Source organism: Tachypleus tridentatus, chromosome 13, assembly GCF_004210375.1.
Source record: "Tachypleus tridentatus isolate NWPU-2018 chromosome 13, ASM421037v1, whole genome shotgun sequence".
NCBI classification, from domain to species: Eukaryota; Metazoa; Arthropoda; class Merostomata; order Xiphosura; family Limulidae; genus Tachypleus; species Tachypleus tridentatus.
In genome coordinates, this window is record NC_134837.1 from 171,094,451 (window position 1) to 171,166,539 (window position 72,089).

Consider the following 72,089-nt stretch of genomic DNA (forward strand, 5'->3'; position numbering starts at 1 on the left):
ACTCATAAGGGAATCCCACCATCACAAGTATCATACTAGTGGTTCTTCTCTGAACCTTCTCCAACAATTCACTGTCCTGCTGGTAGAAGGGAGCCCCAAAGTGTTCACGATGTTGTGATCGAAATATTTTTCTTCAGTCACAGTATTTAATATTTTCTTTTGATCATAATAATTTTAATTGTAAAAACCTACATGCATCACCTTACAGTTTGAATAATTAAACATTAGCTGCTATGTTCTGGCCCAATGCATGAAATTATCTAAATCTCTCTGTAAGTCTGCATCATCTTTGATACAGTTAGACACCTTAAAAATCTTATATGATATACAAACTTCAATATTTGGTTGTCATTCCAGAGTCAATATTATTAACAAAAGTCACAAACAGCAGAAAACCCAGCACCTGAGCCCTGATCCACACTGCTTGTAACTGTGATCCAGTCTAACTCCATTTGTTACTACTGTGTGCTTTCTACTCTCCAACCAATTTGCTATACAATTTAATAACATTTCCCCCACAACCACATATTTAATTTTTGCAACAAGTCTTTTGTGAGACACCTTATCAAATGATTTCTGAAAATCAAGATAAACTAAATCCACAGTATTTCCTTCAAAAGCTCTTGCAGTAACATTCTCAAAGAATGTCAGAATATTTGTTAAACAAGACTTTCCCATAGTGAAACCATGCTGGCTCTTTGACATTATGTCACATTGCTTTAAGTTATTCTGTAACGTATCTTTTCTCACAGTTTCCAAATCTTTCCAATTACTGATGTAAGACTAACTGTCCTATAATTGCTTGGACAATATTCATCATCGCCTTTAAATATTGGACAAATATTAGCCAACTTCCAATCTATTAATACTCTTCCACTAGTTAATGACATATAAAAAATATTAGCTAGCAGTTCACAATAAAATGTAAAGTTACTTTAAAAGTATAGAACAAAAGTTATCTGGTCCAGGGTATTTATCAATTTTTAGATTATCCAATTTTTCTCTTACAGTTTCAGAAATTAAAGTGATATCTTTTACATTAATATTTTCCCTGTACATTTGAATTAACTTGTTCATGTAGCAGTTTTACCGTTTCTGTTAATGTGGTATTCTCATTATTTAGACTTTAACTTTTACAGCTATGTCTTTCAAACTGTAAAACTGGTCAACTAGAAATTCTTGTCTTTGTTTCATTTCGTTAAGTTAGATTTAATAAATACACTGCACAATAATTATTTTTTTAAAGTTTTTGCTGATTGTGACAGGTACCTGGTGGGTATGCACAAATATAGTTTTGGTTTTGCTTCATCACGTAGGAACTCTGAAAAATAGACAGTTAACTGTTTACTGGCAATAACGTATTTAATTGCGTTTATGTTTCTAATACGCTATTAAGTTCAACATAATTAAAAGTGTTTTGCTCCTGATTTTCGTTTGATTCAATGTCCGGTGCATCACGTTGCAGTGTCCAACAGTAGTCAGCAAGCATTGACGGATTCCAGTTGCCCTGATATCGTTTTTCCATTATAGCAATGTCCTGATGAAACTGAAGATTTCGATGAAACGGCACGTGATGGGCAAATTTTGATGTGATTTTCGTGATCAGCAGCCAAAAATTTATAAGGAACATCCAACAGTGTTCAAGAAGCAAAATCTTTGTTGTGCAGTGATATTAGTTCTTTATGATAATGAAAAACCCACTTGAAGTAAAAATGTATTGCCCAGACGGCTTGTGTGGATATTAAAAACTTTATTTAAAGTACAAGAACAATGTTTTGACCTTCTTAGGTCATCTTCAGGTTAACCTGTGGAGTATTATAAGAGAGAAATGCCCACTTAACGCCATAACACTTGTCCAGCTCATTACTATAGACGATATAAGAAAGAAATAACCTCTCAACACCAAAGTACGTGTTCAACTAAATGTTATAGATGGCGTTAGAAATAATAGTATGTCATCATTCTGAAACAGTGTAAGAAAAAAAAGAGCTTCTTAGTTCCATAAAACCCGACTAACTGAAATATAGTTTTGAAACTAAAACATTCGAACATAATTAAAGTTCACTAACACCAGAACTTGTGGTAGTGACGAGGTGCTATCTACACATATCTTCTGAACAACAACGAATCTTATGCAGTAAATAAAATTGGTTTGCTAAAATAAGATAATATTCTCATAAGATCGTTGATGTTACTCTGCGAATTAAGTTGTTCTGATTACGTAAAATAAAATGTTGTGCTTTAATGCTAAAACACCTGAAAAGGTGATAGGATAAATAAGAAATTTAACACTATAAGAGGTTGTAAGAAAAATATAGACCTTAACATCTTAACTTCTGGGTATTTATATATAATGAAGATTTAAGATATGGAAACAGTCTCTAACTGTTCAAATGCATAACTTTCGAGTAGTATTATAATTCTTAGATAATCTTCTTAACATTGGATTAACTTCGTTCCAGCGATCAATAAACAGTCTTGCAGCGCTGTAGAAGTATCTGCAACGTATCGAGAAAAGGTGTTTAATTATCTACTTAAAGCATTAACTCAGTGAAAGGCTACAGTAGCTTATTTTAAACCTGTTTTTAATTCATTTGAGTCAGTACCTTATTTTAGAATATGCTGAAACAGGAATATACTCAGTATCAAAATATTACGAAAATACAGTAAGTATTAAGAAAATATTGTAGTTGACACTTGTAGGCCAAGAGTCTGAAACTAGGAGAAACTGATTCAGAATTATTCGCATTCGACGAAGTATAAAAGGAGCGAACAGTAGTTTAGAAGTTTAATTAATAACCCATCTTCGTCTTCAGAAAGAGAACTACCTAAAATTAAAGCAACACAAATTATTATTGTAAAGCCCCCTCTTACCGACGCGTGAAAGTTACAAACAATTATAGCTTATTACAATATTAATTACCTAGTGCTACCGGAGGTAATACTTAATAGCAGCAAATACTTAAGTGGTAACCAACCGAAATGCATTTATTCAAGTTGCTTTAAAGGCATAGAAGGTCTTAATATTTTGATGAGCATCTGTTTAAATCGCAACTTGTTTTTATTTATATTTCCCTATTTGCACTTCGAACATTTGCAGACTTATAACGCTAGAAACTGGGTTTCGATACCCACGGTAGGCACAGTGCAGATAGCCCATAGTGTAGTTTTGCGCTTATAAAAAAAAAACAAATAAAACGAAAATAAAGACAATACCAAATTTACTTCTATATTACCTTCAGTAAACAAAATACAAATGTATTGTTGTTTACTAGCACCAGGTCGTATAAGTCTAGTAAGTTGCATAAACAACTACATAATACTATGTACAGTGTCCGATAACTATGGTAAAAAAAACTTGTGTATTTGTGATTCAGAGATCAGAGTTTGAAGCTCTGCTACTGAAGTGTTTTGCTGTTTCACAGCTGTACAACATACACAAAGGTTGACACGTGGAGCGCAAAAAATATATCTAATAGTGCAATCACTCAATTACAGTATATCTCAACAAATGTGTTAACACGAGTTTCGGACAGCCTGTATTTTCATCTCGGTGTCGTTTAATTATATAGATTTTATACGTTTCTCTCAAAAGCAAACATTGATGTAGGTACACCACGGAACCGGTATGTCAGTGATGTGTTATGATATTGTTGTTGTTATTGTTTGAATATTTATATACCTTAAAGAATAGTTATATAAAATATAAATACAAAAGGAAACTAAACATAGAACAATATTATTCCCCCGATTCTCCATACAAAATAACTTTAAATTAAGGAAACATTAACAAATAAAGGTATAATATGTAAGTAAATGTAAAATGTTAAAAGTTGAGATTATTCTACCATTCATGTTAATTAGCATGAATTACTAATGTAATTGATGTTCCGTAAGAGAAAAACTGAATAATTACAGTTCAGAATAACAAACACAGTTATTAAAGCAAGTGAGATTAACATCTATGGTATAGATTTTGAATTGCAATAGAAAATAAACCAAATATTACGATTTTATATTGTAATTATACATAGTTGCTCATAACAATGTAAATCACTTATGTTCACTTGAGAAATCTCATTTAAATCAACAAAGTTAGACGTTGGCCACGTTTTAATTGTAAACAAATTATTTAGTTATTTCATACTCCAACCTACTTACATACACTACATACATATATACTCAATAATAGTCTAAAAAATTATCTTAAAAATTCAGTTAAAGTAAATTGTGTATAATAGTACACTAAAACATAGAAACGGTATTTCAAAAGCTACCCTAGTGGTACAACGGTATGTTTACGGAATTACAACACTAGAAACCAGGTTTCGATGCGCCTGGTGGGTACAGCACAGAAAATCCATTGTGTAGCTTTGTGTTTAATTTCAAACAAACATTAAAAAAACCACAATGAGGTGTTATTTGGAAGTAAAAAAGTGACTCCACGTGTTTAAGTACCTATTCACTACTATCACCAGACAGTAGGAGTTTCATACGGAAAGAGGTTAATTCCATGTAATCCTTAAAGAAAGGTATGAATACTATTTTATATGAAATATTAATACCTTGCCCATTTTCCTCAAAACTTGTAGCTTCTTGCAATACAACTGCGTAACAATATTAATAATGGTAGAGATTTTAAAGTTCGTGTCAGTGAACAAATTTCATATTGCGGTAAACGTAGTAAGGCAGAATCCATGATAAGAAAATTAAAGGTATTGTGACATTATTGTATACAGAGCGTGAACTGGTCAAAAACCCAATTTGTTTAGTAAAAAGTGCTCCTATGTATTTTCAGACCAGTTTATAAAGCTCAAACAGTGCCTCCAAAACCTATAGATAAAATGGACGTTTTAGATAAAAGTTGCATATACATGGAATTAAATGTGAATATAATAAAAAATATATTGGTCAAATTAAACATAACTTTATATACTGTCTTGAAGAGTACAAACGTTAACTAGGTAATAAAAATAATGATTATTTCTTCTCTTGTTAAATGCAGTATTTAAACAAGTTCATTTGATGAGTTAGTAGGAAACTGATTTGATATCAACCAACATTTAAGCCGAATTTAACACAAAAAGTCCATTGAAATTTTGAGATGTAAGTTACATATAACATATCATGGATTACCAGTTACTATTACACAATTATAGAATAAAATATTAATTAATTCACTATTAAAAAATAGTATTCTTACATCGCTTAAACCTTAAAATGAGTTAAACCCTTTGTTATAAAACTCATATTGTCTGGAATGTGTCACCCTTGTTGATGTAATAACTTACACCGTTTGCTTATAAAATGAATATTGTTTGGTATGTGTAACCCCTGGTGATTGTAGCAATTAGGTATGGAAATATGAAGAGTCACTTACAATACTGTGGCCTTTAGATAACTAGTGTTTTATGGTGCATGCTTAAAAGTTTTTAATTTTTATTTAATTTTTTAACTTTATATCATTAAAAACTACTCACTTGTGCAGTAAATGAATAGCATTCACAAATAATTTTGCAACTATTTTCTCAGGCTCTGTAAGGTTTTTGTAACTAGATTAAGCTGATATCTGAATGCAACTCTGACCTATTGTTAGAACATTAACACAATATCTAAGGTTGAATTTCAGTTATAAATGACCTGTTCGCAAAAACTGATATAACTTATTGTTTTGTTTTCAATACAAAGCTTCACAATGCATTATCTGTAGTCTGCCCACAGCGATGTTTACAGATGTAAGTACTTCTTCAGGCTTACCACTAAGCTGTAGGGGGTGGGAAACTTAATGTTTTAAGTTTGTCCTTTATTAATTCTAAGTAGGGTCGCTCCTGATGAGTAGGCGGAAATTTTACAGAATTACTTCGCTAAATATTCAGGACTCGACTCCGCACGGTAGACACAGAACACAGACCAATGTAGCTTTGCTCTAAAACAAAACAAACTAGGAGTACATACTTGAAGCTTAAAAGAAGGTGTAATACACTACCTAACATACTGCAGACTTAACTTAAACTGACAAGATATCTTCTTATCGTCAACTGTATCTTATAACAATATATAACTTGTTCGGCGCTGAACATTTGTATCTGGCTTCCTTGTCTCTTCTCTAATACTATTTTACTGAACTACGAGTCCCTAGGCAAAATGAGGCAATGTTTTTCTTTGTGGATTAGCTGTTTATCAATTTTGCAATCACACTATATCATAAATATAAAGGAAAGGTATCTTTCTCGAACCTAAATAATTTTTTTTTTTATTGTTTTGCTATCTCATAGACCAATCATTTTTATTGACGAGCGTAAGCCTCGTGCAGTTGGAACAGCACACGAAACAAGCACATTTTAAACCCCATAAAGAGATCAGTTGATTGATAAGACCTCTCTGTCCTTTGCGAATATCGTACTATAACAATGGAGTGCATGCGTGTAACCGTAAAGAAACAATATACACGGTACGAACAGCGAATTTTGTCGTTTAAGTTGAGTGTCTTAACCATCTGGCCATGCCGAGCTTGTGGTTTAGGACCTGATTATATGGACGTACTAGAGTCAATGATAAAATATATAAACAAAGTGCACAGGTGAGCGTGTGTGTGCAGGTACGCTCACATAGTTTGTTTGTTTCTACCGCGAAGGATTTCGTACAGTTATATAATTTAATATTCACGGCTATTTCGCAATAGTCTTCAATATTTTCTGAGTAACGCTAGTGTTCATCATGTAAAATATCATTTAATGTGTTTAGAACTATGACGATAAGAATTTAAAAGTCGAGAATCGATGTCAAAAAGTCTACCAATTTTCTGAGTAACGCTAGTGTTCATCATGTAAAATATCATTTAATGTGTTTAGAACTATGACGATAAGAATTTAAAAGTCGAGAATCGATGTCAAAAAGTCTACCAATCACGACTAACCAGTGTGAACAGATATCAATGAATTTGAATTATTAATAATTCAGTGCCTCAGCGGTAAGTTTGCAGACTTACAACGCTCTAAATAGGATTTCGATACAAGTGGTGGGCAGGGAATATAGCCCCTTGCGTAGCTTTGTATTTAACTACAAAGTCAAGTATCACTATAAACAATCCTTATAATAATGTTTACCCATTAAGGCTTGCTACAGTATATAGGTGGGGGTGTTTTCTTATAGCAAAGCCACATCGGGCTATCTGCTGAGCCCACTGAGGGGAATCGAATCCCTGACTTTAGCGTTGTAAATCAGTAGACTTACCGCTGAACTAACAACGGGCAGTACATAGGTGTCAGGTTATTTCATATATTACTGTGAGAAATCATACTATATAATGGAACTCTTGCCTATATGATACTGGAAAAACTATTTTATTACGCGCTGTGTAACCCCAACTTCGCGAAATTTTTATCCTATGTGCATGTAGATTTTCAATGGGAGTACGATTTCCTGTTTTGCCTCCGTTTTCCATCACAAAAAACTTTATTTTTCTCAATTCTTAGGGTGCACATTCACATTATGAATACATCACACACGAATCTAATGCAACGGCTAATCCTTGTTTGTTTGTTTGTTTTTTGAATTTCGCACAAAGCTGCTCGAGGGCTATCTGTGCTAGCCGTCCCTAATTTAGCAATGTAAAACTAGAGGGAAGGTAACTAGTCATCACCACCCACCGCCAACTCTTGAGCTACTCTTTTACCAGCGAATAGTGGGATTGACCTCACATTATAACGCTCCCACGGCTGAAAGGGCAAGCATGTTTGGTGTAATAGTTCGAAAATGAAGGCTAGTGTGCTGTAGGATAAACAGTGTGATAAATTGGATATTTATCTGAAAGAATGTTTAGAGGTGATTCAGTACTTTAATTAAGCGTAGCATTTAGATTACGAGTCGCACGCCTTAACACACTTGACCATGCCCGGCCTAGGCTCGTCCTTACAATAACGTTCACCTATTACGGCTCGTTACAGTGTATAAGTGACAGTTTATTTCAAATGTTAGCGTGAGCAATCCTTATAATAAAGTTCACCCACGTCAGTCTTATACCGCACCAAGGGCCTATTAATTTGAAGCGTATTTTTGTGGTTACAGGACGTAAACCGTGAATTTTTATATTTACAATCTGGACAAAACAGAAAAAAAAAACAACTTAAAAGCATCTTTGCTGATAACAAGATACTAATATCTTATACATAGCTAACTCGAATTTAAGCAATAGCGTTGAAGTAAAATGTTAATTAATTATAAGATAAAGAGAAAAATATTCTTTCCTCAGTGGATAAGTTTATTAATTCCCAGCGTTAAATTCCGAGGTTCCATCCCCCGTGATGGACAGATCGCAGATGGCCTGCTGTGTAACTTTTCATTAAGTTAACAATAATAACTAATACTTTAGCACAGCGTTTTTCAAAGTGTGCTCCAAGGACTCCTGGGGTCCCCGAGCCCCCTTCAACGGGTCCGCAAGGTCAAAAATATTTTCATAGTATAATTTCTTCAATAAAATGCGTTTGTACGTTTTAAACCGAGTGGGAGAATGAGAGTGAAAAAGGCAAATAACGTTTTAGTACGTTTTGAGTATTTAAAAAGGAAGGTTGTGTCTTTAAGTTGTAAGATTTCCTTTTCAAGCTTTTGCATATATTAGCGATATTATTTTGAGTTAAACTTTAATTGAATTTATTTGGGATTCAAATGAATTTTAATCTGTATGGTCGATAAATTTGGACTTTTCTCTGTTCTAGAACTAAATACATATAAAAATTATACTTAAGCTTAAATAAATTGAAGTCTACATTCTGATAAAAATTTTGGAAGGAAAGATATAAGTGCGGAAAAGAATCAGGCGGTAAACAGTTGTTCAATCTTTTGACAAATGAGAACACTTTGTTGTCTTATTTTGTAATAATATTTTTAAAAAAAATGAAAACTTTTACTATTTTTAGCTTAATTATATTTTATTTTAAAATATTTTTCATATATGTAAGGATGGATCGTTGGCTTAAAAAAAAACGGAGATTAGAAAACTCGCTTTCTGAGCTCACAGCTGCATCGTCTACATCCCAAGAAACTGAAAAAGATAAAACTGACATATCAGAGAGTTCTCTGAGTCATGGAAGGGAGGAATATGCTCCATCGAAAATGGTCAAAACTGTAAATAAAAAAACGAAAATATGAAAAAAGTTATCTTTCTCTCGGCTTTATAGATGTTAATAATTTACTTCATTGTGTCTTGTGGAACAGAACATTTTCAAATAATATTTGGTGTCAGTTAAGTTTCGGCGTCATTTTGAGATCAATCACTCAAATTTTAAAGAAAAAGGAACTGAATATTTTAAACATAGACGTGATCAGCTCTTTAAAAGCCAAAAATTATCTGTTACAGCTTTTGAAACTAGAAATGAAAAAGCTACTGAAGGGTAAGTTATCGTAATTGCATTAACTGAAAGACTAATAAAACCTTGTAAGTTGACATTACTGAATGCATGCTGGATGAAATGTCAGTAAAAGAAATCACAGCAGTGCCACTTTCCAACAATACAATAGCTCTTCTGCAGAATTGTACTTTTGCCTCACAAATGGACAAACTAACAGACGTGGCTGGACTTGCTGTGTTACTTGTATTCTTCCGGTATCAGCACCAACTTACCATCGAAGATCTTTTGTGTGAATTCTTACCATCAAACACAACTGGTGCTGAAGTATTCAATGTGTTGAATAACACGTTGAATCTCATGGTTTATCCTAAAACAACTGTGCTGACATTTTCACTGATGGTGCAAAAGCAATGGGAGGTAAAACTGCTGGCGCCTCAGCACGAACAAGGTAGTGGCACCAAACTGTACTAGTGTTCATTGTATTCTTCACCACACGTCATCCTCGTCGCGCCAAACATGCTCGCCCTTTCAGCAGTGGGGGCGTTATAATGTTACATTCAATCACACTATTCGTTGGTAAAAGAGTAGCCCAAGAGTTGGCGGTTGGTGGTGATGACTAGCTGCCTTCCCTCTGGTTTTACACTACTAAATTAGGGACGGCTAGCACAGATAGCCCTCGAGTAGTTTTGTGCGAAATTCAAAAACAAACAAACAAACAATCACCACACGCACTCGCGGTAAAAAAAATGCAAGTTTCACTTAAGAATGTCCTTGATGAAGCAGCAAAAATTATTAACTTTATTAAATCTCGACCTTTTGAGTACACGTCTTTTTAACATTCTGTGTGACGAAATGGGAAGTTCGCATAAGTTATCACGATGGTTGTCTTTAGGAAAAGCACTTGTGCGATTGAGTTGTGAGCTGAACTAGCCACCTTTTTCATAGAACACCATTTTTACTTGAAAGAACGATTGACAGACATGGACTTGGTATTTTGCAGACATTTTCTGAAAAATGAACAAAGTGAGCTTGTCACTTCAAGGAAAACAACCAAGAGTATTTGTTGCCAACGATAAAATTCGAGCCTTTAAGCGAAAATTAGAATTTTGGACAACTTGTATCCGACATGGTGAGCTTGACAGCTTCACAATACTTAAACACTAGTTCGGTGGTGATATTAACGAATGTGAGTTATTGATAATGTATAATGAAATTTGTCAACATTTGGAATATCTGCAAAACTCGCTCAGTGAACCAATATTTTCCAAATGACTAAATCATACATGGGTATAAGATCCATTCAAAGTGCATAATAAACCAATGGATTTTAATGTAACAGAGTACGAAATGTTCATTAATATGGTTTCAGATTCCACATTGCAACTAACCTTTGAGAAACTACCACTTATGGGGTTTTAGTATAGTATCAAAGAAGAATATCCACAATTATCTGAAAAAGCTGTTAAAATACTTCTCCCTTTTCCAACTACATATTTGTAGGGGACGGATTTTCTTCATATACTTTAATCAAAACAACATATCGCAACAGGTTGAAAACACATGAGAATCCAACTGTCTTCTATTAAATCAAATATTAAAGAGATTTCCAAAAATGTAAAACAGTGCCACTCTTCGCACTATTTTTTGTTTTGTTTTGGAAAATACAGTTATTTTTCATAAAAATATATTATGTTTAATATGTAATGGGTTTATTGTTGTTATTTTTAATTGAATTAATAAATAATTGTTTTTTTTTAATTCTCAGTTTTAATTTCTAATACGTTAAATATCCATAGACATAACCCACATATACAAAAGTTCTTTGGGGATCCTCAATACGTTTTAGGGGTGTAAAGGGGTCCTGAGATCAAAAAGTTTGAGAACCGCTGCTTTTGCGTATATTTGTCATTTCGCACAGCAATAAATCGATTTTTGGATAAAAACAATTACTCGATTTAATTAGAATCATGCCGAAATCTACAGCATACACTCTATAATCCTGTTATAGATACACGTTTTAATGTAGGGAACAAATAATACACACAACACAACAATACTTTGAATAAATATCCACGAAACTCGAAAGCAAACGTGAACTTCTATAGGAATTATACTGCGTTTATTTATTACACATGAGCACAGTTAACTGTACGTTGGCCTATTTTGTTTATGTTCAGAATATTTAATCTTCTCAAAGAGCACATTAGACATCATTATAAGGTATGTGACATGTAGGTCTATATAATGTAAAAACACGCGGAATTCAAATTAGCATAAGATACTAATCATAAACGCTTGTTTGTCCACTGTAACGACAGCTTACGCACACAATAGTCCAGGTCATAGACCTCTATCTCACAGTGGCTCAATAGCAAGTTTGAAGGCTTATAGCGTTAAATATTTGATTTCACGGATAGCTTTTTTGTAGCTTTATGCTTAACAACGTACAAACATAGACCTGTACGATCTATAATTACAAACTAAGGACGAGTTAGGAAAAGTAATAAGTTGGCTGTACCTGCTGTCTAAAGCAGTCCCTCTAAAAAATAAAGGATTAAATGTTACTATTATAACCCACTCACGAATGGACACAGCAGGTAGCCCGATGTGGCTTTGCTAAAAGAAACACACAGACACACGTTAAGTGTATTTGATGTTACCATGTCTGGAACATGAGAAATTCATATGTAGGAAATCTGATGCGCTAACCCTTACGCCAAACTCGGAACTTAAATATTTAAACTTTTAATACAATTTTCTGTAAACAATGAGGGTACATGTGGGCTTCATTGTGCTGCATAAATTTATTCCAAGCGATGATGAAAACTCGAGTATTTTGAATACTATTGTATCAACGTTTGTGTCTTTAAAGTATCAGAACTGCCAACAATAGATTGTTTTCGATTTATACAAATAGTAACACTTACATATGCGCCATTTTAATTTAATCTTACTTTCGTATTCTTTGTCACAGCAAAATAAAGTCGCTTTTCCTTTGCTTAACTTTGATCAAGACTTTTAATGCGCTTGCACCATAATGGAACTCCTGAATATATGATAATATATTTCTAAAATTATATCGCACGAATGAACATCACTGATATGAATGACGATTTGGAACTTCGCTTTCCTGCGCACCAAGTGGTGAAAAAGTACATTAAGAAAGCATAATTTACATGGATTACACTCGCTGTTGTTTAAGTTATGCCATGTCCCAATGCTATATATATAAGAAGTGTTATTTCCACGAGTTCTGCTTTAAAGTAAGTACAGAAATTTATCAAAAGAAAACATTAATCCAGCCTTTTAACATCTTTTCATTCTATAAATAGTAATATCCTATAGAGCACTTACTGAATTAGCGACACTGAATACGATTTATCTGTGGGATAAAACCTAAAATGAAGTTTCTAATTATCGACTGCGTCCACAGCAAGTTTCACTCTAACTCACTAACTCACCCCAGAAAATCTTCAGTTCAGAAAATAAAAGAGACAAAGCAGAACTATACTTAATCAATTTTTAAAAAATACTGTTGCAGGCTGTTTTCAATTATATCTTTGTTTTATTTCTACTTGCTGAAGATACATTTTAGGTCCGTAATTTGAGTGTAGCTCGATAAATAGAACTTGCTTGATATGATTTCAGCAAAATAAACTAGCGAGCTGATTGTTGATTGATTATTTATTTATAAAGCCAATAACTGTTTCAGAGAGTAAATGTTGTATTTATATACTTTTCCGACAAAGAAATACTGGAAGCACTATACATAAAAGAAAATTAGCAAATAGCTCTTCAACATTATTTGTGAGGTTAAATCTAACGATAGTTTCTGAAACAATGTGAAATTGACGAACTTGTAGTCGAGGAAATAAAACACTTTCGTTATTATTAAGTGGATCAGATTTTGCATTCCTTTCACATCGAATGGTAAAATAGAACCTGCCTAACAATATAAACTGTTAAAACACTGGTTAAGGAGTGGAATTCTTTTGTTAAAAAATCAAGACTGCATTTTTAACATGTTAAATGCTCGAAACAAAACAAAAAAATGTTGAAATTCGGCAACAATGGAAAGAGAACCAACACGAAAGTGGCAAAAATTTGAAAGACGACTAAAACTGATTAAAGGTCCCTCATCCCCCATCCATTAGCTCTGTGGTATGCCTGTGGACTTATATCACTAGAAACGGGATTAAAGGTCCCTCACCCCCCCCCATCCATTAGCTCTGTGGTATGCCTGTGGACTTATATCACTAGAAACGGGATTAAAGGTCCCTCACCCCCCATCCATTAGCTCTGTGGTATGCCTGTGGACTTATATCACTAGAAACGGGATTAAAGGTCCCTCACCCCCCATCCATTAGCTCTGTGGTATGCCTGTGGACTTATATCACTAGAAACGGGATTAAAGGTCCCTCACCCCCCCCCATCCATTAGCTCTGTGGTATGCCTGTGGACTTATATCACTAGAAACGGGATTAAAGGTCCCTCACCCCCCATCCATTAGCTCTGTGGTATGCCTGTGGACTTATATCACTAGAAACGGGATTAAAGGTCCCTCACCCCCCATCCATTAGCTCTGTGGTATGCCTATGGACTTATATCACTAGAAACGGGAATGAGCTTTGACTAGCTTTATGCTTATTGAAAACCAGCTTTTTTTTTGCTCCTAGTAGCACAGAGGTATCTTTGTAGATTTACAATGCCAGAAGCTGAGTTTCGATATCTGTGTTAAGCAGAACACAGACAGCCCATCGTGTAGCTTTGTGCTTAACTTCAAACAAGCAAGCATCCTTGACTGAAGACAAGTCACTACTAAATTCAATTACAGAATTTAGTATTTTTAACAACAGAGAAGCTAGGAGGCTATGATGATACACAATGGTGCCTGCAGAGTAGTCTTATTGGGGGGGGGGGATAAAATGAAGATGGACCGAAGTATAACAGGCACAACTTCAAATAATTTTCAAGGTAAATTTATACAGTAGCGAGCAGAAAGCTATTCATTTGGCTGCACGTTTAAAAGGCCTACCTTTAACAACATTAAGCAACACAACATGCCGACCAAAAGGATCCATCTGGTTTTTCCAGACTCTTTTTGCACACCTGCTTTTAAAAACAAAAACAACAAAGATTTAAATCTGCCCTCTATTTTTAAAGAAATAGTTGCTTCCCCTCTTAAATCCTTGTAAAGTTATGGTCTTTATCAACGCAACAACATCTTATTCCATAAACCAGATCACCTTGCTATAAAAATGAACTATTTCGTTCGGTTCTTAGCCTTTCTTTTCCAAATTCTTAACTTGTGTCCTCTCGTTCTTTTATCTTCCAACTAAAACTATATCGACTACCAAACACCAGTGGCCATCTTCTCAAATAGATGTAGGGTGTCACATGAGAAGAAACTTTCTACATAAAAGTTTAGCAGCAGAAAAAAGAAGAGTAACAAGACATTGGTGAAACTTTCAGAAAATGTAACAGGCTTGTGTAGTTATGTTAAACAGTTACTGGAACTGGTAGGTAGTTGATTAATACATGCCATAGTGGATAAAGATATGTGAATTCGGTTAAAATAAAGTAGGTGTATATCTGATAACTGAAGCTGTCCAACTGGTAATGCAACTAAAATTTATTAAAGATGCAAAAACAAACTGAACACGCCATCCAGTGAAAAGAAAATTGGAAGTCATCCTCACTGTAAAAAAAAACTTATTGAATGATGTAATGTTTGGACAGTTAACATCCAGAAAGAGAACACACTGAGAACATAAATCATGTGAAAACATGAATATAGGGTTACACTTGTTTCTAATAAACTTGCAGTGTAAAACCAAGAAATCCCTGTGTAATTCACGCTGTTTACGACACCAGAGGTTGAACTTCTAGTGAAGCAAGGCGGAGTTATTATACCACCAAGAAGTGAAATACTCATATCAGAATTTATTAAGGACAAATTCAGGTTTAGGGATTTGAGTGTGTGGTTGGATAAAATCTCGTTGATTTGAAAGTAAGGTTTTCATCATTAACCCAACAAACCATGAAAGCTCAAATAATTATGGACAGAAAGCTACATAAGTAGCTCACGGCTATCACCGTGTTACTTTGGCAAAACACCTTGTCAACTTACCGTTAGGTCACTAGTGACATGTTATCTTTTCAGGTGAGACCTGTTTCCGACATGTTATGGCTGGTGGTAAGATTTGTGTTCGTTGTTTCACAGAGAAAATGTGAGGGAAGATTGTTTTCCCTGCAAAGAGCACACAGGAGGTAGTGCAGTACATATCTGGGTAGTTATTCATCATGGTAGAAAAACTGCTCTTCATATCTTCTAAATGAAACATTAATGGTGTCTCCTACATACAAAAGGGAGATACGATATTTCTTTTAGAAAAAAGGTTGTACAATATTTTGTGTTCTACAATAATTGTGCCATTACCCACAGTGCACATATTGTACAGGATTATCTTGACCAAGGGGAGATTACAGTCTCCATATTGTAATTCCATTGAGAACTGAACTGTAAAATTGCTACCCACGACTACGCTGAGTTGCACTGCTTTCTTTCTTATAAGAAGTTGGAATGAAATGCTGAATTTTTAATAAAGCCTTAGTATTTCTTTTGTTGTGCACAGAAGTTTTATCTAAAATTAAAAAAAAACAACAATTAATCCAAACATTCTAAAAACAGAATTTATAATGTATTGGTTTAGTATGTTTCTTTCACAGGTAATTAGTATGACATATTTCTTTTATAGTGGATTGGTTTAGTATGGTCTTTTAAAGCAAAGCTACACAACAAACCATTTGCGTTCTGTCCTCAGTGGGGAAGAATTTTAGTGAAGAATGGACCAATAACCACATAAGTAAAAGCCATATGAATGATTTAAAAGCAAAATAGCTTATTATTATGACTTTTATTGTGGAATCAGTTATATTTTACTGCATGGCTGTATTGGATGTTTGAACTAGCTATCGGCACTAGTTTTTTTAAATTTATAAAGGGCATCTCCTGAGTGACATACGTAACCAATAGAAACAAGTCACATGTTACTGAAAGCTCAACAAGTAAGAACAGTGTGAAAACATGTCCTGGGAGTTTGATTGGTATTACCAACTATTATAAACGTTTATATAGTCTAGTTATATGTATGTAGTGCACGAAGTGAGCGGACATTTATTGTGATTGTGTATCATCCCGTAGAGCATATTTGACTTTCTGACCTCACGCTATCAGATAAGACTATAGATAGTTAAGTGTTTGCGTTCAACACACACTCTAGTTGATAAGGATCTGAGAGTTCTTACTCTTAATAGCTTGCTGAAAAGAATCAGCAATTTCAACTGTGTTGATTATTGGTGTTATACGACATTTGTAGCCACGAATTTAACCCTAGATATCACTGTACATAAGAATGCATGTCAAAGCCTTGGGATCACGTGCACCGTGAACGTCTGCAAAATTTTTTTGAGTGAGCGTGCAGTGCGTGAGCGACAATGAAAATGAAAAATTGTTTGTTTGTTTCCTAATAGTCTCGTAAACTGCATAAAAGCTAACCCTCTCCAATTTTTGAGTGAAATACTAGAGGGAAGGCAGCTAGTCACAGCATCAACCGCCAACTCTCGGGCTACTCGTGTCTACCTGAATAGTGGCATTTGACTATTACTTTTATAGCACAACCCCAGTACTTGTAGTGTTGAAACTGCTTTTGTGAAAACGGAATGCGAGCTATAAATTTACAAATCCACATACTGAGAACGCTGACCACAGGCAACATCCTACCCTAACAAATGAGACCTGAGCAACACGGTCATGCAGACTACACATTATCAGTCATAATTACAGTATAAACTGAAGAGAGACGTTCAGATAAATAAATCTTCAGATCTAGAGAAATATCGCGAAGTGCTGCTAAATATAAATATAAATGGGTCCTGTATTCCTAGAGCTGAATTTCTCACGACCATAAATCCACAATCCTACACACTAATTATTAGGTCACGCTCAGTCCAGAGGAAATCTGAATATACATATAAATACACACACACACACACATATGTATTATGTAAAGATAATGCCCGTTAAATAAAATACCTGAGGAATGTCTGCGGCTTACAACGCTAGAAACAGGGTTTCGATACCTGTGGTGGTCAGAGCACAGATAACGTTATTGCGTAGCTTTGTACGTAACTCCAAACAAACACATTTAACGCAGGATTACATAAAACAGGATTATAATTAATATTTGCTGTTATTTCCTGTTTTACAGTAAAATTTCTTTCTTTTGATTTTAGGTTTAGGTAAGCTTATTCGCAGAAAAGATTGTTGAGGAATTTGGAAGAAACAGAACAATGAACCCTATTCCATTGTTTATTGGTTTGCAATAAAAGAGAAAGACATTTTCTCAGATTTTTCATTGTATATATTGCATGATCTTTCTAAATGCCTGATTTACGATGCCTTACTTAATATGACAGGTATATATGAAACAGAATCTATTAACGGATCTTTTATCAAAACCACAAGTATTTTGCAATATTTTCAAGACACCATGTTATAAAGAACCAAGTACCAATAAGGCTAATTGCTCCAACCTGCCAACCACACCACGTGCAGGATCGTTCTTAGGGTCGGGCAGGTGTGTTATCAAGTGCCCCCTGTAGTGAACTTAACAAGAGAAGAATCTTCAACTCTTAAAGTAATTACAGTTCTGTTTGGTAATTTACGTCAAAAAAAATAAACCAACAAAGCCAACTTATTTGTAGTTGACAGATGGTAATGATGCTGAAAATCATATAATGCAAAACCGTGCGTTTAAAACACATGGAAAAACTTCTCCAGATTTCAAATACAAAGAAGATCAGGGTATGGCTATATAAATAAAATGCGCGACTCATTTTATTATCATTTACAATTGACAATAACATGTATGTAAAGTGAACGAAAATGGAATATGCAGAAAGCAAGATATTTAACTAGGAATAAATTGTATGAAGTTCACACAAAGTGTAGAAAATGAGTTATAAACACTTGACTAGCATCTCAGAAATAATGTAGTATGTGTTCGAAATTGTATTGAAAATTACAAAAAATGTTCCACCTACTAGTCGAAATATTAAAATATTACATATACGTTATGTACAAGCGTCTGCACTAGGAACTGGGATAGCCCCTTGAATAGCTTTGTGCTTAACTACAAACAAAATGTACAGGCACTCGATTAGAATCAGCTATAGCAATCTTTTAAACTATTTAATAACTCTAAGCGTTTCCAATCCAAAGAGATTTGACTTTTATTTGTTTGTTTGTAATTTTAGCTGATTTCAAAAGAAATAAAACAAAGTTATATCGATTGTAAATGACAAAGGTGGAGGAAAGGTTTGCACAATGCCATTGATTATTTTGATGGTGTCCATGCTATCTTTAACCAACATGAAGGGTATTATGATACTAAGACTTGAAATGAGTCTTAAACTAGCTACATACCGAAACAGTTTGTCTTCTAAAACTGTAAGATTTAGTGTCTTAGAAAAACTAAAAAAAAACAACAAAGGCGTCCCATGGTTCCCGGTTAAGTATCATTCCTCCCATTGGCCTTTTATTTATTAATTTATGTTTTCACAATAGTTTGGAATTATTTTAATTGTTACAAATTCATTCTCGTTCATCACTGCAGTACCTCTCATTTTCTCTTTAGTCAAGTGAAAAGTACTAAAAGAAAAAGGTTAAGTATTTTCTTATATTATTCACCGTCCAATTAAAACATACAGAGCTATCAGACAAAGGGAAAGAGATTTTTATTCATTTGTCTTGTCAAATAAAAAGTTCTTCGCTCTTCAAACTCTATTTGAAAATGGAATTAATGAAATTATGCTTTAAAAATGATCGATGGTCTTAGTGATAATACAACTCAGGTGATAATTTTCCACTTTTCTCTACTGACTTTAGTAATAACGAAAATTAATAGTAATTCTCTAACGTTCTCTACTGATCTTATTGACGATGATAACTCTGACAATAATCGTCTAGTCTCCTCTACTGACGTTGGTGATGATGAAAACTCTGAAGATAATTCTCTCGTCTTCTCTACTGATTTTAAAAGTAAAAGTAATGATGAATATTCTGATACAATTCTCTCGTCTTTTCTGCTGTATCATAATAGAGAAAAACTCCAATGTTGTTATCCCACTCATCAACCTACTAAATCTAAAATAAATATTAATTTTTATTTCCCAGAGAAGTAAGTAGTTCTCCAGAGCCTACTTGAAACAACAGCTCTTTATTGTTGTATGGGAACTTCTGTCACACAGTTGACTAATTGGTAATTTCTCTGTTCAAGTATCTAGTTGCTTTGACTCCTCATTCTTCAATCACGTTCCACCAGTGCTACTCGATGTGGTTCTACGAAATTTTACTTCTACCCGCGATTCAGTTTTCTTAAATATTGTTTGTTTGTAACTAAGCACAAAACTATCCAATGGGCTGTCTGTGCTTTACCCACCACGGGTATCGAAAACCAGTTTCTAGCATTGTAAGTCCGCAAACACACCACTGTGCCATTAGGGGGCCCCTAAGTATCATTATTGCTATTTTACATTCATTGATTTTATATTGACGCCATACACAAAAATATCTCATGCACCCTTGCTTATCAGATTGAATACTCGGCCTATATTATGTATTAATGCGAAAACAAAACTTACAAATTCAGACAATTTTAATTTAAAAGAATGTTTTACAAATTCCGATATTTGTATACTTATTTGATTAATATTCCTCTGTACATGATTGTTTTCTATGGCTTATTTATACATTACACAATTTTTTAAATATCATCTTCGTTAAAAGATGCTGATGTTATGGTGTTCAACAACACTAGTAAAAAAAATATTAATTCTTGGTTGATTTCAGCCTAAACAAAAATAATTATATTGCCATCTGTTTCTTACCAGTGCACGTGATGTTGTATGTTTCTTTCTGTCAAAAAAAGTTAGAAAATGCTTGTGACAGACATTTTGAACAGAATATCTGGAACAGAAAGTATTAATTGGGAATGTTATACATAATATTAAATACACAAATACCTAACAATGATTATTTTGTACGACATCAAAGATTAGACTGAAAATTATGATTTAGTGATCTGTATTCTGATTGTTGATTAAATATTTTGAGAAGTCGAATTTAATAATGGATTTGTGTTTGATGTGTTTTCTGAGATAATACAAATTTGCATAAAATTTTAGTTTGAAATTAACCTGAAACAGTAAAAACGTAGTACAAATTGTAAATAGGTGTAATTCTGTCTGTACAATGTTTATGTTAGTTGTGGAATTAAATGTGAGTCACTCGTACGTTAAAAGCAGAACATTCTTTCTGTATTCAAACTATTCAGATAAAAATAAATCAACCGTGTTTGATTTTATCTCTACCCTCATTATTTAATGAACAAACTTTCTTGGGTTTGTCGGCTGCAGATAAGATGTCAAGCCAGTTTCAAAAGAGGAATTAAACTGTTTACTCAATAAATATTGAACGCTTTGATCAAACTCCATTGAGTTCGTTCTTTTTAAACCAAGTTGTGAACTACAAGATAAACTTGTTGCTGCGATAACAGAAACAAACGTTATCGATGTTGAATTCGTTTTTAATTTCAAGGATTTGAGTTTTGTTTGGGCTGAGTTTCTAATTGACAAGCTGTGCACACGGCGTCCTTCATCTGAATAACTATAGGCACTTTGATAATGTTATTATGTGTATGTACATTTCACGTCGTCTCAATAGTTGTATTGAATATCATATATGTCAGTGGACGTAAGCCGGCATATGCATGTGGTTTTTGTAAATACCATTATTCGCTGACAATGCACGATTTCTGAACATGCAGGTGTTTAAACCTCCGCTAGGATCAGGAAAGTACAGGTTTGATTTGGACTATCAATAGATCGGTCTTCGTCAAAGGCTTCCACTGAATGAGACTGTGTGGTGTGTACATTTCTATACTAATCATATCCGGCCTTGACTGGAAGGTGGAGTGCGCCGTCAAACGATGGCCGGTAACAATCAGTTGTAAGGGTGCCCATATCCTTTTAATGTCTGCCCATGCCGGAATTTATCATTTCTTTTTAAGCACGCATAAAACGCAACTCAAAAGGTCGCACATGACAAGAGGGGCAGGCAGAGGGGCGTAAACCACCTTGAAAGGGTGAGCTTCAACTAAAAAAATAACTTTAAGTAAGTTTTAATATTAACATGTTTATATACAATTTTTACCTAATATAGCCAGTGACTCGTGCACATGGGGAATACGTGGGTAGTTGCAACCAACGTTACCTTTGTATGCTCTAAGTGAGTCTAAGTAAAATATCTCTTATTCGATTTCGAGACTATGATCGTGCCTTCTTTACCTATACGTGACAAGCTACCATACGGATGCAATTACAAATCTGCACGCTATCGGCTAATACGTCACTGAAAATTGTTCTAAATGAACAGAAACATTTCATTATTACAAGTAACGAGATGGTTCTACAGTTTATCACTCCAAAATCTTTCCAGTTGCAATTCCTAGATTAAAAAGAAGGGAGCCATTAAACTCAAATAAGTATAGACTCGTCTTAAACTCAACTAGTACACGTAAACAGTCAGATTTTAACTTTATGCAGCATGTTAAAGGTCTCTAAACACAGGAATAACAGTTTCCTCTTACATAAATTGAACAGCTTTGTGTACGCTCGATGTTATAACCTTCATCTCACATGTTTGAAGATAAATCAGTGTGTAAGACTATCCAATACGCATATCAAAATTTAGAAATACGACATTAATATTATAAGTGTTTCGGGACAATTTTAAATTTAAAAAAGCGAAACGAGCGTCTTCATCGTATGTGAATTTTTAAGCGCCAAACCATGACTCTTGGCCGTTTTTCAATAAAGCTACACAAAAGGGTAAATAAACAAATTTACCGTTATACAGTGGCATCACAAATTATCATTTTGAGAAATGATATGTTGTTCTCTAGTATAAATGCTTATCAATGATTCTTTTTATTACAGTATTATTGGGAAAATTTTGACGCTAAATATTTGTTGCAATGTTAGCCAAAATCTGTTTTAGAATACAGGAATAACACTTTAGGCTCAGGTTGTTGTATTATGAAGAATCCGTGCCATGACCAGTTTGATATTTTCATTGATCACCTTAACCGCAATTTAATGACTAAAAGAGATAAACTTTCTTCGAGTTATTAAAACATATGAAACATAATCTAGCTATAGGACTAAAAAAAGGACGATTTGTTTGTAGTTTCAAAGACTTGTAAAATAATCTTGTCCTCTGAATGAGAAGTTAATGTTTGGGTCTAAGATTTAGCCACCCTTTGAAGTCAGTGGCACAGCAATATGTCTACGGATTCACACCGCTATAAACTGGGTTTCGATACCCGTGGTGGACAGAGCACAGATAGCTTATTGTGTAGCTTTGTGCTTAATTCCAAACACACACACACACATAAACACATAATCTGATCTCAGTTGCAAGCGCAAATTAGGTTGATCATGTTGCGTTAGGTGATCCCTAACAACCAAACAAACATTTTCAGTCAGCCTAGCTGAAAAGAGTAGATTTGTGCTTAATAACAAGCAAAAACTAAACTCTTTGAAGTACCTCTTACAACGTACAATGTTGATAAAGATATAAGTGACCTTGACCTTTTTACCTGATTACCTTTAGAAATATATTGCTTACTCTTGCCTAAATATACACATGTATATGACTGCTAGACGACCTGCATCCAAAGCGGGAGCTAATTATGCAGAATAACCACACGAAGGTATAATAAATATTGTCCTAATTCACTGAGTTGTAACAATATATTCGTTTTTTCCAGGTCAAAATATTATATTAGGTTGTTTTACATGCGTATGTCCAGTAAGTATATTATACATTTGTATAAACCTTGTGAGATTCTAACCTAATTATTTGAGCTTTCTGAGATTTAATAAATGTCACTTTATTAAAGGAACTTTTTTTGGATTTAAATGTTTCCTAAAATTACAATAAGAGCTAGGTAAGGTCACAAGGTCAGGTCAAAGATGTTCAGACACAAAAGATTTGGCGAAGTTCGGTAAGAAACAGCAGAATGATAAAATCATAAAGTTGTTTTGTTGTTTTTAATATCTGTCAACAGGAACAAAAACAACACAATTTAATTTATTTTCATTATATTTGTTGCAGAAGCATATCGAGAAGGCAGATTGCAAATATTTATTGGATAGCTTATGTGACACTTTTACTTATTACAGGTTAATTTGATGTGATCGCATAAACTGTACATCTATAGAGAACGACTTGTGACATCGTTTGTTTGTTTTGGAATTTCGCACAAAGCTACTCGAGGGCTATCTGTGCTAGCCGTCCCTAATTTAGTACTATAAGACTAGAGGGAAGGCAGCTAGTCATCACCACCCACCGCCAACTCTTGGGCTACTCTTTTACCAACGAATAGTGGGATTGACCGTCACATTATACACCCCCACGGCTGGGAGGGCGAGCATGTTTAGCGCGACGCGGGCGCGAACCCGCGACCCTCGGATTACGAGTCGCACGCCTTACGCGCTTGGCCATGCCAGGCCTCTACTAGTGACATCATCAGATAAAATTAAACCATACAGATAACCTGCTAAATCACAATAAGAGGATGTTCGAAGATTGGGAAAATCGAGTTCAAATGAAAAAGACTGACATAAAGTTGTTGCACAATGTAACAAAACTTTATGTAGCAATAACCTTACACGGAATATTTGTGTATATGACTCATGATTAGCTTGTCCTTTATTCGTAGCACTGCTTAGTGGACAAGAGAATAGCCTCATTGGACTAGTACCAAGGTGAGTTCTTAAAATAGCTTCAGACAAGAGAATAGCCTGATTTTCAAACAAGGAGAACAGGAGAGAAGGATAGACAAACCCAGAGCTTAACTATCCAGGTTGTCTAACACTAGTGCTTATGTGCAAGATCAGCGAATTATAAGCTCGGTTAATCTATAAACTATAACTAAGTAGAGAAAACTGTAAGAAAATGTTTAAAAACTGAAAGAGAAATATCAAGTTTATGAAATACACGGTCACTGATACAATTGAAATTTAGACAGCAGTTTCCTTAGAATACTGCCAAAAGTTTCTCAGACTCCTTAGACTGGAGTACTTATTGTTTTCAGATAAACCACATTTTAAAGAAAGGAAGAACTAATTTCAATCCTTTTGAGGTATATTTTACTTAGAAAGAAGTAAATATTAGTATTGTTGTTATTTTACAATTAGTCACTCCTTGTTTGTAAAATTGTTGATAAAGCTCAAGATTATTAGGTATTCACATTGTTTATTTAGATTATTAATTCAAAGATACACAAACAGCGTCTTCACAAGCAGTCACTTATTTTGAGCTGATAGACTAAAGAGAGTATAGCTAATAAGCAAGGTTCACTGCGATCTCTTGCTTAGAAGGTTTAACAGTCACGACCCCATTATGTGAAACGTATTTTTGATTTTTATGAATACTCAGTCTATTCAGAGAGGTATGGCCAGGTGATTAGGGCGTTTTACTCGTAATCTGAAGATCGCGGATTCAAATTCTTGTCACACCAAATATGCTTGCTCTTTCAGCCGTAGGAGAGTTGTAAAGTGACGATTAATCTTCCCGTTCGTTGGTAAAAGAATAATCCAAAAGTTGGAGGTAGATATTGAGGACTAGATGTCTTTCCTCTAGTTTTACATTGCAAAAGTAGGGACGGATAGCGCAGATATCCCTCGTGTGGCTTTGAGCGAAATTTAAAATGCAAACTAAACACACTAACGACTTCCCGTTAAATTACTGGTAACGAATCTTAGTTTTCTTGAACTGGAAGAGTAAACTAAAAAAATGAACAAATGGTTGTAGATTCTTAGTGTTTTCTTCATAATTTTCTTTTAAAGGTAAGTTTAATATTTAAATCAACCACACCAAATGCATCATAATAATTGTGCCATTTGCCTTTAGTTCAGTCCAATATATGCGAAAAGAAAAAAATTAATCAGTAGAGTTTTTACCAAATATTACTAAATAAAAATCTAAAAATCCCCTCAGACAGCGATTCTTTTTATAGAAATTATAAGAAATAATTTGCAGTAGTACTAATACTTATAATCTTATAACAATGGCACTAAAAACGCCGTTAATATTTATAGTAATTGATACATTACATAATTATAAAGTTATATCAGTATAGATAATACTTTTTATACGTACTGACAGCTACCTGTCAAGAATCTTACTTACTTATTTAGGTGGTCCTAAATAAACAGCATAAACAGTTTTCCGAACTTTGCAAATTACGAACCAAAAATATTTTGAATACTCGTTCAAATTTTCTCTTTAGATTTCGAAAAACATATTTATAATAATCTATTTAAAAGAACATTGCACTGTCTGTTACAACGTCTATATATCATGAACCACATCAAACACTGACTGCATTGTGTTACTGTAAAATTCCGTATATTTTCTTAACATATGCTATATGTTCTCCATATAATCATAGCGAATTACAACATTTTTGCTTCATTCCCACGCTACCCTGTTCCGACCCGGAATCACGAAATTTTCAAGGGCTCAGTTTGTTAGAACATTCAAAAAGTCCTTCGCTAAGAATAAAATGGGCGGAGTAAGACACCTCTCTCTCTCAGTAGCCCTCTCACTCACTCAGTTGGTGACTTTGCCCCACTACGCACAAAGTCAAAGCAAAGCCATACCAGGGATATAATCAAATTATACAAAATTTGGTTTCATAAAATCTTTTAAACTCCAGTTCAAGTAAAGTCTGAAAGTGCAAAAATCACTAAAACAATTTTTGTTGATTTTAAAAAAAATACAGTACAGTTTCACGAAATAAAAACATCATACACAAGGTAAAAGCAGCTTACAACCACTATGCTTGGTATAAAAATATGACCAAGAAAAGCATTGGGCCTCTCATTTGTATTGTACTGCGTGATATAGTGTGAACTAAAATATTATCAAAATGACTATTATTTTGCGTGACTAATATTTATGGATATTCAGGCTAAACTAAACACTACATTAAATATATAGATATTGCATCTGCAACGCAATACCTCACTGAATGGTCTTGCAGTGCCGCAATGTCCACCAGAAAACTAAAAAACAGAAAAGGTATCCTGCGAAAAAGATAATGAATCATCTTCAACTTCTTCATCTAATAATTCTATTCCTTTGATACTTCAACATAAACTTCCTCATCTGATCACACAAGAAGATCTATATGATCTGATTCATGACTTGTCTCTATCAAAGCAGCATGGAGAACTAACTCCTTGGTGCTCATTTACAGCAATGGAACGTGTTAGATACAAGAGTTTCAGTTTACCAAAGTCGCCACCAGTCTTGTTTCTCATACTGCATGTAAGATACTTTTTATGTCTGTACAACTGTTGATGGGCCTAGCATGGCCAAGTGGTTAAGGCGCTCGACTTATAAACTGAGGGCTGCACCAAACATGTAAGTGAGGGCGTTATAATGTCACGATCAATCCTACTATTCGTTGGTAAAAGAGTAGTCCAAGAGTTGGCGGTGAGTGGTGGTGACTAGCTGCTTTCCCTATAGTCTTACACTACTAAATTAGGGACGGCTAGTGCAGATAGCCCTCGTATAGCTTTGCCTGCAGTTCAAAAACAAACAAAACAACTGTTGATGAAAATAATGGAAAAAGTAAGTACTGAACATCATCCTTAATATTGAGAACTTTTGTCAGCTCATCTAAAGTTAGTTTGAAATCTATACTTTTTGCACAATGGAAATATTACGCCATCGATTCCTGTTCGTCATGCTGTCAACATTATAAAAACGTATGAAAGCATGTAGATTATACATTCTTAAATACACTTCTCAATGAATAAGTAAAGTTACTAACGAAAAAGTTATTCTCAAAATGTGTAAGAATATTTTGAATAAATCTGTCATAACTAGAGGTGATTCAGTAAGTTTACAACATGATTTTTTAGAGCCATTCTCATCAAATTACTCAGAAATAACAACAGAGAAAACTTTTTTGGTGTCCAATCTTATCTGAATTCCACATAATTTCTTAAGCCTTCTTAATGGAAATTTCCCATTTGTGTTCGTTCGTACTGTTATTTTTCATAAGAAATATCTATGTGGGAAGTTCGAGGCTGGAAAATCGTTTTACTAGCTTAAGTTGTAATAATTTGTAAGACATTTGACATTGTGAATGTTGTATTAAATCTTAAGAAACACACTAAAGAAATGTAGGGTTAATACACAATACACATGTTTATAAAAATATATTTTCTTAATACTTTGCAAATAATAAAACTCTTCTTCCTGTAAAATGCAATGTACCATTAATCAGTTTTAAACTTAAATTAAAAAACTTTGTATCAGAATTTGATGTCGACAACTTAATGAGTTCAGTAATCAAAACCAATTATTTTTCAACACGTTTCGATATTAAAAAAACAAAAACAAATGGGAGACAAATGCTAATATCAACATAACTTAGATTTTAAAAACAATTATTAGTAGCAGAAATGTTTATCATTATAAATGCTATAGCTAAATAGTTATACTTATAAATCGTCGGGACGCTTGGAGCTAATTGCATTTCTAAACTTTTAATGGTGGTTCTCTTCTAGCACACACACACACACAGACTTGGCGAGTCTTGAAATTAACCATTAATCATATCCGGCATATAATTCTGAACGTAACGGTTTGGGAGTCAACTGTTTCCCAGTGTTCTCTTATTACAACTTCTATAATTACAGCACACAAATTTCCCGCTTGAAAAGAGTTTTCGGTGATCATTACTGAAATGGCATTTAATCTTTAAATGTGCTAGCAGCGCTTATTGATATACCGAAATAACACAAATATTATTTTTTGCAGCATTCTATACACCCAGTATAAAATTTAGGTCTTATGGTGTTAGTAACTGATAGATTTTTCGCTTATGATGCATATAAATATGTCATTAAATAAATACTTGTATATATATATGTGTAAGTACGAAATGTGTTTAAGTAAACGATTATAACTCAATAACACTTTAATATCCTTTTAGCAATACTGCCGTACGAAAACAAACATGAAACATACAACTGGATAATTAAACTACATGAAATATACGTTTCTTAAAATGTTTACAACTCTAATATTTTATATGATGAAAACATTTATATTACCAGTCTTAGAAAAGAAGTTGGTTCTACTGTCCACTGCAGATGTTCACATCCGACTTGTTAACCAATTAAAGTTCTCATCATTATACCTATAAAATTAAGTGTTGCATGAAAGATATTACTTTTAGTAAGAGGTAGGATAGGGGTAACATACGTATTTATATAAATAAAATGTTTATCTAATATACTGTAAACATAAAACAATTTATACCGGAGAAGATCGTATTGTTCATCAAATTGATTGATATATTTTGAATTGTAGATATCTGAGCTTATCTCTATTCCTCATCTAATATCACATATCTAATTACGAAAATTAAATGGTCCAACCACTTCCAACAATTCTAGTGGTGGTGTCCTCGGTTGTATACCGAATACTTATTCATTCGTCCCATCTGTTATACAATACATCTCTTCCCTCAGTCATCACACTGGAGTACAGGCGTAAAACCTACCCGACATTATGACATCATATTAATAACTGATCTCATTAATCGTACAAACTTGGCCAACATTTTGTGACGGGTAATATAAAATCACGTCTGCTAGCCTGCCAGACTGACATTACGATAGGACTACCTGGAAGATATGTATGAAAGTAAACTTAGTCCAGATGCATAGAAACTTTGATTGTCCATTTTTTGTATGTCGTATTTTTGAAATTATCACTTCAGATGTAGATTGCTTGTGCTAGGAGATTTTTGACGCAAAGAATAACCTCGTAGTACGTATTTGGCTGCTTAGCTTAGATTACCCACCACTGTACTAATGCTGGACACAATTCTGCAAACAAAGTACAATATTTGTCTCTTGACGTGAATGGTTCATGAACTGAATCAAGTTATAATATTTCTATCTAGTGTACTAACTTTAATTATCAACGAAAGAAAGAGCCAATGGTTACTACATAAAAATGATCTCAGTAGCTAATAACATATATCGATTATTGATATTTGTTCCATGCGGTGGACCAGTTAAGTCCTTAAAGACACCTTGTCGAAGCAAGCCAGCAGTTTACAGCAGATAACACTTTTGTTTTTATGCTCAGCAAAACGTCTAACCAAGATCTTGGTTATAACTTAGTCTTCCAGTCATGACGAATGTGAAATATTATTAGTATTTCTACGATGGAATTTTAATCACTTTTTATCATTCTTATCGCACAGCATTAGAAGCCTTTAACGTCTTAACCATCTAACATTTTCTTGGTTCATCAAGAATAGCTTTTGATCGTACAGGTGGTGTTAAACACATTCAAAACACAAAATCAAAGCAAAAAACGTGTCCTTTATTATTTATTCTACAAAACCCTAGTGGCATTCTGTCGCATTATATGACCACTCTTTCTGTGCCAACAGCGTGGTGCCTCTACTTTCCCTACCTACTATGAACTGAAAATTAGATTTAATAAAGGAATTTTTCAATGACTAAAACGTAGGGTTGAATTTATAATTCTAGTTAACTGTGGCAGTGAAGCAGTCACTATCAAGAAGTTCGGCACAAAACTCTACAAGTATACGAAAACAGAAGACTGTGATCCTCTTCATTAACCTAAACCAAATCTTACGATTGTTTCTAGCTTAGGCTAACCTGTACGACTCTATTCGTGTTTCAACTAACAACTTAATACAAGCTGATTTTAACCTCCAAGAACGGTCTCCAGGTTTACAATACCACTTCATATCATTTTTCGAACATTAGGATGTCACTGATGATACACGGCCTAAACAGAGTGATAGCAAGTCAGGCCTACTTTTCTTACCTTCAACAAATCACTGCCAAGGAGATGGATTTTTGTTTAATACTTCATCTCGTCAAATGTGTTGGATCTTTGACAGTGAAAAATATTATTTCGCCAGATTAAGCGTTTTGTAACACAGCAGTCATACTCAATTAACAACACAATTCATATTAACAAGCACACAGAGACAAGCTCAAAATGACATGGAGTTATGTGCACCGGAGGTACTTTTTGTGACTCAACCACTTTGCATTTAAATACTTGTGGTTGGGTAATTCCTGATTAAATTACTTACTTTGTTCTAACACTGACGTGAGTAGTAGCTGCCCCTAAATTTGTAAATTAGCAAAAGAAAAAAAGGCTTTCTACTAAATGGATTCAGTTTTCCAAGTTCTCCAGTGACACAATTGTATGTCTGCGGACTTACAACGCTAGAAACCGGGTTTCGATACCTGTGGTGGGCAGAGTATAAACAACCCATTGTGTTGCTTGGTACAAACAGTTTCTTAGAATTTATAATTCGGTTCATATCTTCATTGGATATAAACTTCATTATTGTTCTGTTTATCCATAAAATATGCTTGAATATATCATATGAGTAGTGTTCATATCTAAAATTCCTATAGCTAATCCTAAGATACCTATCTCAGATTGACTAAAATCACACTTCAATTACCACTTTGTTTCCTACAGTCACGATTGTCCATTACTGGGATACTATCCTTTTACATTCAATAAAAATGGCTAGGAATTTAGTTCTTGATATGTGGCCAAATTAAATAGCGTGTTTGCTGCACAGATATTCAAATGGAATCGTGCCTGTCACTTGCAAAAGTTTAATATACATACACGTGCTGGCTTTATTTCTTTCACCGTTTCAGTCTTGCTGGTAGTAATGGATCAAAAGTACCTCAGGCCAGGTAGTCAACCTTAATTAGACGGTCACTAGTTTCAATAAGTCTAAGAAACTGAAGTTATTACACTTCATTTCTGAAATAGACTACTCTCTTCTATTGTCCACTATTTTGCACTTCTTTGTATCTGCTTAATACTTAGTATAGACAGTAAAGATTCTAGTATTGTATTTCTCCATAGATGTACAAAACGTTGCGCTTTTTTATTTATTTCTGTTAAACAAGGTCCCTGATCAAATTGCAGCGGTGTTGCGGTGATAGTAACGGTGTTATAAGTTCAAATTCGACCGTCGTTTCCACTTCTGTACTTTACGTGGCTATCATCATATCTTATTCTATCTTCAAACTACAATTCGTTGCACTGAGTAATCTTGTTAGACCGTTAAGCTAAGGTTGAATGTGGGTGATTTTATGCATTAGTCACTATTTTCTTAGGTAATCAATTAATTAAATTTTAAAATAAAATAACTTTTCTGCAGTTACTCTATCCCCAAATATACATCAGATTGTATGCATCACAAGACATTCGTAGCGCAGTTAAATGTTTTTGGTGCTATCAGACTTCTGTCCTGTTCTCTGTTGGGTTAAACCACTATTTAAGGCATAGTAACATTTCGAGTGTCCCTTTTCCAACAAGGACATAGCTCAAATGGTGCTTTGTGTAAGTTTCGAAACACGTTCCTTATTAAACTTTCTGATTATTCTTAGAACAAGTAATGGTATTTCAATTTTCGATCAAAGGTACCATTCTTGATCACTCATGATTTTTACAGCTTATCTGATCAAATCTATAAAAGACATGAACGCAAATCATATTATTCGTTTTATTGGTGCTTTAGAAAAACAACAATCTACATATATTAAAAATGTTTATTAAAAAGATAAAGAAGCTGCCTGTCTATTTCTATTTCTTTGTATTCTGATACAATGCTATTTCTAAACATTTCAAGGATGTAAAATCCTATAGCAACTGTACACTTTTCTTGCATTTCACACATAAAGATACTGCAATAATAAAAACAGTGAAGTTTCAAATAACATAAATATTCGCCCCCCGCTAGTACAGCAGTATGTCTTCGGATTTACAACGCTAAAATCAGGGGTTCGATTCCCCTCGGTGGGCTGAGCAGATAGCCCTATGTGGCTTTGCTGTAAGAAACACAAACAAACACACACAAACAAACATAAATATTTTAGTTACCATAATCTTCAGAACTTATAACTCTAAAAGTCGAGGTTCGATCCTATAGGGAACACAGGACAAGTGGTCCATTTTGCAGTTTTATGTTAAGAAAATTAAGAAATGCCTTTTTTTTAAATAACAAGATAATAAGGAATATTTGGAAAGCGTGAATTTTTCGTCGTTTAATTTAAGTTTCTAATAATAAAATATTTCAAGTTGTATATCACTACCATGAAACTGATATATGTCTGTAAGTATATTGACCATTACTGAATTTTCAGTTTATTTTTAACTCAATCAGTACGCGCTTATCAAATAAAGTCACAATTGTTTAACATCGTTATCACATTATAACGTATGACATTTAATCTAAGAGCTCATGAGAGAGAAATCTTAAACTTTGTTTCTAACTTCTCGAGAGAAAAAAAAAAAAAGATATTTAATATCCGCAAAACGTAAGCCAGGCATATAATACTTCCAAATACTTTATTTATTATAAGCACGGTTTATAATATTTAATGATGATTTATGTTTACAGTCTGAAGAGATAGAGTGCGCTTCAAAACCATGAATTAATTTCTTGGGCAGATCTCGTCCCTATTAATTTGACAGGATGTTTTATAACTAAACGGACGAACAAATAGAGGTATACAAAACGGACAATTCTTGCCTCGTCTTTGTCACTCGCTTTAATTACAACATATAACTCGCACGCAGAGAACAGAGATAATGTGATTGACAGTTTATCTTAATTAACTAATTAGCGACCAGCAGATTCATTAATTGGCAGCGCGAAGCCTCAGTATTGTCACTTTAACCACAATGAAAGATCTAGTGAACATAAGATTATTGAAACAGGTGCTTTTCTTTTATCCCTTAACACCTAATGAATGTCTTGGTGTTACGTCACACGAACTAAATCCATAATGGTAGTTTTTCTGTAGTTACTGTTTTGTTCGTTTTTTTCAAATAGCGATCACAATAAAATTGAATAGTAAAAGAAATGTGTAAAACCTGTTCACACTCAGTGAAGACCTATAGTTTCCAACAGAAAGACAATCAACAGCTACTTTAGACCTTAGATTAGCTCTTTGGATAAACTTCAGCCTTTAATAAGTTAACTAATACTGACATCAAGTTATTCGCTAATAAGTAAACTCTAGATTGACAATTCATTTACAACCAATGGATTATAATGTTTTTGTTTTCATGTTTATGTTAAGCATATAATCACAGTCTGTAGTTTGAATACTGAACTAAAAGTTTAGTTTATGATGTAGTTTACTGAGTCACTATGTGGCATAACACGAATAAAAAGGTAGTTTATGATGGTTTAGTGAGTCACCTATGTGGTATAACACAAACTAAAAAGTTAGCTACTTCTAACTGACTGTGTCATTTGATTTTCTACGGTTCCTGGAAAAAGAGCTACCACAATAAAGATATGCATTTAGAAACTGCTAGTACATAATAAAATATGTGATATAAAAACTTATATTGTTGAAAAATAAACACTTTAGACCGTAGCAAGAAAGAAGTTTAAAGACGTGTAACAAGGAAACATGAGCTTGTCAGAGTGACTGAAGACCAATGACTATATAAAAGGCTCTAAGAATCTTAAATTTGTCATGACTTCTTTTTAGAGAAAGCTTTAACAGCTTTGTATTGGCGCAATCACTCTGGCCACGAATCCAGAGCAACACTCAGTATGCAATTTATGAAAGCCTGGTAAGAGTGTCGAAGGATCAACCGTGCCGAAAGTGATTCATATGTCTTCGTGTTTCAAGAAGACAGACACTCATAATTTTTTAATTTGTTTCATATAAGGAAAATCTAGGTATTTTTTCACCAATCAAACATAATTACTTGTCACCCACACATATGTACGGCAAAAATGAAAATTGGGGGGTCTTCGACAATCGCAATGTATTCTAAAATGACGAGTACTGTAACGGATCTACAGTTATATATTTATTTTAATATCTATGTTTATTTCTGTAGAAGATTTTCGAGAGTAAGAATCAATAATGTACTATGCGTGTATGTGAAATACTTGCGACTGCCAGTATTATTGACAGTTGAATTTTCGAGAATCTAGCGTAACAAGTATAAAAGATAGACATCGCTATTAAGGAGACAGTTTTAATATTGTTGGTCTGCTACATACAGTCAGTATACGAAAACACCGGAAGCCATAATTTTATAAACGCTTATTAATCGGAAAACTACAGATATTTAACAAGGAACATTTATAGATTTCAAATATAACAAACCGTTCAACTTCAGAAAATTAAGTTCGGATGTTAGTATTTCTACGAAGATATTGTATAAGCTGTGAGAAACTTACGTGAGACTAGACAAGAATAGAGCTAGCTAGTATTCTCCGTCAAGTGAAGTGCAGCTGTGTGTCAACACAGAATTAATTCGCTTTCCGTAAACCGTGTATAAAAGGTTCCGTTCTAAACCAGCTAGAAGACTCAGTATTGTTTGTAAGTTTATAAAACTGTTGTATATAAATCATTATTTGTAAGAACAATTTATGATAATTGTTAATATAAATTGTTTTTTGTGCATTAAAATATATGTTAAGAAAGAAAAATGTGTGTATCAATCCGGTTGGCAAGTATAATAAATTTGATACATCTCGACATTCAATTAACTTCTAGATTAAAAATAAAATTTCCGTCTATTTGAAATCGCAATACGTAGCATAATAAATAGGAGATAAATTATAATACGTAAGAGTGCTTTGATGAAATTATATACGTTAATATAACGGTTACCATTACTCTTATCTTAAAACAAACTTATTAATCTATGTAATTTGTTATAAAGAATTATAATTAATATCAGGCTAACGACACTGATCTTAAATATCAATGGCTTACTTTGTTAATTACTGCTGGTTTGTTTTTTGTTTTTGTTTTGTCTTCGTAAAGTAAATGAGTGAATCCTGGAGACAGGTAGTAAATGTCTGGTACACAAAGCTTGAATTCCAAAAACAGATATGTATAAAACATTAAAATATTGGCTCTATGGTTAGAGAATAGTTTACTACATAAAGCTAAGGGAACTTCACGGTGGCGTATCTAAAACGTTAAGGATTTCGGTGATGCCCTTCAAAATGTATGGTTTTATTTCAGCCACATACTTTAAGTTTATAACATTTATTCACGCCATTATAAAGGGTAGCTTGATGTGGCTTTGCTGTAACAAAACACACACACCAAAACTTATAAAGGAAACACTAATTTGAAAACATGGAGGTCCGAAAACAAGAAAAAATTGATATCCAATTAAAAACAACATAGTTGTAAAAGAACTGTGACCAAGAAAAATGTGAAATCAAAGTTTGCGGTCAAAATGAGAAAACATTGATAACTAGATTTTTGTAAACTTTTGTGACCAAGCAATCAAACGTTTATCCAATGAATAAAAAATAACATGGGCTATTGTTTTATGTTTAGCAATGCAACCTATAGTTTACGTAAAATATTATTCCAGAACCGTTTTCTCATTTTGGCCCAAAATTGGACTTTACATCTTTCGGTCGCATTTCTTTGTTGTTGTTTTTTTACGTATCGTTTTTTTAACAGCCATACTGCTTTTGATTAGATGTCTCTCTTTCTTGTTGTACATTAGGTAAAAATAGGTATAAAAGACATAAAGTTGATACTCAGATATAATTTGGAATAATTAACATTAAGCACCCATTAAATGAAGTCTGATGAAAATTAGTACAAAAATTGTATGAAGATGTTTATATAGTCATGGTTTGGGTCTCTTAATTTCCAGATTTCGCGTCCAATTTTTACAAAATTAAAAACAAAAAACTTTAAAGACTACACTAATACATTGTAGAATGTTCAACTCAATCAACTTAGTCATTTTTTTTTCTAGGCGAGCGCAAAAATGTACAAAAGTTTAGCGTAATTTTTAATATGTTTGTCCGTATCTCCAAGAATACTTCATATAATAAAACCACGTTTTCTATCAAGCTAGGAGACTATATTTGCTAGCTATGTACCACGTTTGAAGGTAGTCTATTTCGGGATGTTTTTCACAAGTACGAAAAATAAGAAGAAAGCGAATAATTTGAGGCTGAGTTTGGCCTCCTATAAAGCGATAAGTGTTAAAACGATTTATATGAAGTTTGTTATGTGAGGAAAAAAGACCAGGAAGACTTACCAAATAAATAATGGGAAAGTATTAGTTATCGGGAGTGGTTTTACTAATGGTTGAAAAAACAAAAGTTTTCATTCCTGTTTCTAACACATTGTGTCTTGTGCGGTTTTGTTTTTGTTATCTGCCGCACTATACACAACCAAGTGTATTGATTTAGCCGATCAAATTACCTCAGTGGCATGCTAAGAAACATATGTAACCCTAACAGTTTCTGTAACATGGACACAGCATCTCACTGTCTTTGCGCTTGGCATCACTGATTAATGCCATTTAAAACTTGAGAACAGAGTCTCATTCAACTTATCTCCTGGACAGCATTGACAAACTTGAACAGCATATTGGTGACGGAACGAAGAAAACCTTTCAATTTTACAGCGTTTATGTCTTCTATGTTACACGTAGCTGACTCTTTCCTCCACAAAAACATAGCTCCCAATGGCTTAGCGTTTAATTTAAGGGTCTACGACGCTAAAAGTTGGATTTTTATATCCCTGATGTGCAGAGCACAGATGGTGTAGTAATGTGATTAACAATAACCATAACCAAACATTTAAGCAAGATATTCCATATTTTACGAAAAACCACACCAAATCAGGTTAAGATGATTTCCCTGCACACACTGTATTAAAGTGAAACTTTGGAGAGAGTTATAATCAACGTGACGTATTTAACATGACATTTTACAACTGTTTGCGATAGTTGATATGTTCAAGGTTATCTCAAGTTGTTGAAACCACATTTCCACCATTGTTAATGTTTATAACGTAACGAGTTATTTCAGCCAATTTATGGAATGTAAATACTAGTTCATGACTTACATGTATGCGTTGTGTTTTATAATAAAAGTCATAAAGACGAGGCACCACAGTTGACACGGTTTAGGTTAAAAGGTATGAATTACTGGCAGAACGAATCTGTTTGGGGTGCTTAGAACGTAGACAAGAAACGTATATGATTCGGTACACTGTTCGAACTACTTCCTTTTTTAAGGTTCTATATGTTTGAAGCGTTGACAAAAATGCAGAATAACCATGGTCGTCAACTTTTAGAAGAAGAAACAAGAGATGAATTTACTTCATTTTCTTCAAGTAAAAGGATCCATCTCTACATAAAAGCTAGGAGAGAGAGAGAGAAAATGTTTTACCTTAATGTGCGCAATTTATATACTTTAAAATGTCATTTTGCGTCAAGGCCTAGGGCACAACGCGAAGGTGTAGTACTCAAACTGACGTAACATGTTCCATATTAATCAGTGCCACCAAGAACCACGCACCTTATTTACTAATCAAGTATTAATACGAAGTAAAACGGATCTAATATTTAGGGTAATGCGTTAAAAATACGTAAATAACTTATTGATAATATTTGCATAAGAGGATACACCACTTTACGCGAATATAAAACAACGTGAAAGCGTGTATTCTTTTTGCTGTTGGAAGGTTCCATAAATTACATCCACCTTCGAGATAAATCAATTTCAAACTTTGCCTAATCTTTATTTTTAAGTAATTCGATTCAGGTATAAAATATAGATAACAAAATTTAGGTCATAATAAAAAGCGAGAACGTATAATTATAACAAGGTGATTATTTTTTCAGTATACTAGCTTTATTTATGAACAAATAAACAATTTCAGAAATGGAGATACATCCCTTACTTTATATCTAGACGAAAGGATGAAATATCAAATAAAGAAACATACAATAGTTACACACAACCAATAAAATTACAGAACTTTGTTTTAGCGCAAAGCTACACAGTGAATTGTCTGCGCTGTGTCTGCCCAAGAAATGAGCACCAAAGTTTATTGCTCTAAATCTTACTGTTAAGTCACTGGGAAAGGGTGACAAATCTAATGTCGAGAAAGAAGGAAAGAAATGAATGAAAGAACGCTTTCAGAACAAACAAATGTGCGAATAGCAGCTGCATGTTATTTCGATCATTTCAAAACCAAAGCGTGATTAATTGTAATACAAGAATACATTTGTGAGATACATATACTACACATTGTTATATTTTACTGTAGTAAACTGTGTACGTAATTCAAGACGCTATTATATGATACGAAAGAATCTTATTATGCACTTACTGTGAATATTTTGGTTGTTGTTGAGCACGAAGTAACCCAACGGACTCTCTGTTTTCTGCCCACAGTTGGCAATGAATTTGACTTTTAGTATTATAAATCCTAGAGGAGCCACTGGAGGACTGCTTTAAGGATATGAGAACAGAATATCATTCACTGTAATTGTTAATATAGCATTGAACAATCGCTTAAGTCTAACCATAAAATACGAACAAGAATATGCCTTATTACTAATTAGTTTTTATTCTGCGTCTCGGTTACTAACCTGTCCAGAAAAGGATTATTTTTGTAATGATAACAGCCAGGTTTTGATCTGGGTCTTTTATTATCAGCCTATTCCGCTTTCCACTCGGCTACCAGTTTTGTTGACTTTTCTTCTAGGCTGACCGAGTGGGTTACCACTTATGTTGATATCAAAGGCTTTTTTTCACCTTTCTTTTTCTTGAATATAACTCACACTATTTTGGTGTTACTCCAATTTATTGTATGGTCTTCTGTGGAGTGACAGGTTATTGGATAAATCTATATAACCACATTTTGCATGCCTATTATCCTCTCCAATTCTAACTTTTGTTGATCGTTTCCTTTATTCATTGTAATAAGATCCACATTCAGAAGAAATGCATAAATGATGTATCTCCTCTCTATTTCTCAGCCACACTAAATATCCTCGCCCTTTCAGCCGTGGGGGCGTTATAAAGTGATGGCCAATCCTACTATTTGTTAGTAAAAGGGTAGCAAAAGACTTAGCAGAGGATGGCAATGACTAGCTGCTTACCCTTTAGTTTTACGCTGCTAAATTAGGAACGATTAACGCAGATAGCCATCGTGTAGCTTTGCGAGAAATTCAAAAAAACAAGAAAACCTCTCTATTGGCTCTTTAGGTGATTTAGCGTGTACTAATTACGATCTTATTGTGCTGTCGTTTCCGAATACCTTTTTGAATGTGTATTACTTACATATCCTCCGCATGTCTTCAAGGAGATCTTTGAATATCCTTAAAATTAGAACATTAAATTTCTTTAAGTTAGGTATATTTGGTGGTTGAGAAATGTTAACTGTAATATATACAAAGGGTTAAGTACTTTGAATGTCAAAATCAGCTAGTCACGTGAGAAACACAACAGATATAAAGTCGCGATGGTTTGTTTGTTTTTGAATTTCGCACAAAGCCACTCGAGGGCTATCTGTGCTAGCCGTCCCTAATTTAGTAGTGTAGGACTAGAGGGAAGGCAGCTAGTCATCACCACCCACCGCCAACTCTTGGGCTACTCTTTTACCAATGAATAGTGGGATTGGCCGTAACAATATAACGCCCCCATGGCTGAAAGGACGAGCATGTTTGGCGTCGCGATGGAATAGCATGTATCAAAAATGTATCTTGACATACTTCAGCATTTTTAAGCAATGTGTTATCATTGAAGATTGATCGATTTGAGAACGTAATAACCATTTCAATAAAATATACATACATTCAGATTGGAAATTTAGAATTTCCAATACAATGATGCCAGTTATACCGAATGGCATTGGAAACAAAAGAATATGGAACAAATAGGGACAACTAGGGCTATACAGAAAGAGGCATGCAATAATTCGTACTCTACCCATGGTAATCAAGTGCTGTGTTTTGTAACAAGAAAGAATCCACTAACACAAAGCCAATGACAAAAGCCACCCACATGTCACAGCAACGTGTGCGACATAATAAAAAAGAATCGCCGCCTGATAAAGTGACATAAGTCACATGTACACAAGCTGGTTCTACGGCGTACACCTCAAACAGATGGATAACGAAAAGAATGAAACGGATATTCTTGCTGTTCCACACACAGATATAGCGGTCAAATCACCTACGGATGTCTGTGCGATTGCACTGTTGAAACTCGATTTCATAATGTTGTAAAACAATAGTTTAAATGTTTACCAATTTTTGTAACCGTAATGATTTATAATCTTACAGATGAGAATTCAAATTACATCGCATTCAAGAAATAAAACATCACCGTTCACTCGTGAGTTCAGTATACTGTAATGGAACTTGTTATTTAAGTAAGTACAATATTACCCGCATTTAAACATACACATCAGAACCAGTTCCTCACGATACCCGTCTTCTGATGGAACGACTTTTTCACTTCACTGTTGCTCATCAAGAAAGATTGTTCTCTGCACGCCACGAAACGATAGATATTTAAAATTTCATTGCATAACCATACATTCGACTTTATTCAACGTCTTGGGAAAGGTATTGGTGTAATACACTTTATTTTTAAAGCAGTACGACCCAATCACTTTTCTTCTTAATACACTGTGTGAATCCAATCTCCGTTCGTGGTGAAGATATATGGTTCATCGTGGATGTATTCGGGCTATGATATAATACATAGCTCTACAAATCAGTTCTCTACAAAGTTATGCACGTGTTTTAGTCTTTTTATCCTATGTGTACGTATATATATATTTACGTACATAGATTGTGCTATGCTGCTTATAATACAGTGGTAAAGACAAGGCCCGCGATAAATCTGATGTGTCACAAAATTAAAGTTCATTATATTTACAGTAGTGTTAAATACACAGTTATAGTCACACTTGCGTTCGTGTTCTTAAGAATGTGGAACTTCTAATTGTGAAGGAATTCAGTTTACCACAAGGGTAACAATATAAATTCAGGAAATATAAATTCGAATTTTTGCATGCATTCTATTTTATGGTAGTGTATATCAGATAGCACTAAGAGAACATTTGAATTAATGTATTATCAAACCGAGGTCAAACAGAGTTGAATAGTATTGTGATAATATTCCTATATCTTTCTTAAAAAAATAATTTTTATTTTGCCTATGTGCACTACCTGAGAAATAAAACGAAACCCGACATGGTAAATGACTCAGAAGTGGTTCCTTGAAAAGTATATTGTTTTTATGAGAATTAAAAAAGTAACCAATAAGTTACCTGACTCTCATAATACAATGTGATTTCATTTAATAGAACGTAAGCGTAATTAATGTAATTTAAGTTTAGTACCTGTATGTCTTATCCACACGAAATAAAACTACGCTACCTGAGAGATCGACAATTATCTTGTAGAACGCTAAACAAAAGCTGCTTTGGCTACTTATCTTCTCTTACATAAGCTGTCAATGTCCATTTGGAAACTAGTTAGTTAGTTAGTTTGTTTGTTTGTTTTTGGAATTCCGCACAAAGCTACTCGAGGGCTATCTGTGCTAGCCGTCCCTAATTTAGCAGTGTAAGACTAGAGGGAAGGCAGCTAGTCATCACCACCCACCGCCAACTCTTGGGCTACTCTTTTACCAACGAATAGTGGGATTGACTGTCACATTATACGCCCCCACGGCTGGGAGGGCGAGCATGTTTAGCGCGACACGGGCGCGAACCCGCGACCCTCGGATTACGAGTCGCACGCCTTACGCGCTTGCCCATGCCAGGCCAACTAGTTAGTACAGACGCCACCGCACTGTGAACATCCTAATTAAAATAGTAATACATACAATATGTTCGTAGCAATTTGTAACATTATGTTACTGAGCACAATAACAGCTCAGTAAAAAAGAACAAACAAACTACCTTCCTGTAAAAGATAAGAAGGTGATCCACATGTACTCTAAATAAGTCTCTACAGATGTACTCAAAGTATAATTTTTATAATCATACTGTATGTTAACAATGATCCAATCAACTAGTTTTTCATTATATCTATTTTGCCTAACCATACAGAAATTATATATTTCACTGACTCAAAAAGACCAGATTAGTTAACAATATTAGACTTTAGAAACAGTCTCTCTTAACGCAAAATATTCATATACACACATTAGAAATATGTGTTTGAATCGGGGATTTAGAATTCCTTATATAGAAGTGTCCAATTTATTTAATGCTATTGAAAAACAGTGGAATATAGATCAACTGAGAATCCAGGACTATCCAAAAAGAAACTTGCAACAAGTCATACCCCAGTACTGCATTTTGTAATGGGTGAAAATTCACAAACACAAAGAACAGTTGCAACGCTTTCGAGGTGTATCTGGTAAAAATCTGCAACATAATCAATAAGATAGCTATCTAGTAAATAGGCATACAGAAGTTGCTTCCACAACATAATCATTCAACTGTTGTATATCTCAAAGAGGTGGAAAACAAAGCTAGCATTCCGTGAACACGAAAAAACCCCACTTGTAGAGAAAAATATATGTGTAAAAACGGCTGATATGGATAGAGAAAGCACTATGTAGAAGAGCGAACAACGTTTCTACCTTCATCGGTCGAAACCTGACGATGACCGAAGAAGGTTGAAACGTTGTTCGCTCTTCTACATAGTGCTTTCTCTACACATACCAGCCGTTTTTACACATATAAAGCTAACATTAATGCTATTCTATACGAAGAACATTCTGGTCAATTCGTCAGACGCAGCACCTGTAACTTTCTGTGCGTCCAGAATGTTCAAATATGCAATGGAAAATTGTCGTTCTCTTACTCTTAGGCTTATGAGATGCAGGCAAGGAAAAGTGATTTGCTTTGGACATATCAGCTTTAAGACGAATCTTTTAGAAATAGAGTGTGTGTTTTTCTTATAGTAAAGCCATACCTGGTTATCTGCTGTGTCCATCGAGAGGAATCAAACCTATGATTTTAGTTTTGCAAATTCAAAGACTTTTCGCTGTCCCAACGGGGGACTTTACAATAGAAAATGTGAGCAGGACTACTATTAAGATTCACGGTCATCATATAAAGCATTACGTTAATACAACAGCAACTGTAACGACGTGGTGAGGCTCTAAAACCGTTTTATTATAATTTCTTCAATCTTCATGGCCTTAGAAAAATATTTCTACTGTAACAGTATGTAAAATTCACTGTATGATGACTTTTCGGACATCATTACTTGAAGCAGCGAAAGCACTCAAACATTTTGGTATTGTTCCCCACGTGGTGAAGATAAAACTACAAGTCATATGTAAATAGACTGGCATGGCCAGGTGGTTAGGGCGCTCTACTCGTAATCTAAGGGTTGAGGATTCGAATCCCCGTCACACTAAATATGCTCGCCCTTTCAGCTGTAAGGGTTTTATAATGTGACGATCAACCCCACTATTCGTTGATAAAAGAGTAACCAAAGAGTTGGCGGTGGGTGATAATGAGTGGCTGCCTTCCCTCTAGTCTTATATTGTTAAATTAGGGACGGCTAGCGCAGATAGCGCTCGCGTAGTTTAACGCTTCGCGAAATTCAAAACAAAGAAACATACGTAACTATTTACAAAGATACACAGAGGCCATAATTGCTGTAATGAGAACACATCAAGAGCTAAAAAATCAGGCATAAAAAGAACCTGAAACACTCATCTATTTTTTATATTCTCTTGTATATTAAACCCATAAAGCGTAGCTTAAAGTTTGTAATATTATTTTTTCCTCAGCAGCTGTTAACTGGATATATACATAATTAGCACACATATATACTGACCTGCATCGAGTGCAACGTATCATAACATACCAAAAACTGCTTTCATTAAAGTGTAAAAAACATGCTGCAAAAAATTGTCTAAAATGTGTGTAAGAAGGTACAGGGTGGCTTTCAACTAATATTTCTCTAAACCAAGCAAAGCCGAACTAAATTAAAACATTCATTGAGAACCAGCGATGTTATTGTTAAGCGGTAAACTATGCAATGAGCTATCTGCGTTATATCCACCAAGGAAAATGGAGTCCTGAATTTTAGCTTTGTAAGTCTTTAAACATATCGTTGATCTTTCTGGAACCAGTAACACCTGTAATACCTTTACCGTTTTCAATATATATGTTTATTACCCCAAATATAAATTATTTATACTAACATCAATCTATTGTTCCGCTGTTTATAACTGTCAGTCTATAAAATAGTAATTATAAGAAAATTCATAATAGAACTAAATATAATGTAGCAGTGAATTAGATTTAATTAAAAGAAAATTACTGTAAAATAATACGTACGTAAACAAAAGCAGTTCGGTAATGATAAATCACTAGATAATTATGTGAAACTTGGGTATTATGGTAAACTTAGAAAAATACATTCATTAAAGGTGGAAAATATTGTAATAATAACTACAGTATAAATCAATTAGAGGACTGGGATAATTATTACGATGCAGTACTTTCCCCAGACCAGTCAGTATACACTGTTAGAATGACAAATATAGAAGACCGAGATTTCACGTGCTAGTTGTAGCTTGAAGGGACGAACTTATAAAGTATTTGTTTACAGGTAATTCTATCCTAGCGGGGGGTTTGCGTGCTTATGGTGCTAAAAATCGGGTTCCGATAGCTGGAGTGACTAGAGCACACATAGCCAGTAACAACAATACAAAACACTTGTTTTATGTGTACTAACCATACAATTATAACTTCTGTAAACACCTAACTGTATTAAAAATTTTGCTGAATTATTAAACGCATACATCTAACCTATATAAAAACTATTATGTGTAAGACTACGTCGCTCTTGATTTCTCGAAATAGGAGGGGTCACAAAAGACTAAGTGCATTTATTCAAATATAAGAGTTGGATTACTCTCTGCTCATTACGATTTTACTGACAAGGGAGGTACGATGAAACCTTATAAGTGTAGTGAATGTTGGTATAATGACGCTAAAGTAAAGACATAGTGTGGGATCACCTAGAATAGATCCAAGTAAATAACATTTATCATGAATGTAAAAGTATTAATTCAATTTTAAACTTAAATCGTTTCTGAATTAAGATATTTTCTGTTATATCACCAACGTTTTTAATAAAAAGAAAACAAGTCTATTTAATATAACGGAGACTAACGTAAGAAATTGACAAATATGTTTTCTAGTTTTGTTGTCTATACATTTCCTTTTATACTTTCAGAACACAAACTAACAACAACATTAGGTCTTATTTTTCTGCTAAGCAACATGACGTAAAAGTCAATATTGGAGCGTAATGTTACCAAAACGCATTGGCTTTTCTACATATCAGAAGTTGTTAATCTGACTGATTTTTACCTAGTGTAATTTTATGAATACGCTATGAATTCATTTCATGATTTACCTTCATTTTGATTGGCCCACAAACTAATTTACCGACGTTTGACTGCCTCGACTGCACTTTTCTGCCTCTTTGTTTGTTAAGTTTGATTTCCTAAAATGTATTTATTTTTAGTGAGGAGGGTTAAGTACTTTCTAGTCATTTCTGACTGGCTATACATTTGTATGTATATATGTATATATATATCGTTCTATGTTTTGTCTCCCGCTAGTACAGCGGTATGTCTCCGGATTTACAACGCTAAAATCAGGGGTTCGATTCCCCTCGGTGGGCTGAGCAAATAGCCCGATGTGGCTTTGCTATAAGAAAAACACACACATACAAACACACGTTCAATGTTTTATTACTTGTTTAAACCAACAAGCCCCTCGATTCACTGAACGGATGCTTCATGTGTTTTCATAAGTGTATTTTAAAACACACTTGAGCTTGTACCTCGAAAGAAGCGAATAAATCTGTAGACAGAATTACAAATACTGTGTCATGAATTTTTGCTTTTTAACAAATGTCTTATTCATCATTTCCTTTCTATTTTAACATTTTTAATGAAAAGGGATACTGTGTGTATGTTTCTTATTGCAAAGCCACATCGGACTATTTGCTGTGTCCACCGAGGGGAATCGATCCCCTAGCTTTAGCGTTGCGAATTCGAAGACATACCTCTGTCAACAGCGGGGGACGAAAACAGAGACTACTCGTGACATTTGGAGACCATTTACAACAATATTATTATACTGTCTCCTCTCGTTGCGTTGATTACCTTTTATAAGTTTGATAGTAGATTTTCTAGAAATTTGAGTCAACAATACTGGTATTTTACACATACACATAGCACATTGTTGATTATTACACTCGAGAATCTTCAACAAATCTAGAGAACAGGCGAGACTTTCGCAATTTTCATTTAACAATATAAATTACATGCACTTCTAAACGTATATTAAACTGAAACAAACAGATATTAAAATAAACATACATTAGTGAATCTGTTACAATTCTATGTTAGCTTGACTGTATTGCTTACAAATTTGGCAGTCATTTTATAAGAAATCGAGTTCTCAGTGGTATGTAATATCTTAAGAGACCGTGTATAGGTGTTTGGATTAATTACAAGATCAAAAAGAGCTACCCGACTGCCTTTGTGATATACGTGTATGATCATAGTTGGGTCTGGTGTAGCTTAATGGTTAGCGTGCTCGACATGTGAAACATGTTTCGTGACTAGTTAACGCAAAAACACGCATCGCACTTTGAGACCATGAATGTGCTATAAAAGTGACAGTCAAATCCCATCATTCGATCAAACAAAAGTAGTCAAAGAGTTGATGACGGATTTTGTTAACTAGCTTTCTTCATTTTAGTCTATCAACTAAAAATTAGGGACGAATAACGTTGTAGGCAGATAGCTCTCATGTATCTTTGCATAAGAATTCTGAATTAACAATTTACTACAGTTCCATTTCCGGTCAAATATAAAAATAAGCTTGTTGAGAATATAAAAGCACGTCTTGAGCTAGCATGAGAGAAACTACGTCAAACTTCAAATAATAACACGCTTTTAACTGTTTTCTCCTTTCAAAACAGTTACTTCACAAAATGTTCTCATTTCTAGCTTTAGCGTGTAGTCAGAGTAGGCCTGGCATAATCAGGTGGTTAGGACGTTCGACTCGCAATCCGACAGTAGCTGGTTCGAATCCCCTTCACAATAACATGCTCACCCTTTCAGCCGTGGGAGCGTTACAAGTGAATGTCAATTCCACTATTTGTTAGTAAAAGAATAGCCCAAGAATTGATGGTGGGTGGTGATGACTAGCTGCCTTCCCTCTAGTCTTACACTGCTAAATTAGGGACGGCTAGCGCAGATAGGCCTCGTGTAGCTTTGAACGAAATTCACAACAAACATGCTAATCAAAGTAACGTGTATATCCACAAAGGAATACCAAAAACTCATACAATCCATATTTGTATGTTCGCATCTTAAAACCTCGGCTTATCTTTTTATTTCATTTTCTCTATCTCTGCTATTTTATTTTCGAACTTTCTCTCTCTCTTTTTCTCTTGTTTTTGCCCCACGTTTCTCTGACATTCCTTTGTTGGTTTTCTGTTAGTCATTGCCCTTCCTTTTTACAAGTTTCTTAAAGTTTTCTCCTTTTTTGTCTTCATTTAACTATGATTTATTGCATACATATTGGAGCTGTGTTTTCTCAGTTTAGTCCTGTGAGTTTTATATACGTGCTGTAAAATATACAGAGAAGAAAAAAGGTTAGAGGGTTTGTTTGTTTGTTTGTTTGTTTGTTTTTTGGAATTTCGCACAAAGCTACTCGAGGGCTATCTGTGCTAGCCGTCCCTAATTTAGCAGTGTAAGACTAGAGGGAAGGCAGCTAGTCATCACCACCCACCGCCAACTCTTGGGCTACTCTTTTACCAACGAATAGTGGGATTGACCGTCACATTATACACCCCCACGGCTGGGAGGGCGAGCATGTTTAGCGCGACGGGGGCGCGAACCCGCGACCCTCGGATTACGAGTCGCCCGCCTTACGCGCTAGGCCATGCCGGGCCCAGGTTAGAGGGCGATCGATGCAAATGCTATTTTTACCATGAAAATCAAACGTTTGATTCAATACACACACGCCAGATTAGCATAAACCAATACATTTTACTCCAAGACTTTCCTGAGTGATGTTCGCTTTCTCAAACTCCTTATCTTGCGAAGCACAAATTCTGTATCATGTAAGAAAACTGTATTTGAAAAAACTTGTGTTCATGAATTTTAATTTACGCTTTTTATATCTACGTACATTAAAATGTGATGGAAAATCCATATGAATAAAATAGGTTCTAACATCCGGTTATATATAGATATAGAATTATATGCATATAAAGCATAATATAAATAGTTCCACACCGAAGTTTCAAACACATAGTTATATAAACTAACACTAGATGACGATGCAAATGATCCAATTATGCATCAGCGCGTCTACGAAATTTCTTCCTAATACGTATAGGAATTTACCGAGACACGTAAGTATCAGAAAATATAATATGTAAATATTTCGAATACACACAGTGTTTGAATCAGCATACAGATTATTTTCCCTTAGATTCGTAAACCAGAGTAGGCGATTTCAGTTTCCCATATTGTAACATGACGTGCGTATAAGGTTGTAGAAATAATGTGCATTTTAAACACTATAATTTACGTGCAGGTATATACTTATAGTGTGTATAGCTGTAGGTTATGGTTTCTATGAAGAACCTGAAATATGAACTATTACGTAGATCGTGTCTGAAGCGTGGTCACTTTTAAACCGTGTAATTTTTATACCAAATTGAACCACAATAAATAAGTATCAGTGAAATTTCAGCAGTAGGAACTGTTTTTGTTTTCCAAAAGTATGCCACGTTCTCCAAACTAAAAATATATTTCAACCAGTCATTCTAAGTAAAATTCACTAAATAAATCCTATTTCCAGTTTCTCTCTCAATGTTGTAGTATCTGTATGAAAATAGAAGGAAATTTTCATTTGAATTTAAAAATTAACTGAATGTCACTGTGTATCACATTTATGATGTTTGCCAACAAGATTGATATACACACTTTTATTTCTTAACACAACTATATTTTAATATACAAACAACAACACAATGTGTCATAACGGTTCTTACAAATAATTATTACAAGTAATTATTTATCTACAAAAATTTTACAAACTCACAGACAGTACTAAGTTTATAATTTGGTCTGGAACTGGGTATTTTATCGAAGGTCCAGGTGTATAACGAACGAATTAATTCCATGATGTTACACAGATACACTTCACTTGACGGGAATGCTAGTTAGCTCTTTTCTTCACACCTAATGTCCTTGTAAAAATTTTGTTTATTTGTTTGGAATTAAACACAAAGCTACACAATGAGTTGTGTGTGCTTTGCCCACCAATGGTATCGAAATCCGGTTTCTAGCGGTGTGAATCTAAAGACATAGCGCTCAGTCACTAGGGGGTCCTCGTAGAAATACTAACGTCTGAAGTTAATTCACTGAAATTTGTAATGTTCGAAATATATAAATGTATACTATGTAAATTTAGCGACCAAACAATATACGTTTTCTGTCTCTCGTTGTCATGCAACAGTAGCTATTATACTCATTAAGCGAGATTCTCGAAAGTTCAACAGTATTCCAAGATACGCTAGTGCTTTCGTAAAACACACATTGTTGATTCTTACACTCGAAAATCTTCTACAAATTTAGAAAATAGGCGGGATTTGTGCAATACGCATTTAATAATATATGTTACATGCATTAAACTGAAACAAACGTAGATATTAAAATAAATGTATAACAGTAAATCCGTTACAATATACAACTGGTAAAGGTAATCTTTCTTATGAGAAATAGTTTTAAATATCTGAAGAGCACAGTGTTTATTATTAGTCACAGTCTCCTATCCCACTAATAGAAACGGTTTCTTCTATGAAACGTACGGTTTTAATCTTAATCAACAAAATAGGCTGTTTTTATAATAATTTGCTTACAGTTTCACCCTTTTTAATTAGTTGTTTATTTTATTTAAAGCACTCACCGTTTTAATTTGTTTTCACAATTTAACTATAATTTGTTATCCAGATATTTCTAAAGATTATTTTCAATATCACACTGTCTGAGTGCATTTGCTTTCGTCAGATATCTTCTCAGTAAAGGTCATCAGTCAAGTCTGTTGAACCTCCTGTTTTTGTTGCGACAGCAGTGCGCAGCCGAGGTACTGTCATGTTCTTACTGAGATATCGTAAAGTGCAAGTAAAGAAATATTTATTCAAAATAACTAACACTCTCATTATGATGAAATGTCACTAACTCACTCTCTGTTGGCATATGGAGTCGTATATCTTAATAACTGGAGTTTTAATCTCCAGAAATGGCACAACTGCTAATAAGCACGTAGCTCATGAACGATTCACTGTACCCTCTCCAAGTGAATCCCTCTGAAGACTGGGTTTTCTGTATTACCAAAGTATGTTATTAAAACTATTCACAAGGAGATTTTATAACCACAATAAAGATTTTAATTTCCATAAATCAGAACTAAAATTCGTCGTTTTCAAATCCGATAAAGTAATTGTTAATATAAGGAAAATGTGTCACACTTGTAGAGATAGTTTTAAAAAGATGTTTGTGTGAAATGTTTTGTATATATGCAATACTTTTCAATGATGTAAATATTGTCTCTCAGAAATCAATCAGGGTCCCATGTAACAAAGTCTTAGCTAGAATTATCCGATAACTCGTTATGGCCAGGTGGTTAAAGCACTTGACTCGTAATTTGAGGGTCGCTGGTTCGAATCCGAGTCACACCAAACATACTTGCCCTTTCAACCGTGGGGCGTTATAATGTGACATTCAATCTCACTATTCGTTGGTAAAAGAGTAGCCCAAGAGTAGGCGGTGGGTGATGATGACTAACTGTCTTCCCTCTAGTCTTACACTGCTAAACTAGGGACGGTTAGCACAGATAACCCTCGTGTAGCTTTGCACGAAATTGAAAACAAACCAAACTAAAACCAAGAATTATCCGCTAGAGCACCTTCTCACGCGCTAAGTAACTGAGAGTTACTTCAAGTAGATAATGCAGTTGATATGTATACAAATAATAATAATGACTGCTAAATTTACGAAGAAGTTTTTGAAATATATACATGATACCGAAAATGGCATCGTGAGTTACTGTGTATTTCATCGGGAAAAGATATATGTAGAACTGCCTATAAAGTCTAGAATTACTGACACCGTAAAATAAAACTTCCAAAATATGCTGTTTAACGAAAGGTAATTTATGGTTATATCCCGCTGTATTTCCACAGTGTACATGTACTTAAGTGTGTTGGTGCTTGGTTTGATCTGAAACAAATAAATCGATTTTATATATATATTATATAATTTTTGTGTTCGTTTGATTTTTTTCTCTAATAGCGCACATTAAAGCCTAGTTGAAAGCACATATGGAAAGTTGTATTCTTCATACACCACCAGGCTGTCATCAGCAATTACTGGTAATCTAACAATTCCTTCTTTTCTGTTGCAATAAATAAAGACCGGGAGAGTTTTAATAATGGGCGTCATTTCTGGAAATGACATTTTTTTGTACGCCCAACGGGAAACTCTGACTAAAAAGGTACATTTAATGAATAATCATAACAGTTAAGCCGAATATCACATCGTAAATGACGTTCATAATTACATACTGCACAACTCTATCAGGGTTTTGTCTAATCAATGTAAAGAAACCGATATAGCCAGAGGGGATCGCTTTTTCACAGCTGCTGCTATATATATTACATATTCATATAAATACAAGACACATAAAAGAATCAGTGAATTGATGTATAATATACATACATATATGCATCTATAATTCATTTCAAAAAATTGGTTCAAGTTACATGGATTTACTTAAGAAACGTCTCCATCAAAGACATACATTATTCAGATATGTACCTATTGATATAGAAGTGTATATCGTGTTAATTACCTCACGACTCATATAGTAGAAGGTGCAATGGACTGTTTTTTGTTATGTTAATATTTCATCATTTTTGAAAAATCAATATTTGGCGTTTTTGTAGCATAGACAAAGTTTTTCTTGATTGTCTTTCTATTTTGCACAAATACAACACTGAACGTTATATTTGTTTTCTACTAGCTGTTATAAAGGAACTTTAAACATAACAAAAATACTTAACTATGAGTACACGTCATGTATCATCTAAAATATTGGATCGGTAGATACATTTTCATTCAGTAACATCTAAAAACAATGGAAAAAGTATTTTTTTCTGAATAATTATTTTCTATAAAGGGTGGGCATGGTTGTGTATTTCTCATCCAATTAGTTATAGTTTGCGTTACTAAATTATCTAATTCTAGAATATTCCCATAATCTACAACCTAAACTATGTAATTTTACATCCTACTTCACTGTATTGTGTAGTTCTACAGCAAGTCCTACATTCTAATTCACTGTGTTATGTAGATCTTCAGCAAGTTCTAGTGGATCACACCAACAATATCCCACCAAACGCTGAACAATTCTTTCCTAGGGTGGAGGTCCATTTCGAGCTGTGCCTTAGCCAGTTTACCTACACTGGACCATTGTCTGTGGCGCTTAACATTTTTATAATATATCAATTTTTCATCTCCAGTCCCTTACCTCTCCAAAAAAGGTGAGTTATGTTCACGAGAGTGCAGAGGTTGGCTCTAAGGTTGGCTTCTGTTAAATTATTTTCTTAGAATACATTTTCTAAGTTTTGACACTCTACAGCAAGTTCTACATTCTACTTCACGTGTTATGTAGCTCTACAACAAGTTTTATATTCTACTTCACTATGTTATGTAGCTCTACAACAAGTTCTACATTCTACTTCACGTGTTATGTAGCTCTACAACAAGTTCTACATTCTACTTCACGTGTTATGTAGCTCTACAACAAGTTTTATATTCTACTTCACTATGTTATGTAGCTCTACAACAAGTTCTACATTCTACTTCACGTGTTATGTAGCTCTACAACAAGTTCTACATTCTACTTCACGTGTTATGTAGCTCTACAGCAAGTTTTATATTCTACTTCATTGTGTTACGTAGCTTTACAGCAAGTTCATTCTGAAAATCCTGTTCCTTTCTACACCATTTAGTAATGGAATATTTTATACTTTCTACTATACTAGTATATACTATACTATAATATATTATACTATAATATATTAAGCTCCATAATATTCAGAAGATTTACAGCCATTCTATACTCCAGTGATAAACAAACACCTATATTCAACTCCTAATAGCTTTCTTGGTCCTCCAAGCTATTTTACTTAATATAGTGAAACAGTTATAGTGAACACAGAAGACTTAGATTCACACACAATCATTTTGTCCCTTTTACACTTAGATATAGTGTGATACCTATCCCTTTTTCCTTCTATTCTCTTACTTTTCTGATTTAACATCAAGGTAAAATAACAAATTTCCCACGTAAGCTGATGGTAACCAAAGTTGTATATACAAAGGTAATTTTCCTTCGCTAAAATCCAACATAAAATGCTGGTAGGATTTTCTGCATCCAAGACGTTTCTGTGCTGTTGCTAAGAGATAACATATTACCATATTTCACCATGTTTAATAATGATTAAAAGAAGACAGTAACACGGCCTGAAACTGTTAACTTCCAACCATTTATTATCCATACATTAAACCTAAACTCAAGTATAGCAACACTCCCACGAAAGAACGAGTTCCTTCCAACTCATTTATCCTTTAAAACTTACTAAATAACGCTACTGCGAGAGGAAAACTGCTCGCTGCTGAGTGAATGTATGTATATAAAGTTATGATATATAATGGACGCTGAGTCCCGAGATGCGCTTCTTTCACGGGTTAAATCGCTCAAACAGAAAATTGTGTAATGTATTCTCTAATCTACTCAGAGAAAGAATGCCAAAAGTTAAGGATTCCATAGAATTTCACGTACACATATTACTGGTGAATGTAGAGATGCGTACTTTATTTTATATCTCAACAAATGTTTTCTTACATTTATTGAATTAGCGTAATTTCGGGTACTCCACTGGTACAGCGGTAAGTCTACGGATTTACAACGCCAAAATCATGGGTTCGATTCTCCTTAGTGGACTCACCAGATAGGCCAATGTGACTTTATTATTAAAAAACACCCACTTGTGTTTAGGAAATGTGTATTTAACTAAGGGAACAGTTAAAAGAAAAAACAATAACTGTAAAATCATGCCCGACTTCTATTTATACAAATTCTTAAAATTAATATTACGTATAATAACAGATAAATGCTGAATAGTAGTTGTTTTTCCTGTGCCAATTCATGTACAACAATAGAGAAAAACTGCTATCTCCAAACTGTTTATTCAACAATATAAATGAAAATTGAAGTAAACAATAAAAGAAATAAATAACTGTAAAAATAAAAATTAACTCGTGACGTTAAGCTGAAAGAAAGTTTTAATTTCATTTCTGGTGAAAAATAAATATATATATATATGTGTGTGTGTATAATCCCTAAGGAATTCTTAAAAACACAAGAACCAGAATCAACCGAGAACAAAGACAAAAAATATATTATCTCAAGAATGTTGAAAACTCGATGTGGCTATATATAAATATGTGTTTTAAGTTAATATGTATGACGAGTTATATGTACAGTACATCAGTATTTTCTATTTTATAAAAGACTGATTGAAGCGTTAGATAAAATAGAAGATAACATCACCCTTCATTTTTACTAAATCAAACGGATATAAACTGTCTGGGAAAGGAGGCCATCTTCTATATCCTTCTATTAAAATAATTGTACTTTGAAATGTATCAAACCGAGATTAAAGATTGGTCTAAAAAAGAAGACCACAGATATATCTTAATGCAAGATTGGAAATTATCATTCCATTGTATCAAATCTTGTAAGCATAAAGTGATCAAAACAAACTGCAGAGTTACTCGATACAGAAATATTATAATGAGCTTTAGCTTGGCCAAAATGTTCTCGTAAGAAACAGGTTAAGTAGTATCTTACAACATATAGCTCTTTACGTTACGTTAAAGTTAGGGCAAACTTATCTTACATGCTTTAACTAAGTCTTGTTAATAAAACATTTCAGTAATGTTGTGTAATAACAGAATAAAAAAGTTAAAACTTAAGTATAAATAGTCTTTTAACCCAGCGGTTTCCAAACTTTTCCAAGTAATATCACAGCTGAGCAACTAAGCAGTTTCTAGGTTTGATTATAGTTAGGTACAAAACAACACAATGGTTTTTATTCTGTGCCAACCATAAGTGTCAAAACCCGGTTTTTTTGGTGTTATAATTCCGCAAATTTACCGCAGAAACGAGACAATTTTTCGCATCAATTCTCAGTTTGAAAAGGGGTAATTGTTTTAATAAACTTCACTAAAATCTAACTGCACTCGTATATCTCTTTCTTTCTTGTTCAAAAATATTTTTCGTTCGTTATTTTGTTAGTAATTTTAAAATAATATTTTGGTTTTTCACTGAACCATGTATGTAGCCCACCCAATACTTCAATTACGACCCACAGTTTGGGAACAGCTGCTTTATAAACAACACACAGATCGGATTCAGCTATTATTTTTGTTGTAAGTAATGTTGGGATTAAAAAAGCTCTCAATTTGGTAAACACACTGGTAATTTTAGGACTGAAAACACTCAATTTTGTATGCCAACAGATAAGTCCTAAAACTAGAATACCGACATATCGGCACAGCATTCCGAGTTTAAACTGCTTTAGGCCTATCGTACATATACACTTATCTTTGTGAAAATAATAAAAAAATATGTTATCCCTTTCTGTTTTTTATTGGTTTTTTTAAAGATACACATCTTTCACCCGTATTTTGTACTTCATCGGTTTTATCATTGTGTTCTTTTCTCAATTTATAATTTATTTATGCTTTTACTATAATGTATACATACAATCCACAGAAAACTAAGAAGAATTTAATAAAAACTATTTCCTTTCGCAAAAATGTTTCTAGTTAAAACTAAAGGCATCAAGATCAACAAAAATAGTTAGAAATATATTCAAACCAGAACGTTATTCACAAATATTTCTTCAGTATGATTAGTCTACAGGATGATAATTCATAAAATTCAAAAACAAAATAGTCTTCACTTTTAAAAAACCTAAACCATCAAAATTGTCTTTGTTCGTAATTAATGTTGTTTGTTTGTTTTATGCGCTAGCCGTCACTAATTTAGCAGTGTAAGACTAGAGGGAAGGCAGCTAATCATCACCACCCACCGCCAACCCTTTTACCAATGAATAGTGGGATTGATCGAAAAATTATAACGTCCTCACGGCTGAAAGGGCGAGCATGTTTGGTGTCAGAAGGATTCAAACCGCTACCCTCAGGGTCGAATGCCTTACTCACCTGGCCATGCCGGGCTTACAATATTCTGAATAATAATATACAGGATACATCCAAAATAGCAAACAAACAACTAATAATAACAGAAACGGTAAATAATGTCACATGATTGTCACAGTCTTTGTAGAATATGTTGAAGGTGATCAGTTGCTTTACCCTAAAATCTACCCAGGAAGTTTTTTTTTTTTTTTATTATCGTATACATAATATTATTTAAAACTGAAGGCTAATGAGGTGATAAACATAATACTACTTAAGAATATGGGGCTAAGTGAGGTAATAAACATAATATCATTCGAAACTGTGTAACAAGGTGTAGCAAGATATATTACTACTGTGTTTCTCTTGTCTAGAACAAGTTTTCTTTTTAATTTCGCGCAAAGCTACTCAAGAGTTTTCTGCACTAGCTGTCCCTAATTTAGCATTGTAAGACTAGAAGGAAGGCAGCTAGTCATCACCACCCACCGCCAACTCTTGGGCTACTCTTTTACCAACGAATAGTGGAATTGACCGTAACATTATAACGCCTCACACGACTGAAAGGGCGAGCATGTTTGGTACGACGGGAATTCGAACCGACGACCCTCAGATTACGAGTCGAACGCCTTAACCCACCTAGCCATGCTGAGCATCTTGTCTAGAACATATTTAGAGATAACACAGCATTGTAAAAGTTCGCCAAAATCACCTTAAGGAAACTTTCTGCACACCAACAAAAATTATCTTGCGAGATAACGTTATGCGACTAGATAAGTGAGATATTTGTTTGTTTGTTTTTTACGCGAGAGTTATCTTCACTAGCCGTCCCTAGTAAAACTAGAGTGAAGGCAGTTAGTCATTATTACCCACCATCGACTCTTGGCCTACTCTTTTACCAACAAATAGTGGGATTGACCTTTACATTATAGCGCTCCGCCACTGAAAGGACAACCGTGTTTGGTGTGACGGGGATTCAAACCCGCAACCCTCAAATTACAAGTGGAGTGCTCTAACCACCTGGTCATGCTGGACCAGATCAAATAAAACGAAGTGAATTTGTATGCACAAGTTTTTACAATGTTACAGCTCAGAAAAAAAGCCTTATGTAATTATCTGATTGCTAAAAAAAAATTATCATCGCTTTGGATTATAAAAATAGCATGAGGGTCGAGTGGCGTTTAACTTATTCTCAGATGAAAATGTATTTCAAAAGTGGTTCTTACAATTCAAAAAGAATTTTCCAAGATTGGAACAAGATCGATGACAAAAAAGTAGAAACAAAAATTTGTTTTAAATGTCAATGTTATTTCAAGTACCAAAAGAATAATATACTGAAATCAAGTTTCCTATGCAAGATTAAACAGTTGCAGATATGTAATTATAAACGAATGGCAAGACTAATTAAATAAATCTTCACGAGATTTTCTCTTTAGCTGTCCACGTCTTTCTATGGTCTTTTCCACATTCACGTCTTGTGTATCAGATGAGCTCAAAGAGCACCGTCAACGGAATTCACTGATTTAATTTCCATACTGCCTACCTTAATATCTTTTTTCAGATGCAAGATATTCAAGGCTGCTATGTTTGATATTTTCTAATCAGCTGCCTGTCACGGAATATGTTGATGGCCTTCTGAGTAAATTTTCATATAAATATTATTTAGGCGTTGATAATTTCTACGTTAGATCGAATACTTTTGTACAGAAGCTGACCTAGTTCTATTTTTCAAATGAGTGTTCCATTTTTTACAGTTATCATTGTTTATATCATGTTCTATGCATTTTTATATTCCATTGTATTTAATTTTTTAGTTTTTGTTCTCGTTTTTTTTCCAGTCAGCCTTGCATTTTTTCACTACTATTGTTTCATTATATATAGAAGTAATAAAAAACCGATAATAGTATTATGCCAACAAATTATTTTATTTCTAACTTTACTGTTCTGAGAAAGATAAAGTTATTTCTGGTTGCCATTCAAGATACTGATTTTATTTTCTCACTTAAGGGAGAATATTTAAATATTCGATTGTTCGACGAACTTGTCACAATGTTTATATTCACATTAACAGTGAGTAAGTCAAATGTATGTAACATTAATTTATGTCATCGTTGCGTATATATGTTTCTAGATAACTCTAGCTCTCCAGAATGATGGGTCTCTAGCAGAACCAACTCAAGGTGTTTCTAACAATAGATCTACGAATTATGTGGCTAATATTGAATTCAAAACTGGTGTTTCCAACCCTGGATCTACCAAAGATTTGTCTAAAATGCGAATCGTGTCGCAAATAACGGATATACAAATGATTTACCTAACATTGGACCCATAAAATTTCTTTTTATCGAATAATATACTTAACACTGGACCAATTCAATATCTATTTATCGAATGATGTACCTAACACAGGACCCATGATATATCTATCTATCGAATGATGTACCTAACATTGGATCCATAAAATATCCATTAATCGAATGATGTATCTAACATTTGACCCATAAAATATATATCTGTACATTTCTTTTGAGAACTTTTATTTTATTTAGTGTTTCAACACAAAAAAAAAACACTGGACTACACTTCCTATATCTCTTCATCAGCTCTATATTGTTTCAAACAGTTAAGTTTGGATACCTTTGCTCTTTAGAAAGATAGAAGAATATAATTATGGATCGTACAAAGCCTTTTTTACTACTGAACCTTTATCGCCTGCCCGGAAATTCAGTGTCTGTCTTTCACTTTTCTTTATTCTTAGATTTTCCTCGTGCTTGTGGTAAATGTGTACACACGCTTTGAGTAATTAAGGCATCGACATTAGTATCAATTTCATGAAAAGGGAAGGAAGAGTATGTTGAATTTAACTTTAGCACAACGAATGAAACTTTCTTATCTCTTAATATCACAGATAATATACATATACATAAATTACTACGAACACGCTTAAGTATATCTCCATTGTATTAATTAATATGTGTACACCGCAATACACACGTTGGTTTAATAATAATTTCTGTAACATACTTCTCTCTAATAGATGATTCTAACCTAAATATTGTTTTTAAATTATTAATTTCAAAAGCACAAGTTTTGAGAGGGGTTTGCTCCTCTGTTTGTTTACTGATAATGAAACGATCTCATTTGATTCAGCAATGACAGCGAAAGTTCGAGTGTTTACATGCACTTCATATACCACGGGAAATAAGCTAGAGCACTTTATCCTTTCTATCTTAGGTACATAATTAGTGAATTAGTGGTAATGAGATCCAACGCTGCTGTCAGATTGGAGAAACGACTGGATGAAGTAATCACATATTGATATAAATGAGATAGGAGAAAACAGCGCTATGTCACCACGGTCGATTGAACAATACTTTATTATTAACTGATGTTAATTAGTGTTTTTGTTCTTGAGGTAAACACCGTAACCTATCTGTTGTCTACCACGCAATAGAATATAATTATAGCAGCACTCTTAATTAAGTAGAGCTTTTTATTCTTTATGGAGTAGGCAAGCAAACAGTTGATGTTAAGGCAAACAAGGAAATAACGATATTAGATAAACTTGCAAACCATCGACATAGCTTGATAGAAAGTGATTTTAATGACGACGTCCGAACCAATTTTTACTAGTTTGACACAGAAACTACAACTGTTACAGTAAGAGAAACAATTTCTTCATTATGGTGTTACAGATGACCATTATACCAACATATATGTAACTAGCTGAATTAACGTTCCCAGCAGATGTCCAAATTACTTGAAAGAGGTACTTGAAAACACAATGAAATTTCTTTTAAGAATATTCACTTACAAATTCAATTTTCATAACACTTTAATTTTTATCGAAATTTTTTATTTTAAACAAAAAAGTACACAATTTAAATTAAAGTTTCTTGATATACCGCATTGGCTGTTGTTCCTTCTGACAACATAAAGAGATTTTAATGAGATTCAACCATTGAATGTTCTGCATAAAAATGACCACGTGAAAAGCAAAGCTGCTTTAGGAATAACCTTTAAACTTTGACCTTATGCCTTATTGATTGGCATTGCAAAATAAATTGTAACTGGTAATTGGAGCATTATAAATCCAAAGAGGTAATTAATTGGTCGCACAGGAATTCTTGGAATGAGAACATCTTTCACTTTTGGCATAACCAGTTGTAATTGTTGTTTCAATAACATGTGGCAGTAAAGTCTTAATAACTAAACTTGTGTCATTACGTAATGTTGGAGGATCAAGATTTATCAACAATTTTATTGGTGAACCAATGATGACCTGGCATCCGTGGTGGTTCAAGAGAGTTTAGGAATTCAGTTAGTTGAACAATTTACAACACAATCTGCAGCTGTAACACGGCAGTTGATCTGTAGGTGAATTCCTGTACGGGAACCTTTTAATACTTAATCATTTTTATCATTAACCGTACCATTTTGAGGTACAAAAAGCGCTCTTTCACACAATTATCCATATTTTTAACAAATATTAGAAAAACACCTAATATTTGAAGTTAGTACCACATTTCTCTAGAATAGTAATGTAGTCATTTGATTGACTGATTGGAACTTTTTCAACACTAACTTAATGAGTTTCTGAATTAAACCATTCGCTTTTATATCACCTACGTTATTAAAAACAGAGAAATAAAAAATGAGCCACATGTATGTATGGTATATTAGGAATTCAACATAAACAACATTGTTGGCCTAACAACTATATCGCGATTGTTTTGTTGCTAAGCAACAATGTATGTTGTTGAATATTACCAAAAACAACATAACACCAAGACAGAATTTGATTTAAAATTAAGTTTTAAGTTATTAACTAAATTTATTTGTGGGAAATCTGGTGGAAATTTTGCTTTTTCGTGTCACTTCTGAGGACCGTAAGAACCACCTTGCCAGGTCTGGTAGTGATTAGTAAAATTGTGTGCGAGGAGTTAACAGGTACTTGTGTTTTTTTTTTTTTTGTGTTTTTGGAATTTCGCACAAAGCTACTCGAGGGCTATCTGTGCTAGCCGTCCCTAATTTAGCAGTGTAAGACTAGAGGGAAGGCAGCTAGTCATCACCACCCACCGCCAACTCTTGGGCTACTCTTTTACCAACGAAAAGTGGGATTGACCGTTACATTATAACGCCCCCACGGCTGGGAGGGCGAGCATGTTTGGCGCGACTCGGGCGTGAACCCGCGACCCTCAGATTACGAAGCGCACGCCTTAACGCGCTAGGCCATGCCAGGCCCTAACAGGTACTTAAACATACAATTTCGATTTTTTAGATACAAATATATACAAAAGGAAATATTATATACAATTTAAATATTTAATATGTGCTTGTAAAGTTGTTAATCTTTACAGCATGTGAGTGCTACTTAATTATTATATACACATATTTCAGATGGACGGTATTAATGCTGTTGTTATTTTGTTTTTTATAAAGAAATGCCACGATTCATTTTATCTATTATCAACAATTTCAAACTGATAATTGCAAAATGTTAGATGAATAGTTTCAAATACTTTTGTTACGATAACTTTAGTATTATTTTTAAAGTTTCGTTCCGGCCATCGATTTATAAATTTACAGCTATAGTCTAACCTATATAGAAGTCAGTGTGTCACTTTAAAATGTTTCATTTGACGAAATAAGAGGAGTCAAAAACATAAAATATATTTATCCAGATTACTATTTGCCAATTAATAGTATAGTTATGTGTGTAGTAAATGTTCATATAAGTAGCCACATCACACCAAACTTACTTGTCCTTTCAGGCAAGTGGTGGTTATCATAATATGATGGCCACTCCCAGTATCCATTGGTAAAATAGTAGTCCAATAATTGGCGGCTGGTGGTGGTCACGAGCTGCCTTCCCTCTAATCTTACACTGTTAAATTAAAGACGGCTAGCCTAAATTAAAGATACATGCCCTCGTGTATCTTTGCGCAAAATTAATAAACAAACAAACAATTTCAAATTTAAACTTAAATCGTTCCTGAATTAAGTTATTTTCTGTCAAATCACCAACGATTTTAATAAAAAACAAACCTCTTTATTCAATGAAGACTCCAAATTGGAAAATAAGAAATAATTATTCTAAATTTTTTGTCCATATTTCATTATACATTTTCAGTACACGCGCTAACAACAATATTAGGTTATAATTCTGTTGCTAAGCAACATGACATAAAAGCCATTGTTAGAACGTGGTGTTATCAAAACCCACTGGCTTTCCAATATATATTAGGAGTTGTTAATATAACTGATTTTAACCAATAATGATTCCATGAATAGACACAAATTTATTTCATGAATTATACTGACTTTGATTGGCTCATAAAGGAATTTACTGACGTTTGATTACCTCGACGCGCACTTTTCTGTCTTTTCGTTTGTCAAACTAGATTTCGCAACACTTATTTACTTCAGTTAGCTGTGAAATGTGAGGTTAAGGTATACCATGGGATGGGGCGGTACACCGTCATTTTTGACAGACTAGACACTAATACATAATAATTATATCTTATAAGTTAAACACTCGTAATATAAATGTCATATCGGAAAATAAACCATTTTACAGATACAATATGTTATGTAATAATCAATACAATATAATTAAAAAATAATTTATAAACTCGTAACGTACGAGTCACGTCGGAAAGAAAAGCTATATTACAAATTAAACAACAAATAAAGATTAATAATATACGTGTCACCTAGGAGAAAAGTATTATGAAGGAAGAAATTCCACAATATTTTGATCTATAAATGATCGATATTCTTAGTACTAGCTTATTTTTTTACAGTTCTAGTTCACTTGGCCAGGTGGTTAAGGCACTCGACTCATAATCTCAGGGTTGGGGGTTCAAATACCTGTCTGACCAAACACGTTCATCCTTTCAGCCGTGGGGGCATTATCATGTGAGAGTCAATCTCACTATTCGTTGACAAAAGAGTATCCCAAGAGTATGCGGTGGGTGGTGATGACTAGCTGTCTTCCCTCTAGTTTTACACTGCTAAATTAGGGAGTGTTAGCACAGATAGACATCGTGTAGCTTTGCGTGAAGTTCAAATCAAACCACTATTTTCTATAGCTCACATATATTTTAATATCACGAGATTTCAGTCTATTAATGAAATTACTCACCATTCTCTCTTTAATTGTTGTAAGGTGCGAAATATTCTAGCGTGTTTATCTCACACCAATAACAATATTTTATGGAAACCTTAAGTGAAAACATAACCCCCCATATATTCTAATATTACCCTGTGATTTCTATATATTAATGGATTTACGCACCATTCTCTTTTTAATTGTTGTAAGGTGCGAAATACATTAGCGTGTTTATCTCGCACCAATAACAGTACATTATGGAAATCCGAAGCGAAAAAAAATGAGTATCTCATCTCATACAAACGCATCCCTTTAACACTCCTACGAAAAGACGTTTCTAGTCCTGATTTCTTCAAGCCCGTTCCCCTGGCTGTGGTTTCGCTAGATAGTAGATAGGGACAGTGGGAATCTCGTTAATCCATTCATTAATGGATTTAAATGACAATTTCATTTAAATACAAAATTATTAGCCTAATATTAATAACCTTTCAAGTTGCTCTGGGGCCTATTAGGCCCCACTTTTCGTAGGAGTGTTAATACATAGCGCATTCCTTTAATGTCGTTGTTCAACAGCAAGTGACGCTTACCATTCCCATATGCGAAGGTTTGAGGTAAGTATAGCTATTGCTATCCTAATTTCAAGTTTTACTTCAGTAACGAACGCAAAACACGAGAAAGTTGTTTTTTGCCTACTTTGTCTTTTGTATGTATTTAGTAACGTATTATAAGATAATTTCTCGTACGTACAAGTTGAGACCATCACTTTTTATTTTACACTTTGCGGTTCTCAATTTCCGCAGTGTGTGACTCTCTTGTGTAAGATAATAGTAAAATTAAATATCGTAACTAATTTGCAATTATTATGTTTTATTATACGAGTAAAAGGAACAATAATCATGAGATTTATATGTTCTTTCTAAAATAGTTAAATATAATTTTAAAAATAATGTATAATAAAAGTTCATTTGATTCACAGCTAAAATCCATATGGTAGTTGTTTTCAATCTCAGTATTGCAATGCGAACACAATTCAATTTCAGTCATACTTATTCGCTTTAACCATAATAGAAGCGGTAATGCATCGAGTATAAGTCTAAGTTGTATATCCGCATCACGTTTTCCGGCTAGACTTTTATATATTGTTTTCCACGTGCTTTTAGTAATAAAGAATGATAGTCGTTCAACACAGTACAATTTTTTTATCAAACTCCTGTGCAAGGCTTCGGTGTCCTGTTTTGTTACTGGTGGTTTTTTGTAATAGATATATATGTTTGTTTGTTTGTTTTGAAATTCGCACAAAGCTACTCGATGGCTATCTGTGCTAGCCGTGAGTGTAAGACTAGAGGAGAAGGCAGCTAGTCATCACCACCCACCGCCAACTCTTGAGCTACTCTTTTACCAACGAATAGTGGGATTGACCGTCACATTATAACGCCCCCACGGCTGAAAGGGCGAGCATGTTTGGCACAACGGGGATGCGAACCCGCGACCTTCAGATTACGAGTCGCACGCCTTAACACGCTTGGCCATACCGGGCCTAATAGATATATTACCTTATTCATCGGTTGTTACATTTTCACTGCTAGTTGTTAATCAAATAGGACAACAATGTGATTAAATCACGGTCGCCAATCTGTTCAAACTCTTTTTATTTTGATCTTTCTATAAATTTGTTTGGTTTGTTTTGAATTTCGCGCAAAGCTACACGAGGACTATCTGCGCTAGCCGTCCCTAATTTAGCAGTGTAAGACTAGAGGGAAGACAGCTAGTCATCACCACCCACCGCCAACTCTTGGGTTACTCTTTTACCAACGAATAGTGGGATTGACCATAACATTATAACGCCCCCACGGCTGAAAGGGCGAACATGTTTGGTGTGACGGGGATTCCAACCCGCGACCCTCGGATTACGAGTCGAGTGCCTTAACCACCTGGCCCTGTCGGTCCAACTTTTCTATAAATATCGCGTGAAATAAATTTCATACCTTGCTATCTATTTCTTTGATTGTCTGAAACTTCTTACATTGTTATCACATTATTTATTTACAATGAAAACGAAAGACATGTTCTATATTATATAATAAAAAAAACTCAAATAAAAGGGGGCTAATTAAGAAGTTACTTAACAGAATATGTTTCAGTTTCCCTTTTCATATTACCATATTTTAAAATCAAAACTACATAATACTTTTTAATTTTCCATGTGATCCATTACGAAACTTTAAGGAATTCAAAACGCCGATTAGCTCGTTTAGAAATAGCTCAAACTACAATAGAAGTTGGCGGATCTGTTGGTTTATATAATATTTGTATGGAATACTGCATCAAATAAAAAAAGTTAATTTATCATTTAGAAGTACAAGAATCAATCCTCCTTCGAAAAGTAAATATAAGTTTCTCTATTTACTCGGTGTTTTCAATAATATTTAATTCTGCCTTCTGTCTAATGTAAATATTTATATCATCAGTATAAAAAAATAAAATAAGGCTTTGATGATCACCAAAATTTGATATTGGTCTTCAAGAAGAATTTTTCTATATTATTTTGTAAAGAAACGACTCTATAACTTATGTAAATAGAAACTCACATATTGAATCTCTTCGTCTCTGAACCTCCTTGACGGAAATAGCTGAAATTGAAACGGATCCATAAACTGCACAAAAGATGGATTTTTTATACATTGCGTCAAGCGCTCTTATAATTTTCTGAGTATCTTTCTTAAGTATTTATGGTTTTATGCGGTCGGATGCTTTTCAAGATTTAAACATGTAATAGCTAAACATTCGCTATTTTGATTTGCGAGATTTAATACATGACACATAAGATGTATGTTATCATAAATACATCAATCTGGAACAGGCTAAATATGTTTGAGTTGTTTTGAATTTCGCGCAAAACTACACGAGGGCTATCTGCGCTAGCCGTCCCTATTTTAGCAGTGTAATGCTAGAGTGAAGGTAGCTAGTAATCACCACCCACCACCAATTCTTGGGCTACTCTTTTACCAACGAATAGTGGGATTGACTCTCACATTATAACGCCCCCATGGCTGAAAGGGCGCGCATGTTTGGTGTAACAGGTATTCGAACCTACGATCCTCGAATTATGAGTCGAGTGTCTTAACCACCTGGTCATGCCGGGCCTACAGACTAAGTCTGACTCGTACCAGGTTTGTTATGGCTTTACAAAATACTTTATAACCAATACATAGAAGTGATATTTTTTGTTTGTTGTTTTTTTTCAATTCTGTCAAATCTTCCTTTTTAGATATTAACTTTATTACTTATTGTTTCATTATTCAACAACATTAACATCACTTATATTATAATTATTAAAAATAACTAAAATAAATCTGAAAAACGACATAGAATTGTTGAGAAACACTACGCGCTGCCTCACAGGTATTTAAAAACGTTTATAATGATGCTAACCCGTTACCAAATTACTGTTTATATTTTCAGTACACTAACATTAGTTTAGAAAATATTTATTATGGTGCTTACAAATGTGCAGAGTAAAACACTTCTTACAGCTTTTTTGTTTCCAATTTAGCCTTCTTAAAAAATAGTTGAAGAGCTGACGTTTGAATTTCGCGCTAATCTACACGAGGGCTGTCTGCGCTTGCGGCCCTTAATTTAGCATTAAAAGACTAGATGAAAGGCAAGTAGTCATCACACCCACCGTCAACTCTTGTGCTGTTCATTTAATAACGAATAGTAGGATTGGCCGTACATTGTAATGTTCCCACGGTTGAAAGGAAAAGCACATTTGGTGGGACGGGGATTCGAGTCCCCAACCCTCGGATTGTGAGTCATATCAGACCGCGTGAAAGAAATTTACCTTTAAAAAATTACTTCTTTCTGTCTCCTAGTGGCACAACGGTATGTCGCAGACTTACAACGTTAGAATCCAGGTTTCGATGTCCCTGGTGGGCCCAGTACAGATAGCACATTGTGTAATTTTGTGTTTAATTATAAACAAATATATTTCATTCGAACGATCCCATAATACTCTAACGTTCTTACATGTTTCAATTATTTGTTGTGTTTAAAAATCAGCTTTATTTTGCTCAGTTTTATTTACAAACTAGTATTTTGTAACAATTTATCATAAAAATACCAATAATCGCAACCGGTATTTTACGATCTAAAGCTTCTGTATAACCGTGCAAATACTGCTGCGTGATCAAAAATTAACGCATTTACGTGAAAGAATCCAAAAATTACTGCCAACGTTTAACAAAATTAACATTAACTTATTCATTCTAACCTTTAACATGGTACCTTTTCTTTGTCCAGTACAGGAGTAGTTCTTCTTACATAGATAAGTATATCGAAAAACATCAAATCAGCCAAACTGATTTAATATATCATTCAATTTGTCAACTATATCAAATCAATATTCTTCTCAAAATATGTGATCTAATTATGTATTCATTGCTACATTAAGATATTTAACTACGCTCAACAACTTATTGTTTTGTATTTCACTCACCATATTTTCAATGTAATCTAAACATTCATCGTTTTTTCGTAATACTGCAGCAAATACATGGTGCACAATTGTAAATTTGACTATTATAATTTTATCAGTACCTGCAGAATATCATTTTTAGTCTCAAAGATAAATATCGTTTCTTCACAGATAGTCATAGAAAACTATCATTACGCCAAATTCATACTACTGTGTAGCAAAGAATTAAATTATTTTATATAGATGGAGTCCTTGCGTAATTGCTATTTTTTTAATAATGATTTCTGAATATTGACGAATAAAATTACTTTAAACCCTCGCTTACTAATATCAATAGAACAAACAACCTCTAACACTGACATTACTAATGGACACAAGAAAAATTTTAAATGACTATTTTCAAGTTTTCACTTGAACGTTTAAATGAATAAAATATGTTACTTCTACACAGTTCTAACAGTTTCTTACTAACAGGATACTCACTCTATTTCTCTGTTTGGTATATTAAACCTGTTATACTATCTGTATATTTTAAAGCTACTTCGAACTTTTTCGACGATCCCTAACTTTTTTCAAAATTTAAAAATTTTAATTTTGATAACAGACCTTCAAAAATCCCATCGTCAATTTCTATATCATATGAAATTTCCTTTAACTTACTAAGCAGTTGTTATAAATGAATATCATCATCGTGGTGTAAGTTAATGTGTGAAAGAGATTCAGTTAATGCGCTTGTAGTTTTATACATACTGAACGTTAAGCTCTTCAGAGGGAAATGCTGCCTTACTATCGTTCCTTCTTCTTCCAAATTATTTAAAATCGACTCGCATTTCTTCATTTCTCGACGGATTGGCTTGAAACTCGATATAATTATACCTAGGTACTCCCTATTTTTAATTTAGACATTCTTAAAGAATCTTCATGGGGTCAAGGTCAAACAATACAAAAATGTATATTTTGAGCTCCTGTCCAGTCATACAGCAGTCAAGATGAAAACTGGCACAAATATAAATTTTCATGCACTCAACACATTGATTTAAAATTTTGAAATCTCCATTGCTAGTTTTTCTGGAATTTCATAGTTCACAGAAAAATATAATTTTGGTATTTTTTGGCTCCTCTATATTTGGCCAATCTACGTGCCACTTGGTACAAAGATACAAAATTCATATATATAGATAAATAGTTTGGTTTGTTTTGAATTTCGCGCAAAACTACTCGAGGGCTATCTACGCTAACCCTCCCTAATTTAGCAGTGTAAGACTAGAGGGAAGGCAGCTAGCTAGTCACCGCCGCCAACTCTTGAGCTATTCCTATACCACCGAATAGTTGCATTGACCGTCACATTATAATGACCCCAAGACTGAAAAGGCGAGCATAATTGGTGTGAAGGGGATTCGAACCCCTTCCCCTCAAATTAGGTGTTGAGTGCCTTAACCACCTGGCCATTCAGGGCGTAGGTAGATAGATACAAAAATGTGGGATATGCCAATTCTAGTGAGCCATAAGGTCACAGAAAAACACAATTTTAGAAGTTTTGGTCTATTTCTTATCCATATTCTGACCAATTTACGTGAAGTTTAATACAAAGATATTTTTGCAAACTTCAAATACAAATGTAAACAATTTGGAGATTTATATCTTTTGCTTAATTTTTCAGTTAGGAAAGTACAATTCATACGTATGTCAACCAATTTATTTAGGATTTGGTAAAAAGATACCTTCTTGAACATCCCAAGCAGTGATATGGACAGTTTTCGTTTCTGTTGTGTTTTTCACTATTTGTTTGGTGTCAAATTAGCCATGTTGAAAATACGTGGCGAACACAAGTTGCACTTGCCTGCGAATGTTAGCTCCTTAATTTGTTGATCAGTTTGTACATTTTCTTCTAATTGGTCGCATCAGTCAAATGTTTTACGGTTATCTTGAACAGACTTATTTATTTCTCTCAGTTTTGTAATAGTACAATCATATCAGTTAAATTCTTTCAATTTCCTTGTTCTGAATTTTACCTTTATTCTTGAAACTCCGTTTTCTTTATAGCAGTTTCTTTTCCAAACGTATGAAATAGTTCTGAATTATAGTTTTTGTAAGCTATTATTAACATTTTTTTGTAATTTTTCCCACTGGAGATTTATTCAAAATATTCTTTGTTTTCTTCTCTCTGGTACTGCCCTCCAGTGGCACAACTGTATGTCTGCAGGCTTACAACGCTAGAAATCATATTTCGATACGTGTGGTGAGCAGAGCAGAGATAGCCCATTGTGTTGCTTAACTTCAAATAAACAAACAAAGCAAATAGTCTTTCTAGTACTATTGTATTTGTTTGTATGTCGTTACTACATCGATATGGTCCAATAAGTATTGACTAACTAATTGTGTTATTAATAGAAACTCTCAGCTGGAAATGTTTTCATTATTTAAAGTAACTCTTGCTGGTTCTTCACGAACTTTTACTCAGTGGGAATATTTTTGCATTCTCATAAAACCCTACAATTAAATCATTGCATCAACAAACTATCATGAAAAATACAACGATAATATTTCTAAAAATATTTTTAATGGATTGGGATTTTACTTACTTTATTAGCATTTCTCACTTCATTCTACACTTATCATATAAAAGGGCAATCAGTAAGGTAAATAACTTTTGGAGAACCTGATGTCATATAACATATTATGAAATGTTTGTTTTTTTGTTGTTGTTTCAAATTGACCCTGAAGATGGCAAAGTGTCATCGAAATATGTAGTTTTTAAATGAAGACCGTTTAAGGCATTAACCAAATGCTCTAACCGTGTAATGATAAACATTCCATTTTACTGATTTCTTTGATTTCTGCTTTAGTTGGTACTTATTAGGGTTTTATGCAGCACCTTAATTTGACAATACAAAAACACTTTTATAAAACAGTGCATTTGAAAAAATAATTTTCATTCTTCGTTGTGTTCTATATTCATTAATGTGTAGACTTGGCACATGGCATGGTGGTTAGGACACTTACACTCATCTTCACCAAATATGCTCATCCTTTCAGCCGTGGGAGCGTTATAATGTGACGGCCAACCCAATTATTCTTCGGTAAAACACTAGCCAAAGAGTTGGCGGTTGCTGGTGTTGACTAGTTTCCTTCCCTCTGTTTTATCACTACTAGATTATGGTAGTTTTGAGAAAAATTCAGAAACAAAATATTCATGTATAAATTTTTATGTTAACATACAGAATTGCAATCTGTTATATACATCAAACCATATTTGTCTCTTGTAAGCCACGTTTCAAGTCTAAGGGTATAAAATCAAATTAAATTTTACAAAAAAAAAAAAAGACTTGAGCAAGCTTTACTAATATTTTCTGATTCACTGGTCTTACAAACACGAACAAAGTAATACTCATAAAGATATATAAATATGTATATTCATAAACCCACAATAGTGGCTTTTATAAAGTAATCTCTTCGGAAAACCAAGCGACTTTTATTTTTTATCCAAAACCGAAAAACATTCTCCTTCATGCGTGCATATGTAGATCAACACAGATGACAAATGCAGACAACGTGTAGACGGAAATAATAGAAGGTAGGAAAGCTTGCCTGCTGCACTTCTTCTTTCAGAAATGGAAGTGTGTATTATGAGTGTAAAATAACATAGTTTATCGAGTAGTTTGTTTTGATTACATTAATGTTCCTTACCTCCATAAAATGGTTTTATCAAGCAACTCTTACCTTGAATACAGAATAGTAGGGATCGGATATTTAAGTTT

General features: G+C 33.9%; 1 long non-coding RNA gene across 2 annotated transcripts; it reads left to right on the plus strand.

The window, feature by feature from the left end:
• Window positions 1–3,496: 3,496 nt before the first annotated feature.
• LOC143239855 (uncharacterized) lies at window positions 3,497–59,263 on the plus strand. 2 transcript variants are annotated; one of them, XR_013021408.1, is made up of 3 exons: window positions 3,505–3,626; window positions 52,830–53,019; window positions 58,875–59,263. It is a non-coding gene; the product is annotated as an uncharacterized LOC143239855 (long non-coding RNA). The 2 variants fall into 2 exon arrangements; XR_013021409.1 differs by lacking the exon at window positions 52,830–53,019 and having other exon boundaries at window positions 3,497–3,626.
• The last annotated feature ends 12,826 nt before the right edge of the window (window positions 59,264–72,089 follow it).